The following is a 72,089-nucleotide window of genomic DNA, read 5'->3' as shown; positions in this document are numbered from 1 at the left end:
TAAACTCCTGGAATGCTTAGTCCACTCCCGTCTAATCTGCTATCTCTCGGATAACTCTCTTTTCGACCCCTTTCAATCTGGTTTCCGCTATTTACACTCCACTGAAACTGCCCTCACTAAAGTCTCTAATGATCTAAAAACAGCTAAATCGAATGGTCATTGCTCCCTGCTGATTCTCCTGGATCTCTCTGCCACATTTGACACTGTGGATCATCAGCTCCTCCTCACCATGCTCCGTTCCATTGGCATTCTCTCCTGATTCTCCTCCTACCTCTCTAACCGCTCCTTCACTGTATCTTTTGCTGGCTCCTCTTCCTCTCCTCGTCCCCTTACTTTCGGGGTCCCGCAGGGCTCTGTCCTAGGCCCCCTCCTCTTCTCTCTATACACTGCCCCTATTGTACAAACAATCAGCAGATTTGGGTTCCAGTACCATCTCTATGCTGATGACACCCAATTATACACTTCTTCCCCTGATATCACTCCTACCCTAATTCAAAATACCAAGGATTGTCTGTCTGCTGTCTTTAACATCATGTCCTCCCTCTATCTGAAACTAAATCTCGCCAAAACTGAACTTCTTGTGTTTCTCCCCTCTACTAACCTCACTCTACCTAACATCGAAATAACCCTGGAGGGTTCAACCATTTTTCCCAAGCAGCATGCCCGCTGTCTTGGGGTCATATTCAAATCAAATCAAAAATCAAATGAAATGTATTATCGCCAAGTACATATTACATATATACAAGGAATTCTTTGTGGCAAAGAGGCAACATAATATATAACAACAGATACAACAAGTAACATCTAACAAGACAGATACAGAATATATTGTCTACACATGACGATTTAATTGTTGAACAGAGAGTGGATAGAAGCTGTTCATATGGCGGTTGGTGCTGCATTTGGGGACTCTGAAGCGACGTCCTGAAGGGAGTAGTTGGAATGAGGAGTGTCCCGGGTGAGAGGGATCGGATGAAATTTTCAATGCGTGGAATCGAATACTCTTATCATAAAGATCCTGGATTTTAGGCAGGGGGGAACCTATAATTCTCTCTGCTGTTCTGAAAGTCCTTTGTAAGCGGAGTTTGTCATGCGCAGTGGCTCCCCCATACCAGACTATCAGAGAGGAACAAATCACAGATCTGATGACAGCATTAAAGAATAAGATCAGCAGATTCTTAGACAAACCATATCTTTTCAGCTGACGCAGGAAGAACATCCTCTGTTGTGCTTTTCTTATAACAGCATCCACGTTTTTCCCCCATTTAAGATCATGAGAGATGATAACACCAAGGAATTTGGTCTCTGTGACCCTAAGAACCACTTCGTCATGGATGTAGATTGGAAGTATCTCATGTTGATCTTTCCTAAAATCCACAACCATCTCAGCAGTTTTTTTAGTGTTGAGTACAAGATTATTGGCTTTACACCAGTCACATATTCTTTCCACCTCACTCCGATACAAGTCTTCAGCATTTCCCCTGATGAGACCAATCAGTGTCATATCATCGGCAAATTTCAAGATTTTTACTGAGTCTGCTGAAGAGATGCAATCATTCGTATAGAGAGAAAACAGTAACGGGGACAAAACACACCCCTGAGGTGCCCCGATGTTTGTGACCAAGGTGTCCGAAGTGAATGGTCCAACTTTTACACTCTGTATCCTGACTGTCAGGAAGTTATAAATCCACAAGCATAAGTTAAGAGGGACTCCAAGAGCTACCATTTTCTTATGAAGTAAATTCGGATCAATGGTATTGAACGCTGAGCTAAAGTCCATGAAAAGAATCCGGACATATGAGTGCAGTTCATCTGTATGATCCAAAATGTACTTCAGTGCCAGATTGACAGTGTCGTTTGCCGAACGATTCTCCTTATAGGCAAACTGAAGCGGGTCCCATAGCTTCTGCGTGAATTTTATCAGGTGGGACATCATAATTCTTTCGAAGACTTTCATAGCTACAGATGTGAGTGCTACTGGTCTATAGTCGTTCAACTCGGAGGATCCCACTTTCTTGGGGACAGGGATAATTGTGGAATTTTTCCAACACTGAGGTACAACGCACTCTTTCAGTGACACATTGTATATATTTGTCAGTATAGGGGCAAGCTGGGTAGCACATACTTTCAGACACTTTCAGACACATTGGAGATACACCATCAGGGCCAGGTGCCTTTTTGACCTTAAGTCCCTTTAGGATGCGTATCACCTCTGCCTCGGAGATCACTACTTGGGTGTTGCACAATGAATGATCTTTATATGAACAGACTGAGGAGCTTAGAGATGAATAGCCACTGTGTGTAGAGCTTGCCTCAAATCTGCAGTAGAATTCATTTAACTCTGCTGCCAGACTTCTGCTGGGGTTCCCTATAGTGGGGTGGCTTTTATAATTGGTGACCTCTCTTAATCCTCTCCATGCAGATCTATTATCTTTTGATGAGAACCTTTCCTCCAGAATCTTTGCATACTCGTGTTTGGCTAACTTGATCCGACACCGAACTTTCCTTTACTCCCTATATCCGATCACTCATTTGCTTTTGTCACCTGCATCTTAAAAACATCTCCAGAATCCGACCTTTTCTCACCTTTGAAACTGCTAAGACTCTTACTGTCGCTCTTATTCATTCTCGTCTGGACTACTGCAACTCTCTTCTGATCGGTCTCCCTCTTGCCAAACTTTCTCCTCTCCAATCCATCTTGAATGCGGCAACCTGGGTCATATTTCTGTCCAGCCGCTTCACCGATGCCTCCATCTTGTGCCATTCATTACACTGGCTACTTATTCACTTCAGGGTCCAGTATAAACTCATCTCTCTCACCCACAAAGCCCTCCACAGTTCTGCACCACCTTATATCTCCTCTCTCATCTCTGTCTATCACCCTACACGTGCCCTCTGTTCTACAAATGACCTAAGACTAACATCCCCCGTTATCCAAACCTTGCACGTCCATCTCCAAGACTTCTCTCGTGCTGCACCAGCTCTCTGGAATGCACTTTCCCAGACGATCAGACTGATACCTAGCCCCGACCTATTCAAGCACGCTTTAAAAACCCATCTCTTCAAACAAGCCTACCACATCAACTACTCGGTAAACTAACTTTGCCCTGTTCCCTCCTTCCAAATGTTATTCTGAATCTGCACCCTACTATTCATTTGTCTCCATACCCTCCATGCACATGATAACTGCACTTGATACTTGTCTATTGCACTTATACACGGGCTGATGACCGGATCATGCAGCTTTATATGAAAATCCCTATTTATTATAATTGCCAGACCTGAAATAACAAGCACTTTTCACCTACTGCGTCCCCCCATTTCCTTGTAGATTGTAAGTTTGCGAGCAGGGACCTCACTCCTAATGTCACTGTTTAAATTGTCTTAACTTGTATTGAATTTATTGTCTGTACATGTCCCCGCTTAATTGTAAAGTGCTGCGGAATATGTTGGCGCTATATAAATAAAAATTATTATTATTATTATTGCTAATGTACATGTGAATTTTTGGAAACAGGAAATTAAATGTTAAAATATCAATTTTTTAATAAAGATTGTGATATGGATTTTTTTTTCAAAAATATCTATTTAACAAGACAACCTAATTTAAAAATTCTATTATTTTCTTTTTACACATTCCCTTTAAAGAAGAATTATGTATGTTACTATGTATATTATTTATACTATCCTTTATTGCATTAGACTCCATTATACCAACTCAATGATAATATTTCCCTCAGGCCAGACAACAGTTTTCCATCTTCTAGCTTTGATCATGTTGTACTCTTTAGCCACATGTTGGCCATACACGTTAGATAGCTGTCTCCAAACTTATATCTCTCCCCTGAATCTCGGAGTCATGTCTGCATGGAGTTAAGCATGATTGGCGAGTCACATCTATAAATGAACTGCAGGTACGGTAGTATTATTTGGTGGTAGATGGCGGCATTAGGAATTGAATAGCTGAATTATGTGGGAACTAAATGCTCAATGCATTGATATTGCACATACATTTAGTATTTTAGTATATTGTGTGCAGTATAATCTCGGGACCATATGGCAGTATTTTATTGGATGAAATTATTAAATAAATTGTCTAAAATTATCACAGCTTTAACACTTTTTTTAAGGGTTTTCTAATTTTTGTGACGCTTATCTTCAAAAACAAGCATCGGCGTGAGGAAAATAACCGTTGTCACCAGGACACGCAGTAAATGAATGGAAACTAACAGGCAAAGTACACATTATCATTGCTTCACCAATGAAAACCTTTGATGCGTTTTTTGCTCGCCCCGAATGGTTTGTTTTGACAGTTTAGAAAAGTTAGAAGAAAGGAAAGAAATTTGTCAGCGTTTGGTTTTGCAATCAAAGGGTTGTTATGACATCTGTAGGATTTCAGATAATTAAGATGCAAGAGAAACAAAGCAGCCCGAGACAATAGGTAGAGGAAGAATGTGCAAGAACAAAAGACAAACTGCATAGACCCAGCCGAGCAAAGAATAATAAAACATTTACTGCTGAGCATAAAGCACATAAACACTATGTAGCCAGTTACAATAAATAATGCCATCCTTTCCCAATCTTCAAACTCTTCCAAAGCGTCTCCAGAAAAGCTTCCTCTGAACAAGATTCATGCTGAATTACCGACTACATCAAATACTTGGTGGCTTCTCAAAGGGATTCTGTCTCCCACAATGCCGTTGTTTTTCCTCAGTCTGTATGACAGGGCAGACAGGTGGCCGGTTCGCACTTGGCAGTTTGCCTCATTCCTTGATATTTGCTACTTGGATGTTCGTAAAGAAGACAGAATACGTTTTTAATTGCTTTTGGCTTTGAAAATAATAATAATCACAATAACATAGGAGACTCAGTACTATTTTGATCCAAAAAGTGTAAAATCCATCCTACCATGACAAGGTGTCCCCAAACGGGACGGTCTCTAACTCTTGTAGGTCACCTGACAGTGTCATTATTAGTGATGATGAGCTAACGTGCTAAGGTGTTATCAGACCATGCTCGGGTGCTCACCGAGTGTCTTCGGCGCGCTTGAAAAATATCTCGTGGCTGCAAGTCTGACGGCGGTACGACAGCCGCAACACATGCAGGCATAACCTGTTTGATAGGCAATCCCTGCATGTATTGTGGCTATCAGTAGCAAGTCAAGCTGCAGCGGGGACTAGAACATATTTTTCGAGCACGCTGAAGACACTCGGTTAGCACCAGAGCATGCTCAGATAACATCTTATCCGAGCACGTTCACTCACCACTATTCAGCAGGACTCAAAATAGACGGGAGCAGAACAGGACCAAGAACTGACAGTTCAGACACCTGCACATAGAAGGCTATCTAAACAAAAGATTTTTGCTCTGCTGACACATAATGAGGTGAACTACAAGAGATAGGGACCGTCCCAGTTGGGTAGCGCTGGTTTCACGCACCAAGTTTTTTCCTCGGGTGTGAAAAACGATCAGTGTTTTTTTAGCGAGCTGAACCCACTTTGGATCCATGTGTCAGTACTTACAATCCTTCTTGCATCAATTTATCTCATATGAAGAAAACAACTTCTTAGCTTCTCCTACCCATCCATATGGATGCCGCAAGAACATGTCGCGGGCGTGGAGGACGTCTGGATCCAGGATGGCGCCGGCGGAAGAAGATGTCGGGGATCGTGGAGCAGCGGCGATGACAGCGTGAGTATGAGAGACGGTGTGAGAGAAGGGGTCGTATGTGGAGTGAAAGAGTGAGTGGAGATGGTGAAAGGTGAGAGGAGTGTGTGTGTTGACGGTTAACATGGCAAGAGGTGTGATGCTATCGCATCCTCCCGATGCAATAGCATCGGGCCATAATCTAGTATATATATACACTCACTGGCCACTTTATTAGGTACACCTGTCCAACTGTGTGTTAAGACTTAATTTCTAATCAGCCAATCACATGGCGGCAACTCAGTGCATTTAGGCATGTAGACATGGTCAAGACAATCTCCTGCAGTTCAAACCGAGCATCAGTATGGGGAAGAAAGGTGATTTGAGTGCCTTTGAACGTGGCATGATTGTTGGTGCCAGAAGGGCTGGTCTGAGAATTTCAGAAACTGCTGATCTACTGGGATTTTCACGCACAACCATCTCTAGGGTTTACAGAGAATGGTCCGAAAAAGAAAAAAAATCCAGTGAGCGGCAGTTCTGTGGCCGGAAATGCCATGTTGATGCCAGAGGTCAGAGGAGAATGGGCAGACTGGTTCGAGCTGATAGAAAGGCAACAGTGACTCAAATTGCCACCCGTTACAACCAAGGTAGGCAGAAGAGCATCTCTGAACGCACAGTGCGTCGAACTTTGAGGCAGATGGGCTACAGCAGCAGAAGACCACACTGGGTACCACTCCTCTCAGCTAAGAACAGGAAACTGAGGCTACAATTTGCACAAGCTCATCGAAATTGGACAGTAGAAGATTGGAAAAACGTTGCCTGGTCTGATGAGTCTCGATTTCTGCTGCGACATTCGGATGGTAGGGTCAGAATTTGGCGTAAACAACATGAAAGCATGGATCCATCCTGCCTTGTATCAACGGTTCAGGCTGGTGGTGGTGGTGTCATGGTGTGGGGAATTTTTTCTGGGCACTCTTTGGGCCCCTTGGTACCAATTGAGCATCGTTGCAACGCCACAGCCTACCTGAGTATTGTTGCTGACCATGTCCATCCCTTTATGACCACAATGTACCCAACATCTGATGGCTACTTTCAGCAGGATAATGCGCCATGTCATAAAGCTCGAATCATCTCAGATTGGTTTCTTGAACATGACAATGAGTTTACTGTACTCAAATGGCCTCCTCAGTCACCAGATCTCAATCCAATAGAGCATCTTTGGGATGTGGTGGAACGGGAGATTCGCATCAGGGATGTGCAGCCGACAAATCTGCGCCAACTGTGTGATGCCATCATGTCAATATGGTCCAAAATCTCTGAGGAATGCTTCCAGCACCTTGTTGAATCTCTGCCATGAAGAATTGAGGCAGTTCTGAAGGCAAAAGGGGGTCCAACCCCTTACTAGCATGGTGTACCTAATAAAGTGGCCAGTGAGTGTATAAGGTATATATATATATATATATATATATAAATCATGATCCTCATGCCAGAGAATCCAATCGGTACCTATATTGATTAATATTTATAGAAATATAAGAATTTAAAAAAATGATGTTCTGCAGCAGCTGGGAGAGAAAATTGTATGATAAACACTACAGCTGATGATGAACCTCTTTTTACAGAGAGAGGCAGCAGTTAATGGAGGAACCTTGTACAAAAACACCCTGCACTGGTGCAGAAAGTGGTGACTTGTCATCGATGTATCTGTGTCTTTCTAAGTTCTATGATTAGAATGTAATATTTATACCGAGTTCCTTTTCCATTGACATGTCTCCAAATATTAATCATTATCACCATCATAAGAGGAACTTAACTAATTGTGATTGGTTTTATCATTAGTCTGTGCTGCATGATCACACACATGAAATGGTGAAATCCAATACCAGATTAACTTTCTTCAATGTATGCAGTTTTGCTTCATGGTTTCAGGGTGCCCTGATCCGATCCGCACGGTTTCAGGTCCTGAAGCTGCTGTGACAGCTGGTTAGAATTTGTTGTGAAAAACTTTTCATAAAAGCAGAAAGAAATCCTCAATAATTGGAACAGGAAAGGCAGAACTACTTTAAATAAGCAAGCTGTGACAAAAGTGTCCATCTTGGAAATCTTTGTTTTAGCTTTATTGTAACCTTTATGATCAGGATGTCGTTGGGTGGAGGATGATAGGGGAAGCTTAGCAAACATTTTCTATTTCATTTCTGCTTCACAGCTTTGAAGAAGCGGCTAGCTTCTTCCTGGGTTATTAAATGCAAAAACTATATTTTTGGCATGTGAAAGCTATTATTTGAATAGTTTAGATATATTATATATAAAGTGTGAGTTGGAAGGGACCTCCAGGGTCATCTTGTCCAACCCTCTGCTCAATGCAGGATTCACTAAACCTTCTCAGACAGATGTCTGTCCGGCCAATTCAACCATATGTCACTTATCAGGCTGTTGTTTACTTTCACTGAAGGTTTTATCCCAAGAACATTATCATTGCTGTCACTAGCTGGTGAAGGCTCTCATCCCATTCTGTCCTCTCCTGTTATAAGCAGCTCACTGTCTATAGACATTGTACATACAGGGCCTGGTGTGGGTGGGTTTAGCTTTCTCTGCTCTGTTTCATTCTAAATCTAACAGCTCTAATTGTGTCAGAATGGCTGCAACAAGTAATAGAAGTGATACATCATTGGATTCAGGTTCTCTTTGCCTACATCAGGCGGCTTTCAGATGAAGTTGCAAAAACCTGCTGACAGATTCCCTTTAACTAGTAGACTAATATCTCACATGTTGCCTCCAAGGTCATACACACCTGAGCTGTAGAACATTCATCTGCCATGGGGCTCTTTAAGAAAGGGTATACAGTTGTGCTCAAAAGTTTACATACCCCGGCAGAATTTTTGCTTTCTTTGTCTTTTTTCAGAGAATATGAATGATAGCACCAAAACTTTTTCTCCACTCATGGTTAGTGGTTGGGTGAAGCCATTTATTTTCATACTACTGTGTTTTCTCTTTTTAAATCATAATCACAACCCAAAACATCCAAATGACCCTGATCAAAAGTTCACATACCCCATTTCTTAATACCATGTATTGACCCGTCTAACATGAATGTCAGCTTGATGTCTTTTGTGGTAGTTGTGGACGAGGTTCTTTATTTTCTCAGATGGTAAAGCTGTCCAATCTTCTTAGCAAAAAGCCTCCAGTTCCTGTAAATTCATCAGTGCTCCGTCAGAAAGCTTAGCAAATAAATAACAAGAAAACTGACTGAAACACCAAGAAATAGTCTGAACAGGTGCATACCAAAAAAACAACTTACATATCAAAATAGGAAAATGGTTGCACTCAATTGTGTTAAAGCATATCAATGTGAAATATAATATAAATAAAAATTATTGTTATTTATATGCGTAGCTTTCTGACGAAGCATTCCACCCTTCACTATGTGGTGATTTTAATTACTTCTTATCACATCTAGGTCTGACCAACCCATATATGTAGGCTTTGCTTCGAGCGGTGTCCACATTCACTCATGCATGCAGATATTAGCCTTAGGCTGGAGTCACACTAGAGAGAAATACGGACGAGTGATATGCGAGAAAAAATCGCATAAAACTCGCACCAATGTTAATCTATGGGGCAGCTCCCATCATCCGTTTTTTTACTCGCCCATATTATACGTGCGGGTGAAATCACAGCATGCTGCGATTTGCACCGTATTACGCCCGAGACTCATCAATGCAAGTCTATTAGGGCGAGAAAAATACAGATTACACATGGACCATGCGTGTGACTTACGATAAATTCGCACCGGTGTCCTTTAGAAAAGCCGTCAATTCAGTGCTCTATACTGTAAAATCACACTGACATGTTAAAATAGAATAGATAGAATACATGTATACACATAGTATAGGTATTTATATATGTCATTGGCACACATATATATATATAAATATATATATTTATATTTTATAAAGATATAGATAGCAGAATAGGTGAAAATTACCCTTTCTCTTCCTATTGCCCTGTATAGGGTGGCATAAAAGGTAATAAGGGGTTAATGTCACCTTGCTATTGTAAGGTGTCATTAAGCCTGGTTAATAATGGAGAGGTGTCAATAAGACACCTCTCCATTATTAATCCACTAGTCTGAAAGGGATAAAACAACACACACATTAAGAATAAAGACTTTTAGTGAAATAATTAAACACACATTTTTGCCATGCGCCCAACGCTAAATATAGGGTACGCTGGTCGCATGCAGCGCCATGCACCCAGAGGAGGAGCTGGCCGGAGGAGGTGCAGCCGGGGGCGGAGCTTAGCGGTGGCCCTGCGCTGCGCCTGGTAATGCTAGTGTGAAACTAGCCTTACCTACGTTTTTTGGTGTGGATCTTAAACATTTTTTCGCCACCCATTACTTTTAGGCCCCTTTCACACGTCTGTGTCTCCGGTACGTGTGGTGACAGTTTTCACACATACTGGAGACACGTACACACGTAGACCCATTGGGTCTATGTACGTGTCAGTGTGTTTCCACGGACCGTGTGTCATCATGGACGGCAAAACATCCCGCACACGTGCACACAGAGAACATACTTTGATGTCCTCGGTGTGACATGGACGGCCGCTGGGGAAGAAGTGCTTCTTTAAGCGCTCATCCCCAGCGTCTGGTGCTGAAGCTGGCTGTCATTCTCTCCTGCTCTGCCCCCTGTCTGCAGGACTCCATGACCCACAACAGCGATGGAGGAACCCGGCTCAGCGCTCCTGCAGCTGGAGCCCTCCTGGTATCCTCTGCTGCGTGCTCCCCTCTCTCCTGGTGCCAGACACCAGCCCTGTCCTCCAGCCCCGGGTGCCCACACTCACCCACGGACTCCCTGATGTTTATCCAGTCCGGGTTGATGATGCTGGCGATGGCAAAGTTATCCGCAGCCAGAAACAGACATACTGAAATGATGGTCAGTTCATCCATATCTTTAGCCCCCGCCACCGCTGGGCCTCCCGGTGCCCGCTCCCCTCTCAGATGGCCACCGGCAGAGCAGGGGAGAATGATGACAGCTGGCTTCAGAAGCTGCCGCCAGAGAACAGCGCTTACTGTAGCGCTTCTTTCCCGGCAGCTGTTTGTGAGGTACTGAGACGGCACATAGGTGGCACACGGTTGCCACACGTAGTACACACACAGACACATGGACACACAGACACGGATATCTCCGGTACAGTTTTTCCAGTACCGGAAGTATACGGACGTGTGAAAGGGGCCTTAATGGATGAAAAATGCTGAAAAAAAAAGGAGTAAAAAACGCTGAAAGAAGTGACATGCTCTACTGTGCACAAAAAACATGCAAAGTGCAAAATACTGATGACAAAACAAAAATCTCTGTGCACAAGATTTCTTAAATGTCATAGACTTTGATGGTACTGTAAAACACAGCTGCATATAAAAAACATATAAAGAACGCTGCAAAAATGCCTAGTGTGAATATAGCCATATAGTACAGAAGATTTAGCTCAGCTACAGCAACAGCTTGGTTGTCATTTTTTATGAAATTCACCTTAGTATTATCTTACCGAGTTTCTAAGCTGACCTTCTGAAACTGTATTATGTATGATGTATGATGACCTGAGGTTAGCATCCTCAATAATCAGAACCTCCCACTCCCGTCTCCAAGATGTGCTGTGCCAATTATTTGGAATGCACTTCCCAGGTCAATACAATTAGTCCCCAATCCCCACAATTTTAAGCGTGCCCTGAAAACGCATTTATTCAGACAGGCCTACTGCCTCAGCACATTAACCTAATCTATCCCTGTGTGGCAGAGCCAAAAGTTTTACCATAACCAGGTTCCCCGCATCATGTTCCCACATGCTTTATGCATCCATTAGCCCTCTGCGTCTGTACTGATACACACTTAACATTATGGCTGGTCCAAACAATCAGGGCAATTGTTTCCACCCACCTTTCGTGTCTACCTCTTTCCTCATAGACTGTAAGCTTGCGAGCAGGGCCCTCATTCCTCTTGGTATCTGTTATAATCTAAGTAATTATTGTTATGCTGTAATGTCTATTGTCTGTACAAATCCCCTCTGAAATGTAAAGTGCTGCGGAATATGTTGGCGCTATAGAAATAAAATTTATTATTATTATGTTGGCCATCGTATATTAAGGCATGATTTGTTTTTCTCCATAAGTATTTTATCTTTTGAAAATAAAAATTCCTAGAAACACATTCTCATTTGAAAACTTTTTTTCACTCATCTGAAATTTCAAAGAATGTCACCATAGCATAAACAGATTTCAACGTCTTGCCAAAACGTAAAATGTGCTTGAGCTAAAACAAACTACGATCCTATTCCAGCGGTAGACCTCTCATCTTCAGCATGTCCACAAACAAATGCATCTCTTGAGAGGCACCGTAATTGATGAGCGCTGTCTGTCTGCTATGACCTGCTCTGACTAGGCACCACCTCAAGACCAGATCTGCAAGGTTACCAGCTTTGCTTTAGTATAAATACACAGATGGCGCAGTCATGGGTCACTTATTTGGGTAAACCGCTTGTATCCTTTATTTAAACAAAATCATTCATTCACAGCTGTTGAAGTGGATGGGTGAAACTCATTACAGGTATAACCTGCTTTAAGCACCTGCTGGTGTGATGGTGGACTCAATGGACTTGATGACATAATTAAACAATGCTTAGCGTCACCCTAGGTTTAGTGCATAATGACTGCTGACAGATGTGGTTTGGAATTTTTTCAGTTTCTATTTTTCGGTGTTCTGTAGCACACAGTGAAAACTTTTTGAAAGATCACCTTTTGAAGAAGACCACTTTCTCATCCAGGTCAAATTTTTTATAACTTAATTTCCATCCCATAATATACTATGGGTTCCTGCCTTCTTCTTTGAAAAGTACCAGCCATCAGATAACCATTTTTCAAGGCAATGTTACTAGTTATCACAAAGAAGTCTATAATAATAATAATAATAATTTGCATTTCTATAGCGCCAAAATATTCCACAGCACTTTACAATTCAGAGAGGACTTGTATAGACAATAAAGACATAACAGAGTAAACAGAAAATTCAACAGATACCCAGAGGAGGGAAAGCCCTGCCCACAAGCTTAAAATAGGGGAAACACGACAGGTAAATTGTAAAAATTGCATGTATTGTACGGTCCAGCCATCAATATAATAAATAGGGTATTTAAATAACAATGCATGAACCAGTCAGCAGCCAGTATCTGCATAAATCTACATAAGTACAGATACAAAGTGCTATTAAGTGCGTGGAGGCTGTAGAAATAGTTGCTGTAAGAGAGCAGTTTGGGAAGAAGATTTTGGAAGCGCAAACCTGGAATAATTACATAAGTGAGGTGAAGTGGTAGGCCAGTCTAAAGAAGTGTGTTTTTAGGGCATGCCTAAAGCTATGGATATTGGGAATTAAGAGGATTATCCTGGTTAGGGCATTCCAGTGAAGCTCACGAGAAGTCTTGGAAACTGGAGTGAAGGGTTTGGATTATTGAAGATGTTAGTCTTAGGTCATTTGTTGGATGGATGGGATGGGTAGGGTGATAGGCAGAGATGGGTGAGGAGATGTAAAGTGGTGCAGAACTGTGGAGAGCTTTGTGGGTAAAGGGGGTTTTACACAGAGCGATATCGCTATAACGTCACCGATTTTGTGACGTTATGTGTGATACTTACCTCCGACGGGCTCCCCCGCTGTCCATCGCTGATCGCGCGAGAATGTCCGGCTCCATTTCTCGTCGTCAGCTTCCTGCTGGGCTTCCTGCTGCGACGATGAGCGACGCGTGGAGGCGGGCGGGAGGACGTCAGGATCGCTGTGTGTGAAAGGTGAGTATTGTGCGCTGCGTCGCTGCTGCATCGCTGTGAGGTCTGCCTGTGTGACAGCTCACTAGCGATCATTTAGCGATGCACCAGCGATCCTGACCGGGTCGGATCGCTGGTCGGATCGCTGGTGCATCACTAAATGTAAAGGGGCCTTAAGAGTGATAAGTTTATATTGGATTCTGTAGCAGATGGGCAACCAGTGCACAGGGTAAAGGCATCGGTGTAGCAGTTTGAGAGGAATATGATCCTGGCTACTTCATGCAGGATGGATTGGAGAGGGTATAATTTAGTAAAAGAGAGACTGATTAGTAGAGAGAGTTGCCAGAAGAGAATGAATGAGAGCAACAGTGTGAGTTTTTGCAGAGTCAGAGATGAGAAAAGGTTGAATTCTAGAGATGTTTTTGAGATGCAGGTGACATGAACAAACAAGTGATCGGATGTGGGGAGTGAAGGAAAGATCTGAATCACATATAACTCAAGACAGAGGGCATGCTGCTGGGGAGTAATGGTAGAACCACACACATGAAAATGACAATATTGGGTTTCAGAAGGTTAGTTGAGGGAGGAAACAAAAGGAGTTTGGGTTTTGACAGACTCAGTTTTAGACAGAGGGAAGGCATGATGTTGGAGACAGCAGAAAGACAATCACTGGTATTTTGCAGTTAAAAATGCATTGAAGAAGTGGTCAGAAGTGGTCAGAGAGCTAGGAAAAGATCCAAGAGAGCGCTGTATCCTTGAACCCAATAGAGCGGAGCATAGTGAGGATGAGCAAGTGATTCACAGTTTTGAATGCTGCAGAGAGATCCAGGATAATTATCATGGAGTAGTGACCATTAGATTTAGCTTTTAGAAGATAATTAGAGACTTTAGTAAGGGCAGTTTCTGTAGAGTTTTAAGAGCCGAAACCAAATTGCAAAGGTTCAAGAAGAGTGTTATCTGAAAGATAGGAATTTAGATGGGAGTGGACCAAACATTCAAAAAGTTTAGAAATGAAGGGGAGATTAGAGTCAGGTCTGTAGTCAGCAGCACAGTTCTGGTCAAGGGATTTTTTTTTGTATTGGGTATATCCTGGTATATTTGAAGCAGGAAGGAAAGATACCAGAAGAGAGAGAGGTAAAATATTTTAGGTGAGTTGTGACAGTCAGGGAAAGGAACTGAAGGAGATGTGAGGGAATAAGGTCACTGGCGCAGGTAGTAGGGCGAGAAGATGTGAACATCTGGCATTTTTGTTTGGTGACCAGTTCAAAGACAGAAAGTGAGCTAGATAAAATGCAGGGGAGAAAAGAATGCATGATATCAAGGGATTGGGAGAAAATTTTTTGTCAGATATGGTCAATTTTTTCTTTTAAATAATTGGGCAGATCATCAGCACTAATGTTGATGGTTGGGGCATGCACTTTTGGACTGAGGAGGGAATGAAAAGTGTCAAAGAGGGAATTAGGATTGTTAGGGCAGAGTTGAATGTTTTAAGCATAGACTTATAATGAATGAAATCTTGGATTTTCTCCACAGATGTTGATATGAACCTGGAGCACCGCTGGAGAAAACGTATTTGCAACGTGTGCCAGGGTTGCTGCCATCTGTGCTGATTTTTTCAATGTGTAGGAGGTGCAGCTTCATTAAGGGCACTTCACAGTGTTTCATTATAATGTTTCAGTGCATAGTCAGGCAGACATGAGAGGGAGGAGATTGGGGTCAATGGCGACTGCAAATTTTCATAAGAGTATGGGTATTAATGGCACATATATTACTATAAGTGTGATAAGAGGGGGACTGTTAAGTGGGGTGATAATTCTTGATATAGAATGAAAGTTGGTTATAGTCAGACAGTGATAGTGGGGAGTCAGTAAAATTGTGCACTGAAAAGAGCCAGGAGAAGATCAGGTCCTGCGTATTCCTATCTTCATGCGTAGGAAAGTTAGTAAGTTGTGAAATGCAGAGAGAAGAGGTTAGAGATAAAAGATGAGCCACAGATGGGGAAATAAGATCATCAATAGGGATGCTAAAGTTCCCCATGTTGAGACTGGGAATATCAGAGGATAGAAAGTGCAGAAACCAGGTGGCTAAATGATCAAGAAAGTAATGGGAGGGACCAGGAGTGTGACGTTGTTGGAATAATTCTGTTAGGAACGGCGGAACTCACCATATAAAAATAAATAATAAAGTGTGTTTGTCGCTCGGGGTCCACCGTGCAGTAGGTGTTACACCGCTGCTAGATAATGGCAGACGAGCAATATGGCGGAAATGTGCACGCGGGTTGAACGTCACCCAAGTGCGGTAAGCAATCTCTGTTTGCTCACAGAGATGCCAGCTGAGGTAAACACAAAAGGCTGAGTCTGTTAGTGTCACAGGTCTCAGGTAAATGCACACACGGTATCTGGTCACAGGAGCAGGGCCCAAGACAGAGGATCTGCGTCCGTCTAGACCTACCGTGCGTGTGGCGTCGCTACTGCGGACACCAAAGAGGGCTGCAACTGCAGCACGGCATAGAACACTGCCGCTAGTCGACAAAGCAAGGAAGCAGGTGCAATGTCGGACGCTAGCACTGTGGATGATGCTGTAGTGGCTTGAGGCTTGCCACACATTGGCGCTGACTCTAATCTAAGTCCCTGTACACATTTGTAATATCAGAGGAGGGGGATCTTAATGAGTCATTCGCAGGTTCATGCATCCATCATCATTCACACAGTAGCAACTAGAGACTATACTAGCGCATGGCCGAATGGTCATGCACGCTTTTTATAGCCGGGACCTTCCGGAAGCTTCCAAATCTCCGAGATGGACCAATGAGATCTGTGGCAGGACATGGGCACATGACTTTCGATCTCCAATGGGAGATCGTCTCGTGAGCATGCCCAGTAGGAGAACAGAGGAACTTAGTCTCTGGAGCGATCTGCTGCAAAGCAATCTCCTCTGAGGTAGATAGACAGCAGGAGACCGCAGAATGTGAGGCTCTGGATTCCTTCAGAGCAGATGCAGAAACCTGACGCCTAACAAATTCTGATTCTTGTATATTGCAAATAGCTACTATTTAATTCTGTTTAATAGTGCATGAATTTCTGTCTCCAGCAACAGCGTTATATTGTCAGTAAAGCATTGTTAAAAAAACATAAAAAAACAGGAAGTTCATGTTCATTGTGTATGTAGCTGGAGCACATTTTCTTTCACATTGCAAGCTGAGAAACAAGATGCTGAGATCATAAGCTATGAGAAATACCAATATAAGCTGTGTTATCTTTGGTTTTGAATAAATATATACAGTGCCTACAAGTAGTATTCAACCCCCTGCAGATTTAGCAGGTTTACACATTTGGAATTAACTTGGCATTGTGACATTTGGACTGTAGATCAGCCTGGAAGTGTGAAATGCACTGCAGCAAAAAAGAATATTATTTCTTTGTTTAATTTTTTTTTAAATTGTGAAAAGTTTATTCAGAGGGTCATTTATTATTCAACCCCTCAAACCACCAGAATTCTGTTTGGTTCCCCTAAAGTATTAAGAAGTATTTCAGGCACAAAGAACAATGAGCTTCACATGTTTGGATTAAGTATCTCTTTTTCCAGCCTTTTCTGACTATTTAAGACCCTCCCCAAACTTGTGAACAGCACTCATACATGGTCAACGTGGGAAAGACAAAGGAGCATTCCAAGGCCATCAGAGACAAGATCGTGGAGGGTCACAAGGCTGGCAAGGGGTACAAAACCCTTTCCAAGGAGTTGGGCCTACCTGTCTCCACTGTTGGGAGCATCATCCGGAAGTGGAAGGCTTATGGAACTACTGTTAGCCTTCCACGGCCTGGACCGCCTTTGAAAGTTTCCTCCCGTGCCGAGGCCAGGCTTGTCCGAAGAGTCAAGGCTAACCCAAGGACAACAAGGAAGGAGCTCCGGGAAGATCTCATGGCAGTGGGGACATTGGTTTCAGTCAATACCATAAGTAACGTACTCCACCGCAATGGTCTCCGTTCCAGACGAGCCCGTAAGGTACCTTTACTTTCAAAGCGTCATGTCAAGGCTCGTCTACAGTTTGCTCATGATCACTTGGAGGACTCTGAGACAGACTGGTTCAAGGTTTTCTGGTCTGATGAGACCAAGATCGAGATCTTTGGTGCCAACCACACACGTCACGTTTGGAGACTGGATGGCACTGCATACGACCCCAAGAATACCATCCCTACAGTCAAGCATGGTGGTGGCAGCATCATGCTGTGGGGCTGTTTCTCAGCCAAGGGGCCTGGCCATCTGGTCCGCATCCATGGGAAGATGGATAGCACGGCCTACCTGGAGATTTTGGCCAAGAACCTCCGCTCCTCCATCAAGGATCTTAAGATGGGTCGTCATTTCATCTTCCAACAAGACAACGACCCAAAGCACACAGCCAAGAAAACCAAGGCCTGGTTCAAGAGGCAAAAAATCAAGGTGTTGGAGTGGCCTAGTCAGTCTCCTGACCTTAACCCAATTGAAAACTTGTGGAAGGAGCTCAAGATTAAAGTCCACATGAGACACCCAAAGAACCTAGATAACTTGGAGAAGATCTGCATGGAGGAGTGGGCCAAGATAACTCCAGAGACCTGTGCCGGCCTGATCAGGTCTTATAAAAGACGATTATTAGCTGTAATTGCAAACAAGAGTTATTCCACAAAATATTAAACCTAGGGGTTGAATAATAATTGACCCACACTTTTATGTTTAAAATTGATTAAAATTTAACTGAGCAACATAACTTTTTGGTTTGTAAGATTTATACATCTGTTAATAAATCCTGCTCTTGTGTGAAGTTTGAAGGCTCTAACTTATTTGCATCTTATCAAACCTGCTAAATCTGCAGGGGGTTGAATACTACTTGTAGGCACTGTATATATTCACTGCTGAACAGCTGGACAGTACAGAGATTAATCCGCTGCCAACAGGTTATGGGCTCAGAGACCCAGAAATCCAAAGACACAGAGAACAACCCAGAGGAAAGAGCAGTGTACCAAGAAGAATAATAGAATCATAGACTCATAGAATTTTCAAGTTGGAAGGGACCTCTACGGTCATTGTGTCCAACCTTCTGCTCAATGCAGGAATCACTAAACCATCTCAGACAGATATCTATCCAGCCTCTGTTTGAAGACTTTGATTGAAGGAGAACTCGCCACCTCTCATGGCAGCCTGTTCCACTCATTGATTACCCTCACTGTCAAAATTTTTTTCTAATATCTATAAGAAGAAAGCAAAGATGAAGATGAAGATGAAGAAGAAGCAAAGATGGCCACCACCAGCAACCCTGTGAAGTTGGCAGTGCTTAATCTGACTAACCAGAACTACCAATCCTGTAAATTCAAGGTAAAGATGCTGCTGATAAGAGAAGGTATGTTGAAATACACACAAAAGTCTAGACCTGACCCACTACCAGAAGACTGGATAGAGAAGGATCAAAAAGCACAAAGCTCTATCTCCTTCAGTGTAGATGACGATCAGATTGTACATGTATGTATGTATGTGAAACTGTGGGAACAGCTGTAGAAAGTGCATAAAATGAGAGATCTAAGCAATAAGCACTATTTAATAAGAAAGCTGCATCAGTCTAAGTAAAATAACGGCCAAGATATACAGGATTACATAAGAAATATTCTAGAAGTTATGGAGAGCCTGCAGTGCACTGTGGAAGATTTACAGGATTTACATTTTGCTGCACTACTTCTACGTGGTCTACGAGAAAACTATGACACACTTGTAACTGCACTAGATGCACACCCAGATTATTAATTTACATTGGAGTATGTAAGAGAAATGCTTATTGATAAGTAAAAGCAAAAGACAGAAAATGTAAGAAGCAGTGGGGTATCCATAGCAGAATCCGTTTTAAAAACGCAAGATCTACGCAAAAGTAAAAATCATTTGAAGGAAACATGTGAGTGTTTTGCCTGCAATATATCAGGATACCGAAAGGCTGACTGCAGAGTCTGGAAACCTAGAATCTGCTGAAAAAGCAAAATAGTCATCAAAGGTTTATAAGTGCCATAACTAAAGAATATGACACTTTAAGTACTGAAGCTGCATTTACTGTTCACAAAAGTACTTCAAAGCATGCAAGGTGTATTGACTGTGGTGAAATTATTCCAATCATGACTAATGGCAGAATCTTCTTATCTAACCTTGACCAAAGTAATGGTCCCGTCACACACAGCGAGATCACTAGCAAGATCGCTGATTTTGTGACGCATCAGCGATCTCGACAGTGATCTCGCTGTGTGTGAAATGCATCAGCGACCAGCCCCCCCCGCTGGGTATCGCTGATCGTGCAGGAGTGTCCTTGGCGATCTTTTGATCATTGGTCTTCCGCTGGTCAGAGCGCATCGCTGTGTGTGGCAGTGGGAGACCAACGATCAGCGAGCTCCCAGCGCTGGTATCCAAGGTAAATATCGGGTAACTAAGCACGTGCGTCGCTTAGTTACCCGCTGTGTATCTTGGATACCTGCGTGCTCGCGCTGGGAGCTGGTATCCAAGGTACACAGAGGGTAACTAAGTGACGCGCGTGCTTTGTTACCCAATATTTACCTTGGATACCAGGGTCCTCGCTGGTCCTGACAGCTCACCAGCGATCATGTAGCAAGGCACCAACGATCCTGACAAGGTCGTATTATTGTCGGGATTGCTGGAGCATCGTTTAGTGTGACGGGACCCTTAAGGCCCAGTCACACTAAGCGATGCACCAGCGATCCCGACAACGATATGACCCAGTCAGGATCGCTGGTGCATCGCTAAGTGGTCGCTAGTGAGCTGCCAAACAGGCAGATCTCACTAGCGATGTAGCGATGCAGCAGCGGTCGTTACTTATCTGTCAGACGCGGCGATGAAGACGTCCTCCCACCCGCATCCACGTGTCGCTCGTTGGCACCAGCAGGAAGCCCAGCAGGAAGCGGTAGATGAGAAACGGCCCAGGATATCACTACCAATATCGCTGCTGCGTCACAAAATCGGTGACGCTTCAGCGATATTGCTAGTGATATCGCTTAGTGTGACAGGGCATTAAGTCACAGAAAGTTATCTTGTCTAATGGTCAGTATATGAATTCAGAGGGGATAGGAGAGAGAATAGGAGATAGAAGGTTATATTAATTGTCAAGTATCCCCAACAGAAAGCAGAAAGATCCCAGTAAAAGAAGTGCTCTATGTCCCTAGTCTTGAAAGCAATCTGTTATCTGTAAAGAAACTCACAAGACAAGGAAATTAAGTTGCATTTAAAGATGGCAGATGTATCATCTCAAAAGAAGGTCACACAGAAGGAAAAGTTAAAGATAAGTTGCAACAGCTAAAATGCACGGAAGATGTATACACTGTTAAACATACAGAGCACAAGTATCTTGCACATAGAGACTGTAGTACAGCAGTAGCAGACTTATGCATTGACGAGGCAGTGACCCAGCAAAGTTCAAAGCAAAAGTCTTTTTAATGTGCAACTTCACACAATATTAATGTCCAACTCACATAAATGCATAGCATTAATGTCCAGTTCACATAAACACAGCATACCATATCCTCCGGATCGCAGCCGGGCACATATCCTCTTGATTACAGTCACTAAACATGCTAGTCCTCCTCTGACCAGTTGCCGGGGGTGAATGCACCCCTATGGTAATGTCTCTTTACTCACAGCATTTCACAGTACACTATATCATTCAGTTTACAGTCACTAAACATGCTAGTCCACCTTTCACCAGTTGCCGTGGGCAACTGCATTGTCATGTCAATGTTCTACTCACAGCATTACACAGTTAATGATATCTTCCAGTTTACAGTCACTAAACATGATAGTCCTCCTCTGATCAGCTGCCGTGAGTGACTGCACCGCTGTGCAAGCTGTGGGTGCCAGGTGTCTCAGCTCCCCTCACTGTTTGACTCCACTGGCCTGTGTTGCCTCCCACATGTGGAGCACTGCAGAGCCAACTGCTCTGTCCTCCTCAAAACACCAGACTGACACTGACTCTGACACACCCAAACCTTTCACTGCAGAACTTTTAACAAAGAAACCCGTGGCCTTCAGCCACATGGCAAACCCAGGCCTGGACTGAAACGGATTGCGCAACTACCATCCTGCAGTCTGCTTCACAACACAACATCCCAGAGCAGATTTTCCCTACATCTGCTTTGGACACTAGCATGTCCAAGCCTAGCACTCATTTTTATTATTTCTAGTCTGCATTGCAGCCACCGCTATGCCCATGACTGCCATGCACTCCTATGGCCTTCAAACGCCTCCATGCATAACCTGGGGAGAACACACAGTGACCTATGACATCAGTCACTGCTTCACTATTGCAATCACAGCTACACCTGTGACTGCAATGCCCCCTCATGACCTCAATACGCCTCTGTGTGCATCCTGGGGAGCACAAACAGTGACCCCTACCTGTGACACTGGTCACTGCCTCACAAGACCCAGCCAGAAGCAATAAAAAAGTTCAAAAACAACTCGCTGATAGTATTACAGTGATCTGGGTAATCAGACAATGAAATGCACTAGCTGTCTTAAAGTCTTAAAGGGAAAATTTCAAGAAAATCCTTTCCTAAGAATAATCCTACAAAATCAAAACAGCTTCTGGACTTAATACACACAGATGTTTGTGCGCCAATGAATACTTAAACTCTTGGAAAAAAAAGATATTTTCTCACATTTATCAATGATTATTCAAGATATACAGTTGTCTCTCTGCTTCACAGCAAAGATGAAGTTTCAGAGAAACTGGAAATGTATCTTGCTGAAGTATATAACAAATTTGAAAGAATGCCAAAAATTCTGCGTGCAGATAATGGAACTGAATATCCAAGTAATGAGACATAAAGCATTTTAAGGAAAATGAAATTGTGTTTCAGACCACTGTACCATACAACCCTGAACAAAAAGGGGGATCAGAATGAAGGAACCAGACACTTTGTAAAAGTAGAAGTATGGTATTTGACGCCGATTTGCCAACAACATATTGGGGTGAAACAATCGTGACATCTCGCTATATTCAAAACAGATTACCAGGTAAAGCTGCTGAGAAAACTTAATTTGAGAAATCACAGCAAGAAGCCAGAACTACAACACTTAATATTTGCAAGTAAAGTATTTGTACATATTCCCAAAGAAAAACATACCGAGTGGGAATCTTATGCAAAAGAGGGTATTCTGGTGGGCTACAGTGAAACAAAGAAAGGATATAGAATCTGACAACCACTAACGAACAAGGTCACAATAATCATAGATGTAGTGATTGATGAGAACTTCGTATCACTCATGTTTCATGATATCAAACCAGTCATCCAGCTGAAGCAACAACAATCTTAGTCACAATTTCAAAATAACAAAAAAAAGAATGTAGAAGTTTGGTTTTGTTCTGTGGACATCAAAAGTGCTTTTTTAAATGAGAACATTGAAGAGGACTTTTACATGACTAAATCTGAGGGTTATATCAGAGAGGGTTTATAGAATTTCATTTGCAAACTACAAAAATCTCTCTGTTGTCTTAAGCAACTGGTTAGAGCATAGATCACCAAAATGAACAAAGTCTTATTGGAAGAAGGATTTAAAAGAGGTCAAGCAGATCCGTGTTTATACACAAAGTGTACAGACGGAAAGTGGGTGCATATTATCTTATATGCGGATGATATGATTATGGGTCATCAAGAGGAAACAGAAATTGCAAACATGACTATTGACTACATTTCTGAATCAGTATTTTGAAATTAAAGACCTTGGAAATTAACATATTATCTAGGAATTAATGTCCAAAGAGAGAAAAAAGGAAGCTTTCTTCTAAACCAAAGCACAAAAATAATCTCAAATCTGAATCAGTTTGGAATGTCAGAAGCTAAAGGGGTAACATCCTGCTTAAAGTTGAAATGAGTTCGGTCACAAGGTCCCGAACACATTCAGGCTGTACAAAAAAGCAGAAAATTAATAATATGCATTATAATTATACTTACCAGTCCAGCGACGTATCCTTCCATCCCGCTGTCTCCCGGTCGCATCTGCTTCCGGGGCCGCTCATTAACTTCTGGGGTATTCACTGCATTCGGCAGTCTTCGGCTTTTTCTGGCAGTGTTTGTGCTGTGACATTTTCTCAACCATCATGGTTAAAGATTTCCTATTTAACTTGATCATAGAATAGTTCAATAGTTCATCGTCCTCCTCATTGGCATCTGTTGTTCGTGAGTAGGCTTGTATAACTGTGCACTAGATTGGTGCTCCATGTTGTCATATCAAGATGACTCTATCACTGACTGCATTGTACTTCAGGACAGTGCCAGCCAATCTTCGATTGAGAATAAAACTGACATTGCTCCATCTTTGGTTGTCGTAGTAAGAGAATTAGTAATCATATTAAAAATGTTTTACTATGAGTGAGGCAAAAGTCTAATTTTACACATCTTTGTATGCATAAGGCCTATTTTTTATTTATGACAGATTTCAACATACTTCTCACTGGTTTAATATCTAAATATCCAAAACATACATCCTATATTCGCAGAAGATTACTAACTCTAATATCATAGGGGCTAGGTCTGGTTTATAAATCCCACATATCGCTGGTTATAAGTTCTCAGGACCCAAGAAACCAACTCAAAGTTGAAGTAGTCCGTCATGAGATCTGTGTCTTAATCTGGTAAGGAAAGATAAATTATATTTTTCCAGACAACCATAACCAAGACATCCTTGAATCACTTATTAGGTCAAGTTAAGAGTAATAAAAGGAAGTGAAGACTGAAAAAGTTGACTGTGAAGCTTAAGGTAAACATGACTGGTGGCCTACGTTCTAAAGAATGGAGCCAGCTGACGCTCCATGGGTTTTCCTTGCTGTGCTTTTAATGTCCCTTATATTTTCCTACAAAGTTACACGCTGAGAAGATGCAAGACATGGAAGAGCCTGGGATTTGTCTTGTTATTTTAGCTGGGGAAGTTTATAATGTCTGTGTGAGTTCCTACTCTGGGACACAAGCTAAGTTACAGGCATCTTCCTAATTTTAAAAAATAACATTAAAACCATCTCATCCCTTCAATTCAAGGCCAACAATCATGAAAGAGAAATTTTAGCACCTCACATCTTGTACTAATTTGCTTTTTGTCAAGGCTTTGCCTTTATTAACAACCATGGGAAATATGTGTCTGGACTGACTTGTGGTCAGTATTAAGGATGGGAACAAACAAGTATCTTTTTTTATTAAGCTCAGTATTTCTTCAGTATTATGGTGTTTCATTATTTTTCATCCATATCTTTATTTGTGCTGTACTCAATTTTTTTCCCATGTTCTAGATAAAAATTCAGATCTGTATTATGGATTTCACATGGTTGTGAAATATGTATGCTGTGAAAAATGATACGTTTATCCTTAGAACATTCAATGCACATCAAGCTTTAAAAAACAAAATGACACAGATGTAAATAAGGAAATACACTTATTTGGCAGCATTTTCAGAAATTGGAAAATCTGGAATGAATACAGATTCTGCAGTGTAGAAGAGAAATAATTCTCAACAAGCCGTTATGCTAAAGCAAAGTAAGATAAATAGTGTCTATAAAATGCTGTATCTTCAGGCACAGAAAAAAGAGAATCCAGTACTGCAGAGATCCATTACAATAAATTACTGTTTTTTTATTCCACCATTACAAAGGAGTATAAAAAACAAATAGCTGCTGGGGTTGAGATTTAAGCTAGTGAGCTATTCCTCATAGCCTGGGTAAGATGGGTTTGGGTAAATGGCAAGCTGTGAAGCTGGTGAGGAGCACATGTAAGAGGAGGAGCTGGTACTCCTGAAGAGCTGCTGCATGAATTGTCATTGGTGCGGGAAGACTGCTACCTTCTGGCTAGATGGGACCATGTGGAGCCAACCAGCACCAGAAGAGTTGCAGGGGGACGAGTTCAAGTGCGACTCTCAGTCAGGTGCCTTTGATGATGAAGTTCCCAGATATAAAAGTCCTGCATGCCAAACCGTGGGGTGGTTTGATGCCCAGGGAAGGAGAGGTGCGGACGTGGGCAGGAGACAACGCTGAAGCCAGAGTGACGGGCCTCAGGAGAAAGCATGTGCCAGCAAGATGCTGGCCATTTTCAGATGGAGCCTGGACATTGCCCCGTGAGATCCAAAGACCCAACTATGCTGGTAAATACGTAAGGACCAGATATATACTGGTCAAAACCAAGAGCCCAGACTGGGCCGGTCAAGGTCCGAATCCACAATCTACACCAGTCAAGTTCCAGAGGCCAGGCAACACCAGCCGGGAGCAGGAGTCCAGCCCTCTTTCCTTCAGGCCCAGAAGTCACCTGCCATCAGTCAAGCATCGAAGATCCAGGAGACATCAACTAGAGAAGGACACCTGCAGTGATAGGAGGGAGACACAAATGAGTCTGGCTGTCGCTTGTGATACCAACGTACGGTATAGGGGTCAGCCTGGGCTAGGATAACAGGTTGGGCTGACTAGGGTGAAGGAAGCTCAGTGTTCCTTAATAGAATTCGTTAGGAAGATTTGCGGCCTAGTGGGAATACCCAGTGACTCCTGCTAGGGCCATTGTGCCAAGAAGAGCTAGTGTAGCAGCTCTCCCAGGATGGGTGTATATGCCCTGTCAGAGAGATACCTGTATAATCCTTCAAGAGACTTCTCTGATTATTCAGATTGAACTTGTCAATCACTAGTGTTTGTGTTGTTTTTCTATTGTTAAAATGCTTCCTCAGTTCAATAAGTTTCCTTCATAAAGCAGCAAATAATTTGTTGTCTGTTCCTGCCTTGTGCTTATTTGTGCGTTGCATCCGGTCACTTGCTTACACACACATAATCATTACCAGTAAATTGGACATAATTTGAATAATAGTAATTGTCTTAAAGGTGCAGATGAAAATCGGTTTGCCATGCAAAAGTTTTTAAATAGATGATAATAAATGAATTGTGAATTGATAAGCTTTTGGCATGTAGTTTTGCATGTTTAAGGGCATATCACGGACACGTGCTCAATTCATCAAGGTATGTATGCCAGTTTTCTGGAGTAAAACACCTCAAAATGTTGCAAATTTTTTTTGCACAACTTGAAGTTGTACAAAAATTTTGCAGTGTTTGGTGTTTTTCGCCAGTTCTGGCTAGCTTCACCAAAGCACAGCAAGCTAGGTTGGGACAGGATGTGGTGAAGTCTGCAGTCGTGAAAATCTATGCCACACTTGTGGGGTAAAATCTACCAAAAATATACTACAGTTTCTAATTGGAGTTGATCTGAGGCGAAAGTGCTCACAATTTGTAATATGCATCTAATTCATTGAGTGGCTTGGCCTTCTTAATGAATTACATGCACCATACTTCAATGGTCCTGTTCATTTATGTGGGCAAACAAAGCACTAGCCTTAATGAATCGGGGCCACAGTATTTTGTGGAACAGCACAGTTTTAAATTTTGGGTAGAGGTATTCTGTAGGCCACAAATTTATCATTGCATTTTCTGTCATTTCAACAAACTTTGAATGATTGCACTTCAACAAAAACAAGGACTGGATAAGTCAAGGTCACACAGAAACAAAAAAGCAAGGCAGAGCTTTAGCCATTGCAAATCAGCTTCACAGATTTTACAACCATTGAATCAATAGGTTGCAGCTTTACAAGTTGGTCTATAAATCTAATATTGGGATTAAACATTGTTCATATTAGCAACTTGTGAACCTATTTAGAATAGCAGTCAACTGAGAACTATCAGCCATAATTCTATTTCCCCATCATTCATGCCATGGGTGAGGCGCACAAGAGAATCCAATCTGTGGGAGAATCTTTAATTTTCAAAACATCTATAAAAAATCAGATTGCAGGTTCAGACTGTGACCTAAACATACTATCACAATAATGACTTACAAGTTCTTTATTTCAGGATACATGGAGTTTCAAAATTCTCATTGGACATTTGCAACAACTCATTTTACTGACAGTATTTGATCAGAGGGTGGGTGGCGAGGGCTGGACAGCCAATCATCTAATATTGATGGCCCATGACCTAGGCTATCAATATTGTTCACCTGGCAATCTTCTTTAAATCTATGTCTATTCAGGGGATATTGAAATTTGTATCATACAAATGTAGATTCTGTTCCTGATATACTATTAAATCAATTCACACAGTCTGTTGTACATTCTCTTAAAAGATATCTATCAGCAGGATTTCGCCTCCCAAACTATTAATATGCGCATAAGGCTACTTTCACACTTGCTTTGTTTTGCAGCGCGTTTTTCCCGCAAAAAAACGCATGGAAAAAACGCATACAAACGCATACAAATGCTGCATTTTTTTCAAGCATTTTTATGAGCATGCATGAAAAAACACAGCGTTTTTATGCATTTGTATGCGTTTTTAGTGCGTTTTTACCGCGTTTGCGTTTTTTTCCAACATTAGTTGGCCCCTCACACTAACCCAAACCATGACTTTACTAACCCTAACCCTAACCCTTAACCAAACCATACCCTAACCCTTAACCAAACCATACCCTAACCCTTAACCAAACCATACCCTGTCCCTAACCCTAACCCTTAACCAAACCATACTAACCCTAACCCTAACCCTTAACCAAACCCTACTAACCCTAACCCAAACCCTAACCCTAACCCTAACTAACCCTAAACCCTAACCCTTAACCAAACCATACTAACCCTAACGCTAACCCCCTTAACTAACCCTAACTCTAACCCAAACCCCTAATTTCCATTGTCTAACTAATGGTCAACAAAAAAACGCATGCGCAAAAAAACGCATACATGAGAATGCCAATGCGCACATATGCGCACCCATAGACTTATAATGGGTGTCTTGCTGTAAAAAAACGCATTGCGCGCATGCGTTTTTTTAAGGCAAGTCGGACGCCCCAAAAAATGCAACAGGATGCATTTTGTGCGCCCGATCGCACACCACAAAAAAACGCATGTGCGTAAAAACGCATACAAACGCAAGTGTATGCGCACATAAGCGCATCCCATGCAAAATATAGGAAAAAAAAGCGCATGCGTTTTTTAGCGCTAAAATACAGCGCAAAAAAATGCAAGTGTGAAACCAGCCTAAGCTCTTTCAAGGACAAGTCCAGCAATACCTTTACATGGTCAGTCCATTCTTCCGTTATTAAAAAATCAGCATTTGAATTGATATGGAAACGAAGCTGAAGAACTACGAGGGGTCACCCAAAAAGACGAGAATTATTGATTTAAATTTAATTTATTCAAGATAACATCTTGAAAACATAAATCTCCTTTAAAATACTGTACATTAGATGATCTGCACTTGTCACAATGGTTTATCCACTGTTTGAAACATTTTTTATATTCTTCTGAACTAATGCAGTTAAGGGCCTCCAGCTACTTTTTCTTAACCTCTTCTACATCCTGAAAACTCTTCCTCTTTAGGTTTTTCTTCATTCTTGGGAAAAAGAAGAAGTAACATGTGGCTAGGTCGGGTGAGTAAGGAGGTGATCCTAATTGTTTGTCAAAAATCATCACAGGGGAGGAACCATGATGTTACCCCTATAATACTGAAACAAAACAGTAGTCCAGCCAGTGGAAGACGGCTTCATTGCCCAGACCAAAAAGAGTACGGCAAGGGAAATCAAATTTGAAGTCCGTGATGGTTTGTTTGTCGACATCAAAGGAGTCGTTCATGTTACATTTGTTCCTCAGGGCACCACAGCGAATCAACATTACTATCTGCAAGTGCTGAATTGCATGAGGCAGTGAGAAAAAAACGACCTGAATTTTGGAGATCTGGGGGCTGACTACTTCATCATGACAACACGCCTCCCCACACAGCATTGGAAATCAACCAGTTTTTGGCAAAAAAAATGGCATGACAATGGTTTCTTACTCGCCCAAGTAAATTTACAAAATACTAACAAAATAATAAAAATTAAAATTTAGATTTTTAGGAGCAAAACATTAACAATGCAGTGACATGACAAGAATCTGCATAACTAATCATATACTATATAGTTGCAAGTCAAATTTTTGTATGAGATAACCAAGATGATTGTCTATAAAATGATGGTAGTCTCACGGCGGAAGCAGTAGTGGTTGTGAGATAAGGAGCCTGAAAGTCAAAAGTTCAAAACATTGTTATCCTCTTGCTGATCAGTGTACATGCTGGTATAAATTGTTTGGTGGGTGAAATCCTGCTGACAGATTCCCTTTAAGCACTCAAGATACAATTTTAACCTCACACATTTTGTACAGACTGTGCAGACAAGCCCAGTATCGTCACTATGTAATAAATTTCAGTTAACCTGAGTTTTCAGCGAACATATCAAATGACCCATTAAATGTCTACCACAGTAATAGCTGTAAATAAAGAGCTTAAGTTTAGTCCAACTTTAATGTAGTTACATTGAATTTTCTAAGTAAACTGCAGAGAAGCATTCCATAAACAGCGGATTGGTTTTCTTTGTTTGCTATATGTCCTGCTTTTATTTGCATTTTGATCTGAGCTTGAAAAGTGCTTAAATAGGCGTATAATGCAGTGACCGCTTGGCTTCCTTTTTTCTATACCCTCTTTGATTGCTCAAAACTTCCTTTCTCTGTTAAATCTCTCCAAAGCAAACTTCTCAAGTGACTGATGACTTAAGTGTTGCTTAGGTGAATAACCCATTCTTATCTTTATTTTGGTTCTGCCATTAATAAGTAAATTAGAACATTATCTGATGCAGACTGTAGTTGCAGACAATCCAGTTTTCCTGATTGTTGCACCACTGACTCAGGTGGATCGTGCTTTGGCTTGGTTATTGCTGTTCACAGCATCTTCTTCACTCTTTCAAGATTCTTCTTATTCTTATCTTCCAGCAAAGCTTTTTTTCTTGCACACTGCTGCAACTCTTGACTGGGAACTCATGAGTGCGCTAAACCAGGAGTGGGCAGAGACAGAAGAGGGCCCCTGTGCAAGCACAGTATATTGGCCCTAAGCAGTCCAATAAGTCACACCTTTTTACTAAATAGATCTCAAAAGTGCTCTTTAGGACTGAACCTCGAACCTAGCTTCTGACCCAATTAATTCTTCGGTATGTCACACAGCTGTAGCATACAATGGCACCTGCACAATCTGGTGAAATCATGGCATTACCGATGTTCTCCCTAACCAAAAATTACAATGCATATAGTTTAGCATGCTTCATGCAGAAACGAATAATATTGCTGTCACGATTCCTCCGCTCAGTGAGTGACTGTTTTCTTTCCCTATGAAATTTGGGTCATGCTGAGTTGTTGGTGTTTTGATTAACAGCTGGGCCATTCAATCTTGTAATGGACGTGCTGAGCTGTCGGTACTTTGACAGCTCGGCCATCCAATCTGTGACTGGGAGTGCAGGGCTTTCTCCAGGCGTTCTCTGTTCTAGAGATTTCCCAGCTACTTAATTGAGCTGTCTACCTCTAATCCATGCCAGACATAGTTTTTGCTTTCTGGTGAGTGTTTGCCTGATTCTGTTGTGCTAAGTTCTGACCTTCTGCCTGACCCTCTGGACTGCGTTCTGACTCTACCTTTGTCTTGTCCTTCTTTTTGTCTTGTCCTTTTGCTTTGATCTGCTATCTCTTGGTATTTGAACTCCGGCCCGTGACATCACTTACGCCTTTGTCTTTCCCCTTGGTTTTCTATGTGCTCACTTGGTACTGACGCTGGAACGTCTGACTTCTCTGCCTCACAGACTGACTGTGAGTAGTGACTACTGTCACAGTTACATTAAAGGGAATCTGTCAGTAGGTTCAACCCTCCTAAGCCGTGTATATGGGCATGTTGGTTATAGGAAACTGAATAAAATGATAAAATAATATCTGTGATCTGGTGTTTTATTCCAGAGAAGTAAAATTTTTATTATATGTAAATGAAGTGTAAAGATCTATGAGCCGGACACTGAGTTCATGGAGAATCTGACTCCAGTGTTTATTTTCATTAAAATTTGTGATGCGTAATGGCCGTTCTTTACTCACCTGATCTCACTGCAGAGCTGTGTGTAATTATAACTGACACATCTGCAGGTTCCTCTCAGTGATTCAGCATTTCACAGGCAGACAGCGGTGCAATATTGTTGCAATACAGCAGAGCTATGAGAGCTGCAGCAAATGTGTTTGTTAAAAGACAAAGTTCAGTTCTACGGTTCTGAGCTGCGTGTCTCACAATGATAATTTCCCCTTTAACTAAATGTAATTTCTGGAAACAGATCATTATTCAGATCAGCGTACAGCCCATAGACCTGATCAACTGCTTTACGTATAAGAAAAATGTGGTTTCTCAGGAATAAAGGGCCTGTCACACTAAGCGATATCACTAGCAATATCGCTATAACGTCACTGTTTTTTGTGACGTTATAGCGATATTGCTAGTGATATCGCTATGTCTGATACTTACCTCCGACCGCTCCCCCGCTGGTAATCGCTGATCGCGCGAGAACGTCCTGGACCGTTTCTCGTCATCAGCTTCCTGCTGGGCTTCCTGTGGCGCCGACGAGCGACTCATGGACACGGGCAGGAGGACGTCAGGATCGCCTCGTCTGACAGGTAAGTAGCGACCCCCGACCCATGCAATGTCGCTGGTGAGATCTACCTGTGTGGCAGCTCACTAGCGACCACTTAGCAATGCATCAGCGATCCTGACCGTGTCATATCGCTGGTCGGGATCGCTGGTGCATCGCTAAGTGTGACAGCACCTTAAGACATCAGATCGCAGATATCAAGCTTCCTATGACCTAAATACCCATACAGAGGGTTATTTCTGCTGACAAATTCCCTTTAAAGTCACAATTTTCCTTTAAATGTTTAAATATCTGCTAAACATTCTAGATATTTTAAACTTGAAATAATTATATCACAATCTAGAATTATTGTACATACAGTATATATTTGTTTTAATGATACATTCTGCATTGTTTGATGGTAAGTGCAGTCTCTTCAAAACCTCCTTTGTAGGCAGAGGACGATCAGATATGCATTTTTACGCATAAGGCTGCTTTGCGTGCCAATTTATTTTTCTCGACCCAGGGTGTTATTAATTTCAGTTAGAGTCGGATATGGGAGAAACACCGGGAGATACTTTACAGCTCATTAATTTCAATCTCAGAGCAGAGGTCAAGGCTTCAGCCCTGTGCTACATGAAATCTGTTTGAGTTTAAGGATATGATGTGTTATCTCTGGTAACAGCAAAGACGGATGAAATTATTTTATGGCAATCTGTAGCGGTCATGAAGGACACTCTTTTGTCTTCTGCATTGGCATGAAGATTGCTAATGAGTTTCAGTAGTAGCTTGCAGACATTTATATTGGACTCTGACATATGAAATTTCTGCTATATTTGCCTTTAATATTTGACACATGGACACATGTTTTTCCATTATAATCTATGTGGAAGTAGGCAGTAAACCTAGAACAGAAATGTTTCATAGTAATGCCTTGTTTATAAATATCTGTAAATGCTCATTTATCGGTTCTTATAAAAATCACCACCATAAAAGTGGTTGAAAATCAAAGTAAATTATAAATATTCTTCCACTTATATTTTTTTCTCTCCTGAATAAACTGTCAATAAAAAAGAAGGGAACAGAATTACCTAGAGATTCTGCAAAACCAAAAAAAAAGGCCTTGATGACTTCAATATAAACTGTTTTCCTAGCTGCACCTCACCAACACCTATGGGGCACCTTCATTAGTAGTGCCTATCTCACATTTTGAGAAGTACCACTACAAAGTTGCTAAAAGCCCCAAATTACTGGGATTTTATAGAAACACGAAATCCTGGAAAATTTGTGAATATTTGAAGCCTTATATAAACCCCACCCAAAAGTGTGACTAACGTTGTTGTGTGACCAAAGTTTGCTAGGTGTCACAGTGCAATGTAAGTGGAAAGGGTCGCATTTTGACCCGGAGAGGTCTGCAACCATGTCTTTCAATCTCGCTATTTTTTGCAACCTCCTTGTCATTGTCACAGTACCCTCAAGGATGCGACGTGACCCTCAGTCACCATGTAAATCACTATGTAACCATAATCCAAGAGGGGACAAATCAGAAACGCACAGACTTTACTTATAACCATGGCACATAGGCAACAAGTGTTTTTAGCCATGATTGAATAAATTAATTAGATTTTTACATCAGGTACTGGAATATTACCAACTTTTTGTATTTACCATCAAAAGTAGGCAATTGTGCCTGATATGAGAATGTTCTTTGACTGGATTGGGGCATTTTGAGGGGGGACTGGAGACAGGATTTAATGTCCTTATTTTTGCTGTGGTAACATTAATATTAGGGTCCTTAAAGGGGGTTATCAAGGACAGTCCAGAGCAACTTTTGCATTAGAAATAAGCAGTGCTGATGACACTATGTCCCCAATCACTTTCTGAGGCACATGATGATCATCTGAGGCAACCCGGGTTGCAACATGAAAGTGGAGGTCTTGCCTGAGTGTCTGGACTTGTGCTGTGAGGGCATTATGCCCGTGCAGGCCACATGTAACTGATGCTACTACATTGCCAGGACCAGATGTTTCACAGTTCAATGAGGGAGACCACTGTTCAAAAATAAACCCTTTACTAAACGGCTACTTGGTAAGGGTTAAATATACAAGCAATAGTGGGCACAAAGTCTTATCGATGTTTCCTTTACAGTAAGAAGCATTTTCCATACAGCTTCCTTCATTAGTAGTATATGTAAGGGAGCACCAGGGCTGCAGTCGTGGCTGAGAATATCGGGTCTTGTGCGCCCTGGTCTCCCATCACATACAAAGAACTTCCCATTGCCAATGTACCTGCTATTTTACTTTCTGCACCTTCAGGTTATTCTCTATATGGCTTAAGACCCCCTCCAGTCGTTTGGGAACAAACAGAGAACAGCCCAATTGCAACTTAAAATGTAGACCTTTACTTCTTTCTTTGCACAGCACATCCATATTAGAAACAACATCAGCATAGGGTTCCATGCAGTCCACATTCTTCACTTTCTCTGCACTCTCTCCTATGTCCTCCAGTACGTGCTCGGGTCATACCATCTCATCCGTTACCGCAGCGTCCTCCCTGTTCAGACTCACTAAGCTTAAGAGTTCCTGTGTCCGTTTCACCCCGGACATGAGGGCATCTGCCCATTCAGTGATCTGCCACATTGTAGAGCGACCTGCGTCCCTGTACTGTTGTGACCTCTGCTGTAGCTTCTGCTCCACCACTGCTGTCATGCTGCTACCTAGGCTGCACTTCTGGCCCACTGGGCCCTGGATGGCTGGGGTCCTTACTTGAAACAATGCGGAGCTGTCTGCCCTATATGGGTTCCATGGCCCTACTCCTCTAAAAAGGGAAAACCTTCTATCTTATACACAGTTGGGTACTCCTAATTAACTATATAGACTGCGCACCCAACCTAGTGGACCGACTAAGGTACTATACTTTCCCTATATAACACCATATATACATTATATGACATTTATTCCTGTACACTTAGTAACAACAGATAAATATATATATATGTAAGTATCATACAAGGCAATAGCTACATCAAGAGTGTAGAGTATTAAACGGTCCCGGTACCCCCCTTACATATATTCCAGGGATCTCTATGCCCGCTGTTTCTCCCTACTTCGCCACAATCCAGCTTTAACGCTACACTCCTGATCAACAGGTCTCCTTTACTTGTACAGCTGTTCCGCATTCTATTTATTTCACTACTGGTGCCCTGGGAAGTCTGAACTCTTCACTAGTCCTCAGTACTCATTCCTGTTTAGGCCCATTACCTCTCAGTGTTGTAATCTAGAGTTGAGCGACTTTTGGTTTTTTAGGGTCGCGTTTCGTTTCGTGAAACCCGACTTTTCCAAAAGTCGGGTCAAGCAAGATCGTCCGATTATAGGGAAAAGTCGGGGTCGTCCCGAAACACGAAACCCAATGGAAGTCAATGGGGAATAAAAGTCTGCATTGAGAGGAGGACAGGAAACACACCTACAGTGCCCATTTGAATGCCAAAAGCATCAATTCTTATTTCTTAAGCTTGTCAACCTTAATTAACTTCATAATACAAGTTACGCACTGAAAAATGGGGGTTATTTGGCTACAAACTGTGGGAGGGGAGGGCTGGCTCCAGGTTTTCATGTGCCCTGGGCGAAAGAGCGCCCCTTTAACACATACCACAACTCATCATGCTCCGATACGGCAGAGAAATAGCGGTATAGTCCAATGAAAAATACCTCACTTTTTACATCTCATGACGAGGCCCATCTATTTCTCCATACAGAATCATTGGTCCCATATAATGTTTGAAACAGTATATGATGAGCTCCACATAATGCTACAGTATATGTTGGTCCCCATGGATGAAGCTCCACTGTCTTATGGGCCCAAATAATGCTCCAAGCATAATGGGCCCCATTTCTAATGCTCTAGTGTATAATGGGCCCTGTAAATGCTGCTCCAGTGTCTGATGTCCACCTTTGGAATGTTCCAGTGTATGGTGGGCCCCATCTATCATTCTCCAGAGTATAGTGCTCCCCAAAAATTGCTGTCCCAACATTGAAAACAATCAAATAAGTCTCCTCGCTACGGAATCCCTGTACTTGTCTGGACAGGTGCTGTAGCTTGCTTAACAGCTCGCCAGCCGTTCTCACGCCCAGTATGGATTACACGTGATTGTACAAAGGTTAGAAAGGTTAGAAAGGGTACCGTATCCCCGGATAACATGTATGGATAGCGTACACATTCAAAATATATGTCTCAGGAGGCAGGCTCAGACGGTGTTAGGCCCAGTATGGATTGCACGTGATTGCACAAAGGTTAGAAAGGGTACGGTATCCCTGGATAACATGTATGGATAGCGTACACATTCAAAATATATGTCTATACAGCATGAGGCAGGCTCAGACGGTGTTAGGCCCAGTATGGATTGCACGTGAATGCACAAAGGTTAGAAAGGGTACCGTATCCCTGGATAACATGTATGGATAGCGTACACATTCAAAATATATGTCTATACAGCATGAGGCAGGCTCAGACGGTGTTAGGCCCAGTATGGATTGCACGTGATTGCACAAAGGTTAGAAAGGGTACCGTATCCCCGGATAACATGTATGGATAGCGTACACATTCAAAATATATGTCTATACAGCATGAGGCAGGCTCAGACGGTGTTAGGCAAAGTATGGATTGCACGTGATTGCACAAAGGTTAGAAAGGGTACCGTATCCCTGGATAACATGTATGGATAGCGTACACATTCAAAATATATGTCTCAGGAGGCAGGCTCAGACGGTGTTAGGCCCAGTATGGATTGCACGTGATTGCACAAAGGTTAGAAAGGGTACCGTATCCCTGGATAACATGTATGGATAGCGTACACATTCAAAATATATGTCTATACAGCATGAGGCAGGCTCAGACGCTGTTAGGCCCAGTATGGATTGCATGTGATTGCACAAAGGTTAGAAAGGGTACCGTATCCCTGGATAACATGTATGGATAGCGTACACATTCAAAATATATGTCTCAGGAGGCAGGCTCAGACGGTGTTAGGCCCAGTATGGATTGCACGTGATTGCACAAAGGTTAGAAAGGGTACCGTATCCCCGGATAACATGTATGGATAGCGTACACATTCAAAATATATGTCTCAGGAGGCAGGCTCAGACGGTGTTAGGCCCAGTATGGATTGCACGTGATTGCACAAAGGTTAGAAAGGGTACCGCGTCCCCGGATAACATGTATGGATAGCGTACACATTCAAAATATATGTCTCAGGAGGCAGGCTCAGACGGTGTTAGGCCCAGTATGGATTGCACGTGATTGCACAAAGATTAGAAAGGGTACCGTATCCCTGGATAACATGTATGGATAGCGTACACATTCAAAATATATGTCTATACAGCATGAGGCAGGCTCAGACGGTGTTAGGCCCAGTATGGATTGCACGTGATTGCACAAAGGTTAGAAAGGGTACCGTATCCCCGGATAACATGTATGGATAGCGTACACATTCAAAATATATGTCTCAGGAGGCAGGCTCAGACGGTGTTAGGCCCAGTATGGATTGCACGCGATTGCACAAAGGTTAGAAACGGTACCGTATCCCTGGATAACATGTATGGATAGCGTACACATTCAAAATATATGTCTATACAGCATGAGGCAGGCTCAGACGGTGTTAGGCCCAGTATGGATTGCACGTGATTGCACAAAGGTTAGAAAGGGTACCGTATCCCCGGATAACATGTATGGATAGCGTACACATTCAAAATATATGTCTCAGGAGGCAGGCTCAGACGGTGTTAGGCCCAGTATGGATTGCACGTGATTGCACAAAGGTTAGAAAGGGTACCGTATCCCTGGATAACATGTATGGATAACGTACACATTCAAAATATATGTCTATACAGCATGAGGCAGGCTCAGACGGTGTTAGGCCCAGTATGGATTGCACGTGATTGCACAAAGGTTAGAAAGGGTACCGTATCCCTGGATAACATGTATGGAAAGCGTACACATTCAAAATATATGTCTATACAGCATGAGGCAGGCTCAGACGGTGTTAGGCCCAGTATGGATTGCACGTGATTGCACAAAGGTTAGAAAGGGTATCGTATCCCTGGATAACATGTATGGATAGCGTACACATTCAAAATATATGTCTCAGGTGGCAGGCTCAGACGGTGTTAGGCCCAGTATGGATTGCACGTGATTGCACAAAGGTTAGAAAGGGTACCGTATCCCCGGATAACATGTATGGATAGCGTACACATTCAAAATATATGTCTCAGGAGGCAGGCTCAGACGGTGTTAGGCCCAGTATGGATTGCACGTGATTGCACAAAGGTTAGAAAGGGTACCGTATCCCTGGATAACATGTATGGATAGCGTACACATTCAAAATATATGTCTATACAGCATGAGGCAGGCTCAGACGGTGTTAGGCCCAGTATGGATTGCACGTGATTGCACAAAGGTTAGAAAGGGTACCGTATCCCTGGATAACATGTATGGATAGCGTACACATTCAAAATATATGTCTAGACAGCATGAGGCAGGCTCAGACGGTGTTAGGCCCAGTATGGATTGCACGTGATTGCACAAAGGTTAGAAAGGGTACCGTATCCCTGGATAGCATGTATGGATAGCGTACACATTCAAAATATATGTCTATACAGCATGAGGCAGGCTCAGACGGTGTTAGGCCCAGTATGGATTGCACGTGATTGCACAAAGGTTAGAAAGGGTACCGTATCCCTGGATAACATGTATGGATAGCGTACACGTTCAAAATATATGTCTATACAGCATGAGGCAGGCTCAGACGGTGTTAGGCCCAGTATGGATTGCACGTGATTGCACAAAGGTTAGAAAAGGTACTGTATCCCCGGATAACATGTATGGATAGCGTACACATTCAAAATATATGTCTATACAGCATGAGGCAGGCTCAGACGGTGTTAGGCAAAGTATGGATTGCACGTGATTGCACAAAGGTTAGAAAGGGTACCGTATCCCCGGATAACATGTATGGATAGCGTACACATTCAAAATATATGTCTCAGGAGGCAGGCTCAGACGGTGTTAGGCCCAGTATGGATTGCACGTGATTGCACAAAGGTTAGAAAGGGTACCGTATCCCTGGATAACATGTATGGATAGCTTACACATTCAAAATATATGTCTATACAGCATGAGGCAGGCTCAGACGGTGTTAGGCCCAGTATGGATTGCACGTGATTGCACAAAGGTTAGAAAGGGTACCGTATCCCCGGATAACATGTATGGATAGCGTACACATTCAAAATATATGTCTCAGGAGGCAGGCTCAGACGGTGTTAGGCCCAGTATTAATTGCACGTGATTGCACAAAGGTTAGAAAGGGTACCGTATCCCTGGATAACATGTATGGATAACGTACACATTCAAAATATATGTCTATACAGCATGAGGCAGGCTCAGACGGTGTTAGGCCCAGTATGGATTGCACGTGGTTGCACAAAGGTTAGAAAGGGTACCGTATCCCTGGATAACATGTATGGATAGCGTACACATTCAAAATATATGTCTATACAGCATGAGGCAGGCTCAGACGGTGTTAGGCCCAGTATGGATTGCACGTGATTGCACAAAGGTTAGAAAGGGTACCGTATCCCTGGATAACATGTATGGATAGCGTACACATTCAAAATATATGTCTCAGGAGGCAGGCTCAGACGGTGTTAGGCCCAGTATGGATTGCACGTGATTGCACAAAGGTTAGAAAGGGTACCGTATCCCCGGATAACATGTATGGATAGCGTACACATTCAAAATATATGTCTCAGGAGGCAGGCTCAGACGGTGTTAGGCCCAGTATGGATTGCACGTGATTGCACAAAGGTTAGAAAGGGTACCGTATCCCCGGATAACATGTATGGATAGCGTACACATTCAAAATATATGTCTCAGGAGGCAGGCTCAGACGGTGTTAGGCCCTGTATGGATTGCACGTGATTGCACAAAGGTTAGAAAGGGTACCGTATCCCTGGATAACATGTATGGATAGCGTACACATTCAAAATATATGTCTATACAGCATGAGGCAGGCTCAGACGGTGTTAGGCCCAGTATGGATTGCACGTGATTGCACAAAGGTTAGAAAGGGTACCGTATCCCCGGATAACATGTATGGATAGCGTACACATTCAAAATATATGTCTCAGGAGGCAGGCTCAGACGGTGTTAGGCCCAGTATGGATTGCACTTGATTGCACAAAGGTTAGAAAGGGTACCGTATCCCTGGATAACATGTATGGATAACGTACACATTCAAAATATATGTCTATACAGCATGAGGCAGGCTCAGACGGTGTTAGGCCCAGTATGGATTGCACGTGATTGCACAAAGGTTAGAAAGGGTACCGTATCCCCGGATAACATGTATGGATAGCGTACACATTCAAAATATATGTCTATACAGCATGAGGCAGGCTCAGACGGTGTTATGCCAGTATGGATTGCACGTGATTGCACAAAGGTTAGAAAGGGTACCGTATCCCTGGATAACATGTATGGATAGCGTACACATTCAAAATATATGTCTATACAGCATGAGGCAGGCTCAGACGGTGTTAGGCCCAGTATGGATTGCACGTGATTGCACAAAGGTTAGAAAGGGTACCGTATCCCTGGATAGCATGTATGATAGCGTACACATTCAAAATATATGTCTATACAGCATGAGGCAGGCTCAGACGGTGTTAGGCCCAGTATGGATTGCACGTGATTGCACAAAGGTTAGAAAGGGTACCGTATCCCCGGATAACATGTATGGATAGCGTACACATTCAAAATATATGTCTATACAGCATGAGGCAGGCTCAGACGGTGTTAGGCCCAGTATGGATTGCACGTGATTGCACAAAGGTTAGAAAGGGTACCGTATCCCTGGATAACATGTATGGATAGCGTACACATTCAAAATATATGTCTCAGGAGGCAGGCTCAGACGGTGTTAGGCCCAGTATGGATTGCACGTGATTGCACAAAGGTTAGAAAGGGTACCGTATCCCTGGATAACATGTATGGATAGCGTACACATTCAAAATATATGTCTATACAGCATGAGGCAGGCTCAGACGGTGTTAGGCCCAGTATGGATTGCACGTTATTGCACAAAGGTTAGAAACTGTACCGTATCCCCGGATAACATGTATGGATAGCGTACACATTCAAAATATATGTTTCAGGAGGCAGGCTCAGACGGTGTTAGGCCCAGTATGGATTGCAGGTGATTGCACAAAGGTTAGAAAGGGTAACGTATCCCTGGATAACATGTATGGATAGTGTACACATTCAAAATATATGTCTCAGGAGGCAGGCTCAGATGGTGTCAGGCACAGTATGGATTTGACGGCCCAGATTACACAGCGGAGGAGCAGGGAGAGGTAAAGATTGCAAATGCTGGGGCCCTGCCCAAGCAAGGGGGGCCCACTCGTGGGCGTCGGTACTGGCACTGGGCCCCTCATAGTACAGCGGTGTGTCTGACGGCGGGTGTGCACCACCACCGTCAGAGACACTTGATTGCACTATGAGGGACCCTGTGCCAGTGCCCGCGCCCAAGAGTCGGCCTACCCACCTGTCCAGGGCAACGGCACTCGCACGGTGTCGTGCGGTAGGTGGTGACCCCGGCCATGGGGGGGGAGGCAGCACAGTTAGGGAGTTTTAGAAAGTGGCATATGTTGATGTTGGACATTCAGCTGATGCAAAAGGCGAAATAGGTGAAGTACCAGGAAGAGGTGGACCAAAGCAAGCCATTTTTCTGTCACCCTATGTGTCATCAGGGGAAGGTGGGACAAAATCCTTGGAAACCCATGCGTGGTTCATTTTAATGAAGGTTAGATCATCCACATTTTGGGTTGACAGACGGGTCCTTTTTCTGTCAGGATTGATCCAGCTGCACTGAAGACTCTTTCCGATAGCACACTTGCAGCTGGGAAAGCGAGCTCCTGTAAGGCATATTGGGCCAATTCAGGCCAGGTGTCCAGTTTAGCGGCCCAATAGTCAAAGGGGAATGACCTGTGTGGGAGAACATCGATATGGGAGGAAAAGTAGTTTGTAACCATAGTTGACAACTGCTGTCTCCTGTCACTTTCCATCGATGCAGTATTACCAGTTGTGTGAGCGGTATTTGAAAAATCAGTCCACAACATTGTCATGAAACCCCAGTCTCCAACGCCCCTTCTGCTGTGTGCACCACGAACACCTCTGCCAAGCTGCCCCGGGCCCGTACGGCTCGTGTGAGAGCCATCACCGCTGCTGTGTGCTGGGAATGCCTCAAGCAACCGATTTACCAGAGTTGCTTGTTTATTAGCCAATATTAGGTCAAGGTTCTCCTGTGGCATGATGTTTTGTAATTTGCCTTTATAGCGTGGATCCAGGATGCTGGCCAACCAGTAGTCGTCATCGTTCATCATTTTGGCAATGCGGGGGTCCCTTTTTAGGATCCGCAAGGCATAATCTGACATGTGGGCCAATGTTCCCGGTGTCAATGATGCACTGCGAGTGCTGGTTGGAGGAGCACTTTCTGGCAAATCCACATCCCTCCAGTCACGCACAAACCCTGTACCAGACCTTGCCACGCCAACATTTTCACTTGCCCCACGAGATGCATCCTCCTCCCCTAAGTAATCATCCCCATCGTCATCCTCCTCCTCCTCTTCTTCCTCCACCTCGTCCAGGAGAGGTCCCTGAGCAGACAATGGCTGAATGTCATCAAGGATTCCCTCCTCCTCTTCCTCCTCATCAACATTGGCTGCAGACGCCTGCTCCTTAAGGTGCGTCAAAGTTTGCATGAGAAGACGCATAAGTGGGATGCTCATGCTTAGGATGGCGTCGTCTGCGCTTAACAGCAGTGTGCATTCCTCAAAACACTGAAGGACTTTACAAAGGTCTTTCAGCTTCGACCACTGCACACCTGTCAACTCCATGTCTGCTCTCAAAGTGCCTGGCCGGGTATCCTCCCACAAATGCATTATGGCCTGCCTCTGCTCGCACAGCCGCTCCACCATGTGCAGGGTGGAGTTCCACCTTGTTGCAATGTCGATAATGAGGCGGTGGTTGGGAAGGTGGAGCAATCGCTGCAGCTTCTGCATACGAACGGAGTGTACAGGCGACCGGCGGATGTGCGCGCACAGTCTTCACACCTTCTGGAGCAGGGCTGTTAACTCCGGATAATTTTTGAGGAAGCACTGCACCACCAGGTTCAAGGTGTGAGCCAAGCAAGGTATGTGGCTGAGTTTTGAAAGGGCTATGGCTGCCACAAAATTACGGCCGTTATCACTAACTACCTTGCCTGCCTCAAGATGTACACTGCCCAGCCATGACTCAGTTTGTCGCTTCAAGTACTCGGCCAGCACCTCGGCGGTGTGTCTGTCGCCCAAACACATCATCTGCAACACAGCCTGCTGACGCTTTCCACTAGCTGCTCGATAGGGGGACACATCGTGTGCAACAGTGGCAGCTGCAGATGGAGTGCTCGTACGACTGCGCTCTGTGGACGAGCTTTCGCTTCTGGAGGAGGAGGAGGAGGGTCGAACGCCTACAGCCAACTGTTTCCTATACCGTGGGCTAGGCAGCACTGTCCCACCACCGCTGTCCCCTGTGGACCCTGCATCCACCACATTAACCCAGTGCGCAGTGATGGACACGTAACGGCCCTGGCCATGCCGACTTGACCATGCATCAGTTGTGAGGTGCACCTTTCCGCTCACTGACTGCTTGAGTGCATGGACAATGAGGTCTTTCACATGATGGTGGAGGGCTGGGATGGCTTTGCGAGAGAAGAAGTGGCGACTGGGTAGGTCATAGCGTGGTACTGCATAGGCCATGAGTTCGCGGAAAGCTGTGCTTTCCACCAACCGAAAGGGCATCATCTCAAACGAGATTAGTTTGGCAATGTGGGCGTTCAAACCCAGTGTACGCGGATGAGAGACTGAATACTTTCTTGACCTACTCATAGTGTCTGGGAGGGTGAGCTGGACTTGAGAGCTGCATATGGTGGAAGTAGCGGTGGACAGGGTGGACTGAGAGAGGGTTGATGATGGTGATGGAGTTGGTGTTCTTTCTGATGGCCTAGAATCAGTCTTTCGTTGATATAACAGTGGGATTCCCTGACTGCTGTGGTCTTGCAACGACACCTCAACATTTGCTGCTGTGCTAACCGGTGGGCTTACAGTGGGGGAAACAATGTAGCGTTGCTGACTACCTTCGTTGTGATCAGTTGCACATGTGGCACTTGAGGTTTGGTGTTGTGTCCACGCTTGCAAGTGCATGCTGGTTAAATGTCTAAGCATGCAACTGGTATTCAAATTTTTCAGATTTTTCCCTCGGCTAAAGGTCTTTGCGCACTTCTTACAGATAACCTTGGCCTGATCATGAGGATTTTGTTCAAAAAAGTGCCACACTGCACTCTTCCTACTTTGGCAGACATTTTACGGCCTAGCACGCTGTGATCTTTTGACCCTCTGGACAAGCTGTCCAGCAACTCTTTTGATGTTTGGAACCTGTCTTTGGAGTGCTCCGGGCCTGCCAGATAACAGCTGTTGCGATATCGATGTCTGCTGTGGATGCTTCTCATCTGAGCTATTGGAAGCAGCACCCTCTTCCCCCAATGGATGACAATCTGGGTCAACAACTGGGTCATCCATCACCTCCTCTTCTATGTCATGTGCACCTTCCTCTGTGTCACCGTGTATGGTGGTATAGTGTGCGGGAAGGGGCACCTGAGTCTCATCAGGGTCAGAATCTGGCTCTGTACACTGCGAGGACAATGTAGTGCTCTGAGTGAATGTACCAGCAGAATCATCCATCAGCGGCTGTGCATCAGTGCACTCCATGTCAGATTCATCTTGGCCTGGGTAATTCACCATTTGACTTGATAATCCAGGCATGGTATGTGAAAACAGCTCCATGGAGTAATCAGTAGTATGGCCTGCGTCATCCTTCAATCTTGGTTGGGGTGAAGGACACAAGGAAAGGTGTGGTTCATGAACATGAGCCTCCAATGACGACTCAGTGCTTTTACTTTTTACAACTGAAGAAGAGGAGGCGATAGAGCTGGAGGCTGAGTCAGCAATGTAAGACAAAACTTTTTCCTGATGCTCTGGCTTTAAAAACGGTTTGCCAACTCCTAGAAAACTAAGCGTTCGAGGCCTTATGTAGCCAGACGATGACGCAGGGTCAGCACCTCCTGCATTCGGTCCTATTTTGCTCTTGCCACTACCATCAGATCCACCACCAACACCATCATTACCAGCTGCCAACCCCCGCCCAATTCCACGGTCTCTTCCACCAGCCTTCCTCATTTTTGGTAGAAATGTAGACAAAATCCAACAAACTATATAGTAATGTAAAACAAGGTACAAGGTGTCTATAGGACAGGGGAGATTTTGAATTTCTGCACACACTTTTGGACACTGGACACTTTTGGATTGTGTGAGGCCCACTGATATCTGAGCGCTATGTGACAGGCTCGATGGCACTGCTGTGACAAAAGTGACTAGAGGATAAGGGAGATTTTGAATATCTGCACACACTTGTGGACAGTGGACACTTTTGGATTGTGTGAGGCCCACTGATATCTGAGCGCTATGTGACAGGCTCGATGGCACTGCTGTGACAAAAGTGACTAGAGGATAAGGGAGATTTTGAATCTCTGCACACACTTTTGGACACTGGACACTTTTGGATTGTGTGAGGCCCACTGATATCTGAGCGCTATGTGACAGGCTCGATGGCACTGCTGTGACAAAAGTGACTAGAGGATAAGGGAGATTTTGAATATCTGCACACACTTGTGGACAGTGGACACTTTTGGATTGTGTGAGGCCCACTGATATCTGAGCGCTATGTGACAGGCTCGATGGCACTGCTGTGACAAAAGTGACTAGAGGATAAGGGAGATTTTGAATATCTGCACACACTTTTGGACACTGGACACTTTTGGATTGTGTGAGGCCCACTGATATCTGAGCGCTATGTGACAGGCTCGATGGCACTGCTGTGACAAAAGTGACTAGAGGATAAGGGAGATTTTGAATTTCTGCACACACTTTTGGACACTGGACACTTTTGGATTGTGTGAGGCCCACTGATATCTGAGCGCTATGTGACAGGCTCGATGGCACTGCTGTGACAAAAGTGACTAGAGGATAAGGGAGATTTTGAATATCTGCACACACTTTTGGACACTGGACACTTTTGGATTGTGTGAGGCCCACTGATATCTGAGCGCTATGTGACAGGCTCGATGGCACAGCTGTGACAAAAGTGACTAGAGGATAAGGGAGATTTTGAATTTCTGCACACACTTGTGGACAGTGGACACGTTTGGATTGTGTGAGGCCCACTGATATCTGAGCGCTATGTGACAGGCTCGATGGCACAGCTGTGACAAAAGTGACTAGAGGATAAGGGAGATTTTGAATTTCTGCACACACTTGTGGACAGTGGACACTTTTGGATTGTGTGAGGCCCACTGATATCTGAGCGCTATGTGACAGGCTCGATGGCACTGCTGTGACAAAAGTGACTAGAGGATAAGGGAGATTTTGAATATCTGCACACACTTTTGGACACTGGACACTTTTGGATTGTGTGAGGCCCACTGATATCTGAGCGCTATGTGACAGGCTCGATGGCACAGCTGTGACAAAAGTGACTAGAGGATAAGGGAGATTTTGAATCTCTGCACACACTTTTGGACACTGGACACTTTTGGATTGTGTGAGGCCCACTGATATCTGAGCGCTATGTGACAGGCTCGATGGCACTGCTGTGACAAAAGTGACTAGAGGATAAGGGAGATTTTGAATATCTGCACACACTTTTGGACACTGGACACTTTTGGATTGTGTGAGGCCCACTGATATCTGAGCGCTATGTGACAGGCTCGATGGCACTGCTGTGACAAAAGTGACTAGAGGATAAGGGAGATTTTGAATTTCTGCACACACTTGTGGACAGTGGACACTTTTGGATTGTGTGAGGCCCACTGATATCTGAGTGCTATGTGACAGGCTCGATGGCACAGCTGTGACAAAAGTGACTAGAGCATAAGGGAGATTTTGAATATCTGCACACACTTTTGGACACTGGACACTTTTGGATTGTGTGAGGCCCACTGATATCTGAGCGCTATGTGACAGGCTCGATGGCACTGCTGTGACAAAAGTGACTAGAGGATAAGGGAGATTTTGAATTTCTGCACACACTTGTGGACAGTGGACACTTTTGGATTGTGTGAGGCCCACTGATATCTGAGCGCTATGTGACAGGCTCGATGGCACAGCTGTGACAAAAGTGACTAGAGGATAAGGGAGATTTTGAATCTCTGCACACACTTTTGGACACTGGACACTTTTGGATTGTGTGAGGCCCAATGAATATCTGAGCGCTATGTGACAGGCTCGATGGCACAGCTGTGACAAAAGTGACTAGAGGATAAGGGAGATTGGATTGCTTTTAAAAAAGCAGTTTGCGGAGCAGTGGGTAAACAGCAATGCCAGCCTGTCAGGAAGCCTTAGAAGGCAGCCCAACAACCAACACCACTGATACACCACTATATAGCCTCCCCTTGCACTGCACACACAGTGACTGGTGTGTTGTGCATGCCAAATTGCTAGCAGCAGAAGCAGTTTTTTTTTCTTCTCAGCAGGACAAAAACAAAAAATTGGGATTGCTTTTAAAAAAGCAGTTTGCGGAGCAGTGGGTAAACAGCAATGCCAGCCTGTCAGGAAGCCTTAAAAGGCAGCCCAACAACCAACACCACTGATACACCACTATATAGCCTCCCCTTGCACTGCACACACAGTGACTGGTGTGTTGTGCAGGCCAAATCGCTAGCAGCAGAAGCAGTTTTTTTGTCTTCTTCCCTGCCTAACGCTCTCCCTACAGAATCAGCAGCAACCTCTCCCTATACTAAGATCGGCAGAAGTAAGATGGCGGTTGGCGTGCACGCCCTTTTATACCCCCTGTGACGCCCACCAAAGCAAGCCAATCACTTGCATGCCCTTCTGAAAGATGGTGGTGACCCGTGCCTATGTCATCACGTTGCCCATAGTGTCCGTGGATCCTGATTGGCTGAAAAAGAGCGCAAAACAAACTTTTGAAACGCGACTTTGGCGCGTAAGTCGCCGACCTCGTGGCCGACCTCATCCTAGGGTCGGGTTTCGTTTCATGAAACCCGACTTTGCCGAAAGTCGGCGACTTTTGAATTTTTTCGACCCGTTTCGCTCAAATCTATTGCAATCCCAAGGTCTCATGGCTAGGTGTCCTCTCCTGGGACTCATCTCTGGAAGGCCACTATGATTCTCTCAGTCGCTTATCTTCAGGATCTCGCTATCCCTTCTCTCTGGTTTCCTCTCATCTAGAGTCACCCATGCCAGCATCACTACACACTCAGCACTCCAGACCCTATCTGCCTTCCCAGTCCCAAACATTAACTCTAAGCTACTCTACAGTAAACCACACACTATACGCTACTTAATATTTACAAAAGACACAAGACATTATTCACATTACACTTTATATCACACTTGCACGATTGGTGTTTTCAGGGGTAGGACTGCAGCGGTCCACCATCCTTACATATACATATGAAAATAGTGTGTAACATTATGGGCACCACTTACTTCTGGTGCAGAAGTAAATTGCACTGGACTGCACTGGTTAACCTTTTAAGGGCCCTAACATCAATGTTACCTTATCAGGTAACTTCTTTTAAGTGCCGATGTCCAGTGTTATCCACATAAGGTCACTTTTTATGTTTTGCTGTCATTTGCAAGGTGATTTATTTGTGAAGCTTGGAAATGCAGCTTGTAGATATTACATAGAATGCGATTTGCACACATCACATTCACATTTGTATTTGAAGAGTTCACTTTTTTGGATCTCAATGATTTTGAAAAAAAAAAAACCTGTAGCATTACATTATTTGCTGTGTTTTTTCAACATTTCCTGGCTGACGTCAGCTTGGAAAAATCAGGTGTCCGTCCTGTCATGTCTGCGGACGCCAAAATTTTGGCGGATCCATTAAAAAAACGGATCCAATGGATGACCATCCGTCAAGATCCGCTGATAATGCAAGTCAATGGGAAAAAAACGGATCCGTCAAGAAAAATGGCGGATCCGTTTTTTTTTGCAAATTTTGACTGATGGTGCAGACAGATGTGTGAAAGAGGCCTAAGCAGAGAAAAAATGACAAAAACTCATGTAATATGTACATTTGTAAGATGGACAACGAACAAGGAACATTTTTCCCTTTCCAACATATTATTGCCCACTTTAGGTCATTTCTATTACAATTTTGATACACAACCCCTCCAGCATATCAATGCCTGTCATAAATTACTTATGGCATTTTTCCCTTAATGCCAATTCATTGGGCATTGAACAGCATTTTTTAATGTAATCATGGAAGAAAGGTTTCTGGATAAAGAGCCTTATGCATGTTGGGAATCCAGTTTTAATATAAGGCACTTTCACATCCTGCTGCTGGATCTTCACCACCTACAAAATTGTAATGATTGATGACATAAAAAGAAGAACTCCGTTTTATTGAATTGCATTAATGTTAAAGTACCACTCCAGTGTTTTTTTTAACTTGACCGCTGGAGTGGTGCCACCTTCTTCTGATATTGGCGCTGGTCCGAATGGTCTTCTATCAGTTGTAACCTACTGGCTGCTGGCTGGATTGAAGTCACAACTCAGTATAAATCTATGAAAGCCAGAACGAGGCCAGAACGAGTCTTTCATAAACTTACATTGAAGGCTTATGACTGTGGCCTCTGATTTCTGGTCAGTCAGAATTTGCAGTCAAAGGACTGGAGTGATGTCAGGAAGAGCTGAAGACTGTGACTGCTAAGTTTAACACTAGGATCAGGGACCTTATATTAGTGGTGCCACTCCAGCGCTGGAGTAAAAAGGAAATCACTGGAGTGGTGGTTTTAATAAGGAAGGGAAATATTTGCCTTGGGCACCTTCAGAAGAAAGTATTTATGGTCAGAGTGCAGCTGGTTTGGAAAGCGAATGGTTCATGGACAGCACTTTGACCAATGTTAATCAATGTGTTAGTTCACATGGAGATTTCCACATGGAAGTATTGTCTGCGGGGTAAAAAAAAAATCGCATTATCTGCTAGTCTCATCCGTTTTTTGGATGAGACTCATCTATAAATTTCAATGGGTGTGTTTAAAAAAATGGATACAATATAACACCATCTGACTGACATCCATTTTTGATCACTTGCAAATATTTAATTTTTAATTATTGATATACAAAAACGGATTCCATACAGATATCAAAAACAGATATATGGACAGCAAAAAAGTGACAATACGGATGAAAAAAAACGACAAAAACTGATGTTTTTTAATACGCTTGTGTGAGCTTAGCCTTATTAGTACTAAAATATTGCACATAATTCATCAATAAAAAGTGTTAAAAAAACAAAGACTTTCGTTTGTATTATTGCGTATGTAGATTATATTCTGCAATTATAACCCCAAAAATGTTATTAGGCAGTAGAATAAGAGCTAAGGATATAACTATCCCCATTACAGATGTGACGGTGACCATTACGGATTGGTCTCTATAGTAACCAGTTAATTAGGACTCTACTGTCAATGAAATATCCTCTTTTCCCTTGAATTGCTCTTCCATGCTAAACCTCCTGGAATGAAAGAATTTATAAATGTGCGTTGGCAGATAAACATATTGGAAATTGGTTTTAAGCCTAATGATGTGTACATGTCAACAGGACACCATGTAAGTAGCAACACATCCAGTTTCTGCACTTAATGACCAAAACCTCTGCCAAAATAAACTGGTAAAGTAGAAAAGATCACAGGGTTCAACAAAATGGATTTAATAAATTATTTCCACATTTGCTTCTAGGCAACTTACCTCACATCATTCCCTGTAGATTCATTCAAGGTGCACACAGTGTCGGACTGGGGTGCCAGGGGCCCACCAGTAACCAACTCCAGGGCCCCATTTTTCAGCTACATGAAAACGTGACATTATCCTCAATCACAAATGTATATAGCAATAAACTGAGTAGATTGTTACATGAATAAGATGCTGCCTCTGTCTATACTTAGTGACTCAAGTACCGTATATTAGTTACATAGTTAGTTGAAAAAAAGACCTAGGTCCATCAAGTTCAACCTTTCTCCACCAATTGTACTTTTTGTGACTAATTTAACTATAACCTACAATCTTATGTGTATCAAGGAAATCGTCCAGCCCTTTTATAACAGGTGCTATAATGTCTGCCATTACTACCTCTTGTGGTAGGACATTCCACAGTCTGACTGCTCTGGCTGTAAAGAGCCCTTTCCTATTTAGCTGCCGGAATCTCCTTTCTTCCACCCGTAGTGAGTGACCCCTTAGTCCTTAGTATGGTCCTTGGAAGGGATAAGTCATGCACCAGTCCTTTGTACTTGCCACACATATATTTATACATATAAATGAGATCTCCTCTGAGACGTCTTTTTTCTAAGCTAAACAAGCCCAACTTTTCCAACCTCTCCTCATATGAGAGGCCTGCCATCCCTTGTAATAATTTAGTTGCCCGTCTTTGAACTGATTCTAACTTCTGAATATCGTTTTTAAAATGTGGAGCTCAAAACTGGATCCCATGCTCTAGATGTGGCCTTACAACTGATTTATTAAGGGGTAACAATACGTTGGCATCGCTGGATTTTATCTCTCTTTTTATACATCTTAAACTCTTGTTTGCTTTTGCGGCTGCTGCCTGACATTGAGTGCTGCTGCTCAGCTTACTTGTAACCAGAATACCCAAGTCCTTCTCCTGTTCTGTAGTCCTGAGTATACTGTACTCCCATTTAATGTATATGCAGCAAAAGGATTACTCCGTCCTGGTGCATTACTCTACATTTATCTACATTAAACCTCATCTGCCATGTGTTTTCCCATCCAGTCATCTTATGCCAATCGTTTTGCAATATTGTACTGTGAAGGTCAGGTTTTAATATCCTACATAGTTTGGTGTCATCAGCAAAGACTGACACTTTACTCTCAATCTCATCCACATGGTCGTTAATAAAGAGATTAAAAAGAATCGGTCCTAGCACAGATACATGCGGTCCCCACTGCTGACTATATCCCATTTAGAGAACGTACCATTTATAACTCTTTGTTTCCTGTCATTAAGCCAATTCCTTACACGTCTGCTTCAGTATAAGGCTGTTTTGTGGAACAGTATCATATACCTTTGCAAATTCCAGATAAGTCACAGCAGCAGCATTATCTACAGCCAAATTTGCGCTCACCTCCACAACATAGAAACTCAACATGTTAGTTAGACACGACTTAGTCTTCATGAATCCATGCTGGTTGTCAGTTATTATACAAGGGTGGCCATTTACATGGATCCACCTAAATAAAATGGGAATGGTTGGTGATATCAACTTCCTGTTTGTGGCATATTAGTATACGGGAGGGGGGAAACTTTTCAAGATGGGTGGTGACCATGGTGGCCATTTTGAAGTCGACCATATTATTTTTTCCAATGGGAAGAGGGTCATGTGACACATCAAACTTATTGAGAATTTCACAAGAAAAACAATGGTGTGATTGGTTTTAGCGTAACTTTATTCTTTCATGAGTTATTTACAAGTTTATGACCACTGATAAAATGTGTTCAAAGTGCTGCCCATTGTGTTGGATTGTCAATGCAACCCTCTTCTCCCATTCTTGACACACTGATAGGAACACTGCAGAAGAAATGCTAGCACAGTCTTCCAGTATCCATTGTTTCAGATGCTGCACATCTCGTATCTTCACAACAGTTTGTCTCCATAGGGTATGTGCTAACAATATATCTTTCAGGTGGGTCCACTGCGGAACTCGCCCCCAAAAAAGTGCCTAGAAAGCTCTTAAAGGAATATTCCCATCTCCAAGATTCTATCTCATATGTAGTAGGTTTAATAATAATAATAATAATAATAATAATAATAGTATTAGCAAATACCTCCAATCAGAAATGTAGTATAGCTTTTCTGATTACCGTATTTTTCTGACTATAAGACGCACCGGACTATAAAACGCACCCCAATTTTCAGAAGGAAATTAGGGAAAAAAATAATAATGTGTCAAATGGGGGTCCGTCATACAGTCCGAATTCAGCTTACTTGGGAAGGGATCCGGCACAGGTGGAGGAGTGGTCACAGGGGTCATTCAGTGGTCCAGGCTGGTGCGGTGGCAGCGGCTCTGTGCTGGGGCAGGTGGGCTATGCTGGGGCAGGTTAGTTGTGCTGGGGCAGCTGGGCTTGGCTGGGGCAGCTGGGCTGGGCTGTGCTGGGGCAGCTGAGCTGTGCTGGGGCAGCTGGGCTGGGCTGGGGCAGGTGGGCTGGGCTGAGGCAGGTGGGCTGTGCTGGGGCAGCTGGGCTGGGGCAGCTGTGCTGCGGCAGGTGGGCTGTGCTCGGCTGGGGCAGCTATGCTGGGGCAGGTGGGCTGGGCAGGGGCCGGTGGGCTCTGTGGGGTGAGGGTGGTCGTGGGCTGTGCTCTGGTGCAGGGGCAGCGGCTCCGCTGGCATTTCCTCGAAGCCCGGAGGCCCCTGCACATCCGTTGCTGGCTGCTGCCATGTTGCGGTGGCCTCCGGGAACATGGACGCAGGGAAGATGGCCGCCGGTCCGGGGACGGCGCATGCGCAGGTTCAGATCTCGTCCCGAGATCTCGGGGGACGAGATCTCATTGCCGAGATTTGAATCTCGTCTCCCGCGATCTCGGGACGAGATCTGAACCTGCGCATGCGCCGTCCCTGGACCGGCGGCCATCTTCCCGGCGTTGATGTTCCCGGAGGCCACCGCAACATGGCAGCAGCCAGCAACGGATGTGCGGGGGCCTCCGGCTTTGAGGAAATGCCGGCGGAGCCCCCCACGGAGCACAGAGAGCCGCTACCCCTGCACCGGAGCACAGCCTGCTGCCACCACCGCACCACAGAGCCCCGCGGCACCCGCACCAGCCACCAGCCATGGACGGATGTAAGTATATTGCAACCATAAGACGCACCCCCCACTTTCTCCCAAAATTTTTGGGGAAAAAAGTGCATCTTATGGTCCGAAAAATACAGTAACTATGTCACTTACCCCATGTTCAGGGCATTGAAGTAGCTTAGGTGTCCATGTTTACAACCACTCGTATAGTGAGATATAGTTAGTTAGCTGGTAGTGATCATAAACATGGATACTTAAGATACTGCAATGCCTGCATATGAGGTAAGCGACATAAGGAACCAGAAGAACTATACATTTCTAATTTGAGGTATTTGCTAATATTATTATTATTATTATTACATGTACTACGTATCGGGATAGGACTTTAGAGATGGGAATACCCCTTTAAAATAATGATGAACATATGCATTTCTATGTAAAAACCATTTGCGATTCATATGCTCAATCTTTTGAGCATTTTTTAACCATATTCACTTTCCAAAGACACCAAGCGGTTAAAATAAAAAAGAAGTGAATTGATCTTTCTTCAGTTATTTTTACTATGAAAACGCTGAAAACTTTACAATACAAGTCAATGGGAAGGATCACTGGGGATGACGCCTGGTGCCCTTTTTGAGTGTTTTGCCAACATTTGGCTTGAAAAAATGATAGCAGTTTTTTTTATTGTTGATAAAAAAAAATTGCGAAATCGGCAGTAAGAAAAATGGCACAAAAGCAATGTAAAAATGCTAAAAGAAAATCCCCAAACCTGCTAGCGGTAAAAAAAATATTGAAAAGCGACAATAAAAAAGTGCTGAAAAAGATGCTTCAGAAAAAAACTGCTGATGGGTGATTTTGCATGCCTGAAAAAGAAGCCATATGCACATATCTTTAAATTAAATGGTTATGCCATGGGCTTTCTTGAATATTGTTTTCGAGCATTCGAGAGGAACTGCCCATCCTCATGGAATTCTCAGCATAGAGCGGAAGCATAAGATAAACATTCCCTAACATACAATGATAAATTATCTTCACATTTCTTTTCCTATTCATCTCCTTGTATTATAATATTTAAATCTATCTTAAGGGTAAGTTCATACTAGGCGTTTTTTCAGCATTTTTTTTCTGCAGTAAAACCTGATCTCTTGGCAGGAACGAAGCAGCAGAAAAAAAGCAAGTTTTTTTTTGCTTTTCTTGCATTTTTTCGTGGCTTTTAGTGAAGTGGCTTTGGCATGCTAGATTCATTTCTTGTGCATTCTGATAAAGTTTAGGGTTGAAATAAAAAGAGGTATTCCATAGAATCAGGTTTTGGCACAAAAAACGCAGCGAAACATGATACTTGCATTTTTGGTGTTTTTTTCAGCGTTTTTTCACCAACCATTCATGTCAATGGGTGAAAAACGCTGGAAAAACACTGAAGACGTGACATGGTTGCTTGTGAAATAAACCATGCAAAGCACAAAAATCTGATGACAAAAAAACACTGTGTGTGCATGAGATTTCCGAAATCTCATAGGCTTTTCTGGTACTATAAAACGCAGCTGCAAATTAGCATAAAAAATCAGCAAAAATGCCCAGTGTGAACATAGCCTTATTTGTTATCCATAGGGAGAGCTGACTGCGACCATTAGAAAACTATTAACTACTATGACCCTACATTTATATATCAAAATCAACTCTGTTCGTTTTAGCATTATAGTGTCATGCTTGGCATAATTTCTAATAAAATGGCTAAAAAAAACTATTTCCTTGGAGCCTCATTTTGAATTTTACTAAAAATATGCAAAACAATTACTGCACCTCCAGGTCATCCAATTGTAGCGGGCACAGGCTCTTTGACAGAGCCTCTGTTATACGACCTAGATTGTCTTGTAAGACACCTACTGAAGGATGTGTCATCTTATTTGAAGGACACTCATGCATTTCTGAAGGTTTTACATGAGATATCTTGTCAAGACAATTTTAAATTGTCATCTATAGATGTCGTAAATATATACACATGCATTCCACAATGTCAGGAACAGCACTCCTGCTGTCACCAATTTGTCACAAAACCACTGGCTCGCATCACATGTGCCTTGGATGCTACTATAAAAGGGGAGTCCGCTTCCCACACTAATTTGTCCACTCATCTATATGTATAGGCAGGACTGCCATCAGGGCATTACTGCCCTTACTATTATATGGGGCCCAAACACGCTGACAGCCCGGTCCTGTTCTCCTATGGGCCAATCCAAGCCTTGATGCACATATTAATGTTTGTAAATGTATTACGATTTCTCTAAGCATATCTATTTACTTAATTAAGGCAAACTGAGACCAAAATATGAAAGTGAGCTCAGCTTTTTTGCGAGAGACAATAAAGTGATAGACTTTGATATTATGCCCCATATTTAGCACCATTGAAAAGGAGTTTAAACAGAGTCCAAAGTTTTATATTCTGGGCTCAGTTTGTCTCCATAGGGTATGTGCTCACAATATGTCTTTCAGGCAGGTCTGCTGCGGAACTCGCCCCCATAAAAGTGCCTAGAAAGCTCTTAAAGGAATATTCCCATCTCCAAGATTCTATCTCATATGTAGTATGTTTAATAATAATAGTATTAGCAAATACCTCTAATCAGAAATGTAGTATAGTGCTTCTGATTAACTATGTCACTTACCCCATGTTCAGGGCATTGCAGTAGCTTAGGTGTCCATGTTTACAACCACTCATATAGTGAGATATAGTTAGTTAGTTGTTGGCGATCATAAACATGGATACTTAAGCTACTGCAATGCCTGCACATGAGGTAAGCGACATAACGAATCAGAAGAACTATACATTTATAATTTGAGGTATTTGCTAATATTATTAGTATTATTGTTATTATTACATGTACTGCATATTGGGATATGACTTTAGAGATGGGAATGCCCCTTTAAAATAATGATGAACATATGCATTTCTATGTTAAGAAATGTCTTGTAAGACACCTACTGAAAGATGTGTCATCTTATTTGAAGGACACTAATGCATTTCTGAAGGTTTTACATGAGATATCTTGTCAAGACAATTTTAAATCAGCATCTATATATGTCGTAAATATATACACATGCATTCCACAATGTCAGGAACAGCACTTCTGCTGTCACCAATTTGTCATAAAACCACTGGCTCGCGTCACATGTGCCTTGGATGTTACTATAAAAGGGGAGTCCGCTTCCCACACTAATTTGTCCACTCATCTATAGACTGACAATGAGCGCATCCCACAATCAATGAGATCTTCTGATGGAGGAGAGTGCTACAGGAAATATGGACAGATATGCAATACTCCTTGCTTCTCCTGGGGTCTGACTGTTCTGTCTCCAACATCTAATTCACAACCTTTGACTGTCTATTTGATAATATTTCCAATGATGTAAAGAAAATATATAGGATGTTCAGTTTTATATAGATTATATTGTTTTCATTGTTTCTGGCTCCATCTAGTGGCCAGAGTCATAACCGCAGTGTTATTCTACTTTACTTTCGTTTTTGCTTCTATTTTCCCTCCGTTCACAATGTATTCTGGGAAAGTTACAAGGCACCCTGGTAAGTTTGCAAAGGATCATGGTTATTCCAGCCCCCCATTTTCCCTCCAATTCTCCATTTTCTCTCAGCCTGCATCCTGGAAACATCTCATTCCTCTTCTCCCCTTGTGACAGCATCACTGGTAGGCAAACATGCTACTTATATCTAATTTCTGTCTCAGATCAGCCTGCTCTGTTAGTTCCCCCCTCCTCAGCTAGTAGTGCAGATGTTTATTCTTAATATGTTATGTATGATATGTATCCCTGATGTATCCTGTATTGACTCAATGTATGTTGTAAGGTAGCGCTGTCATTCGGGTAGGGGATACTCGCTTGGCAGCCAAATAACCACATCCGGCACGGGTTTTCCATAAAACAATCACAGTCCATGCGGTTTATTTAGGCATCATAAACCCACAGCAGCAACATAAAGTTCATATAAACAGCGTAGCGTCCACGACAGAGCTTCACTCTGTTATCCCTGTGGTCACACAGGTTATGCCATACGCAGGCTCTCAGCCTCACCGTTATATCCCTTCTCAGGGTTTATCTCATGGCCACTTCACCACACTACAGATGTCCATTCCCTCCAGGGAACTATCAAGCACGTGCAGCCATTAACACAGCGTTCACTTCCTGTCAGGAAGACAGCTCCCTCTCTCTCAGACGGGACCTTCCAAAATGGACCAACCGGGTCCCTGCATTCACTCCATGTGACCTACCCTGGCCACCTTATATGGTCTGTAGCCACACCCACCAGGTCACATGGTTATGACCTCATCACAGGTCCTTCAACCACTCATACACACTTTATAATAGCGTTCTTAAACACACCCCCTGGGTGGGTTTGTAGGTAACTGGTCCAGTCTGTCTCACCAGCTACCTGGAGACTTGACACATTGGAATGAAAGATCAGCTCTGCTGATCAGCACATAAGCAAGCCTCCATCCCAAGGCCACCCACCTTGAGATACATAACGATCCTTTAGCACCCTGCTCCTGTTACCACTCTGGACAAGGCTATCCGTTCGTCCTGGGACACCCACACAGTGCCCCCTAGCGGACACAGTGGTCACTACACCACATAGTATATGTTTTATTTGTAGTTTCACCGCATCAATATACCACCACGTTCAATAAAATACAGATTCAACCTACAATCTCCTTATTGGACCCCAGTATTGCAGTTTAGCTGACTGTTTAAGCTACATGAAGTCGGCTTCAATTAGTGAGGACAGAACAGTGAAACAGCGGCTCTCCAGCTGGTGGAAAACAGAGAGAAGAGCCTTCCATCTTGCAGGACCGCAGTGAAACAACAGCTATCCAGCTAGTGGGAACTCAGAGATAGAAGAGTCTTCCATCCTGCAGAAGCCAGTTACATAGCGCCATCCAGCTAGTGCAATTCAGGGAAAAGACAGCCTTCCCTCCAGCTTTCAGGATCTAGTAAAACTGCAGAAATTCATCTAGTGAGATTAGTCACCGGCTACACAGAGACTAATACAGCTATAGCAATCTCTGCACAGCCAAGCATCCTTCCAAGACACCAAGGCCCACAAATCACACAGGACAAAATCCGCTACATCTGTCTCCTCAAAGACTGTATCCATTAGCTGTACGGTCGCCTTTGCCCGCGCAAATGCTGAAGCCGCCAAAATGAGAGCAAACTATGCTGAAGAAGAGATGCAACTTAAATTAGAGAAGATCAAGAGAGAAGGTCACGCGTAGAGAGAGAGGATCAAGAGAGAAGGTTACACATAGAGAGAGAGGATCAAGAGAGAAGGTTATGCTTAGAGAGGAGCAAGAGAGAAAGACGCAGTTAGAGAAGGCACGTGTGGATGCCGCCTTAGAGAGCCTAACAGTGAAAAGAGAGGCTGCTGCAGCACTAGCCGAGGCAGAATCACTAGAAGCCGCGCACAACCCTCAGCTGCATAGCCGTAGCAGTGCATCAAGTCTGAAGTTGCCACTGCAAGATTCACCACAAAGCACATCTCAGTATGTAAATGAACTTCCTGATCCAAACTATAACCAAGAACACGACACATCCAGTAAAGCGAGTGAGGTCATCATGAGGCTCAGCTCCAGGAAAACGTGGAAGAAAACAATTCTGCTAATGACTACCTTGCCCCTCGCCAGGTAACCAACGTGAATCATCTTGCTGACACACTGCACATCAGACTGAAGCAATATGACACTGGCTGGCGCTACCCCGAGGATACTAACAGGTATGAACGCACCTCACATCACTATCAGGGTGACCCATTACCAGCGTACTCTGCTGACAACTGGTTCACATCAGAATTTGCTAAGTTCTTCACATGGCGTGATCTGGTTGCCAAGGGACTCATGAAATTCACTGACCATGCTGAAGGTTACAGAGCTTGGAAAGCTTCCTTCCAAAATGTTACTAGAGACTTGGGGCTACAACACAAGGAAGAGATAGACCTCTTAGTCAAGTACCTAGGAGAAGAGTCAGTCAAACACGCAGTAAGGATCAGAGACATTAATATAAATCACCCTCAAATTGGCCTCCAAGAGATCTGGAAGAGGCTGGATGAGTGTTACGGCTCAACAGAGGTAATAGAGAGAGCCTTGTTCAAAAGAATCGATGACTTTCCTAAAATATCTAGCAAAGGTCTCCCAAAACTTTGAGAACTAGGTGACCTGCTAAAGGAGGTCCTAGTTGCCAAAAGTGAAGGTGACCTACAAGGACTTGCATTCCTTGACACAGCCAAAGGTGTTAACCCTATAGTCCAAAAGTTGCCCTACAATCTACAGGAGAGGTGGCTCACACGTGGTTCCACGTACAAATACAAACACAGTGTTCTATTCCCTCCCTTCTCCATTTTTGTAGACTTTATACACGAACAAGCGACAATCAGAAATGATCCCAGCTTTGACTTTGCAATGTCATATGCTGCACCGCCACCAGCTGCAAACCCACGCAGAACATCTGTGGCAGTGGACAAGACTTATGTTTCTTCTCCAAGTTCCAATTACAGGTCTGCTGGCCGCTCTCAATCAGAGACAAAGGTGCAGGACCCTGACAAGCAGTGCCCGCTTCATCAGAAGCCTCATCCTCTCCTGAAATGCAGACCCTTCAGAGGAAAATCTATGCAGGATCGCAGAAGCTTCCTGAAAGAGAACGGTATCTGCTACAAGTGCTGCTCATCCACCACTCATCTCGCCAAGGATTGTAAGGTCAGTGTAAAATGCACAGAATATGGCACCACAGATCATAACACTGCCCTACACCCTGGCCCAGCTCCATGGAGTGCACAATACATGCCAGCTGACAGTGAGCATGGCAGGGAGGAAAGAAGCACTGATACAGCTACGCCATAGATCACTTCACAATGTACTGAAGTCTGTAAAGGGACAATAGACAGTAGGTCCTGTTCTAAAATATGCCTCGTCAGAGTGTACCCAAAGGGCCATAGAGACAAAGCTGTAAGATTGTATGCTATCTTGGATGATCAAAGTAATCGATCCCTGGCTAGATCAACATTCTTTGACCTATTGAACATCAAAGGACCAAGCATTCCTTACTCATTAAAGACATGTGCAGGTACTGTGACAACAGCAAGTAGGAAAGCTTCTGACTATCAAATTGAGTCCTTAGATGGACAATTCTGCCTACCACTACCTACAATCATCGAGTGTAATCAGATCCCAGACAATAGATCTGAAATCCCTACACCAGATGTGGCAATCCATCATGCTCACTTGAAACGCATAGCACATCTTATACCGGAACTCGACCCTCAGGCACAGATAATACTGCTGTTGGGAAGAGATATCCTCCAAGTTCATAAAGTGAGAAGTCATATCAATGGACTCCACAATGCTCCTTATGCCCAAAAGCTAGACCTAGGATGGGTCATAATAGGAAACATATGCTTGGGACATATGCACACCCCATCTTCTGTGACAAGTATGCTAATAAATACATTGGAGAAAGGATGCCCATCTCTGTTTCAACCTTGCAACAACGAGTTCCATGTCAAGGAACTACCACACAGCATCGAATTACCCAATCATTTAATAGACTTTACTCATGACAGCAGTATGGTGTCAGGAAGCTATGAGGATCAGCTGGGGTGCACAGTCTTCCAGAGAACTAAGCAAGACAACCAAGTAGCAATGTCGGTATGTCGGTAGAGGACAAGTTGTTCTTAGAGGTAATAGACAAGGGACTCGTAAAAGATGAGACCAACAGCTGGGTCACACCTCTTCTCTTCAGAACCCACAGACCACGTCTACCAAACAACAGAAACCAAGCATTAAAACATTTCTCCTCCCTTAAATATAATCTGCAAAAGAAACCAGAGATGAAAGATCACTTTTTCTCCTTCATGTCAAAGATTTTTGAGAACTGCCATGCAGAACTAGCTTCCACTCTCAAAGACTCTAAGGAATGCTGGTTCCTACTCATGTTTGGAGTATACCACCCTAAAAAACCGGGCCAGATTAGAGTGGTGTTTGACTCCAGTGCTAAGTTTGATGATGTCTCCCTGAATGATGTTCTACTGACAGGACCAGACCTCAATAACAAACTGCTGGGAGTACTTATGCGCTTCCGTAAGGATTCCATTGCCTTCATCGCTGACATCCAGCAAATGTTCCATTGTTTCCTTGTGAGAGAAAGAGACAGGAACTTCCTAAGATTCTTCTGGTACAGAGACAATGATCCTACGGACTCAAAAGGTCAGCTCAAGGAGGAGAAACAGAATATGGATCAGATGTCAGACAATTCATAGAAAAAGACTTTTATGTTGATGACTGTCTGAAAGCCATGCCTTCAAATGAGACTGCTATCAGTCTTCTCAGGAGAGCCCAAGAGATGCTCGCTTGCTCTAGCCTCAGGCTTCGCAAAATAGCCTCAAACAGCCAAGAACTCATGAAAGCATTCCCTTCACAAGACTTGTGAAACGGTCTCAGAGACCTGGACCTGGGGTCAGACCCCACACCAATGCAATGCAGCCTCGGCTTCTCTGGAATCTACAGACAGACACTTTTACCTTTCAGGTCAGCCAGGAAGAAAGGCCTTTTAAATGCAGAGGTGTACTGTCTACCATCAACAGCCTGTACGATGCCTTGGGTTTTGCAGCTCCTGTTACTATACAAGGCAAAGCCATACTAACAGACTTAACTAAGGACACATCTGACTGGGATGCATCTCTGCCACCTGATAAGAGAGTCCATTGGGAAGTATGGAAAAACTCTTTAGCAGCCCTCTCCACCCTGAATGTTCCAAGACCATACACCCCTGTGCCGTCTACAGAAATACAAAGCCAAAGACTGTATGTATTTGCAGATGCTTCTGGGTCACCCTCCCAGGGCTGTGGGGTACTCGGTACTGGGCCGGTGTCAGGGGGATGTGTCACAGCAGCGGTGACCCGGTCCGTGGCCCTGGGCGCCCAAGCAATGGCGAGAGGTAGTTAATGATAGGATAGTTCGTGACGCCACCCGTGGTGTTTTGCAAATATGGTGTTAGGCCAACGCTGCATACAGATCTGCTGGGACTGATGGTATGTGCAGCTTAGATGGTAAAGCTCCCCACAGGTTGAGCTGTAGTCCCAGGGCAGTGTAGATGCAGCTGGCACGGGGATGTAGCAGTGCCGAAAGCGTAGGGAACAGACAAGACACAGCGGTTGTAGTTTCTGTACCTTTACTGAGTATATGCAGTCCAGAGTCCTGATTACAGATGGTATTGGAGCAGGTTAGCCTGGAAGCAGATCAGGATTCTCTCTCAGCAGAAGGGCGGTGCAGTCTCCTTCCTAGCGCTTTGTAGTGTGAAGCACTCCACTACTTAGTTACTCTGAAATGCCTCTTTTCAGATGTTCCTAGAACTTTACTTGTATGACAGACAGCTGTAGCCTCTCTCGGGGACTCCTCTCCTGAGTCCTGGCTCACTAGTCAACTGCTGTTGTGTCCCAAGTCTTTGCTGGGAGCAGGGCAATTACAGCCTCCTACTCCTCTGGTATCTGTGGTAGGACCGTCAGCATCCGTACCACCGTGGAGACCAGGCTCCAGTTCTGTGCGCTCTCAAGCTGAGGGAGCTCGCCTTCTGCAGCTCAACCTCTCAGCTTCGCACCTCCCGTGCGAAGCCAGATGATGCTGCAGATCTTTGGAGGTGGTCTGTGGATTGTCCTTGACTGTTCTCACCATTCTTCTTCTCTGCCTTTCTGATATTTTTCTTGGCCTGCCACTTCTGGGCTTAACAAGAACTGTACCTGTGTTCTTCCATTTCCTTACTATGTTCCTCACAGTGGAAACTGACTGGTTAAATCTCTGAGACAACTTTTTGTATCCTTCCCCTGAAAAGCTATGTTGAATAATCTTTGTTTTCAGATCATTTGAGAGTTGTTTTGAGGAGCCCATGATGCCACTCTTCATAGGAGAATCAAATAGGAGAACTACTTGCAAGTGGCCACTTTAAATACCTTTTCTCATGATTTGATACACCTGGCTATGAAGTTCAAAGCTCAATGAGGTTACAAAACCAATTTAGTGCTTCAGGAAGTCAGTAAAAAGTAGTTAGGAGTGTTCAAATCAAGAAAATGATAAGGGTGCCCATACTTTTGCACCGGTCAAATTTTGTTTAAATGCAGATTGCACATTTTCTGTTAGTACAATAAACCTCATTTGAATCCAGAAATATAACTGAGTCCATCAGTTATTAGATATATGAAACTGAAATACCTGTTGAAAAAACCAAAATTGTTATAAAGAAAAAAGGTTAACATTAATAGGGGTGCCCAAACTTTAACATATGACTGTATGTAGTATGTATGTAGTATGTGTGTATGTTGTATGAATGTTGTATATATGTAGTATGTATGCTTTTCACATTCAACACATTAGCTGGATGATGGGACTACTACTGTCCCATCATTGGCTAATGTGTCAATCACTGTCATTGTATCAGGCATAGCCCGATGGGACACTGCCTGCACACACACACAAACCCCGGCAGGCCCGCCCAGACCCCCGGCAGGCCCGCCCAGACCCCCGGCAGCCCGCCCAGACCCCCAGCAGCCCGCACAGACCCCGGCAGGCCCGCACAGACCCCCAAGAGGCCCGTACAGACCCCACCCGCACATACAGACACGCACAGTGTCCGCCCATGCACTGCCCACACTATTCCCCCCTCCCGAACTGGATGTGCAAGTATAGAAAGGGTTTTTTTAATTCCGATATTTGTGCCCCATTGACTTGCATGGGTGTTGTGAGTTCAGTTTCTCATTCACCTTTGATGTCCGATGAACTCCCTCTGCTGGTGAAAGGAGGTGGTGAAGCTGATTTGGATGGGAGAAACCTGTCACCTGAACAGGTGGATTGCGATTGGACATCCGGAATCTCTGAGTGGATATGAGGCAGCCGACGCCCTGTAGGGTTGCTGGTGGTTTCTCTGCTCTGAGCTCTGTCCTCCAGTTCAGTTCCTGTCTTCTAAAGCTAAGTTTTGCTGTTATTGTTCCATGAGATTTTGTCTGATATGCTTAGTTTTGTGTTCTGCCAGCCCCGGCTGGGGCTCTGCTGAATTTCCATTTTTGTCCCTGATCGGTTAAATCTCTTTTGCTCTGTCTTCAGAATATATCGGAGTGCTGATATAGGGATTTTGAAGTCTAGTGACTTCAGGGCCGTTTTTCCTATCAGACGTGTTGGGACATTTTTGGTAGGGTTTTTGCGGATTGCAGCTAGCATCTTTTCTGTCCTTTCCTATCTAGTTAGTCGGGCCCCATCGTTTGCTCTGCCTGTCTTTCTGTCTGTGTTTGTGTTTTCATCTGTTTTCACTGACAATACATGTTGGGGGCTGTCTATTGCTTTGGGGTCTGCTCTTGGGCAGTTTAGATTTCCCCTTTCTTTCTTTAGGCTTATTTAGTTCTCCGGCTGTGAAGAGGCGTCTAGGACCACCGTAGGAATGCTCCACGGCTACTGTTAGTTGTGAATAGGATCAGGGGTCTGCAATCCGGTAGCTACCAACCTCTCCGGTTTTCTGGACTTAGCTTGCATTTTTGTTTTTTCCTCCTCCGGTGACTCATTCATAACACATGGGGTTTCCGGAATCGGAATCGGCGATACCCGATACTTTTTGGGTGTCGGTCCGATCCAATCCGATCCGATATTTCGCAATATCGGAAAGTATGACTCAACACTACTGATTAGATTAGATTGTAATCCGGTTTTAGCCCTCATTTTTGCTGTCAGTCTTATTTTCCCACAGGAACCTCCTGGAAAAACAATATGGCTGTCTGTCATGATCCAGGTTGGATATGACAGGTTTTGAATAAGTAACCTTTTTTTTCCTTTGAGCAGTTTGCTCAGGGTTGGTTTTGCCCCCGGTGGCCATTAGGGTAATTGCACAGTGGTGTCTTTTGTTCTAGTTTGCCCCCCCGGTGGTGGCTAGCGTTATTACACGGGAATCACTAGCAGGTGTTTTTGCTCTGGCTTTCCTATAAAGGAGTGTCAGGTGTGTTCACTCACAGTTGGTGATATTGGTGTTTTCCAACCATCCTTGGTGAAGGAAGGAACTTGAGAAGAGTCCCTGGCAGCTCAGTCAGAATCCTGGAGTGGCAGCTATGGTGTCAGCAAGGAGTTCTTGCAACGCTTGGTGGAGTGGCAGCTATGGTGTCAGCGAGGAGTTCTTGCAAAGCTTGGTGGAGTGGCAGCTATGGTGAAAGCTGCACTCAGATGCTGGACTCTGTTGCTGGAAAGCTGCACTCAGATGCGGGACTCTGTTGCTGGAAAGCTGCACTCAGGTGTTGGATCCGGTTGGAGGAAAAGATGCACTCAGGTGTCAGACTCTTGCTGGGAGCATTAGCAACAGAGCAAAGCTAAGTGGTGTTTCCCTGTTTATCACTTTCCTCAATGTGTGTTTTAGTGCAGTGGTGGGATTAGTTTCTGCACTGTCCATTTCACTAGTAAGGGATTGGTTCAGGGCGAGCTAGGGATTTCCTGTATCCTGATCGACGCCCGGTGCGGAACCGGCCTAGGGATCATTAGGAGTGTAGAGACATTGACTCAGGGGAGTGCAGGAGGTCTCCACGTCCTCGTTCCCTATCGCAGGGCCACCATTGTAATTGTTTTCCTGGTTTTCCCCTTTATTCTGAAATTCGCCCTGCTGGAGGCGGTGTATCCAGACATACGTGTACTACTGAAATTCGCCTGCTGGAGGCGGTGTATCCAGGGTCACGCGTGTCATATAAATTCGCCCTGCTGGAGGCGGTGTGTACAGTCACACGTGACCATGACACTGTCATCATACAAAACATCCTTCATTTATTCGATACATATCACACATAAATATGATATATCCATAATTCATGGAGATATTGAGTTCCTGTGGGTTGCCAGCTACCAAAACTTTAACAATTTTACCTACAGATGCAAATATGTTTACTGATCATTAATGTATCTATGGATTGTGCCAAACTCAGATTTTATAGATATGGCATAGAAAATATTGTACATCCATTGCCATTTGAGGTCTCTGATATGGAGCTGTACAGTCTGCCTTCATGCAGATATCTTCACCTTGCGTTGACTAGCACCTCTTTGGTAATAAAGCTCTACACATTCAAAGTTTGCCCTACCAACAACTTTCAGCTACTTGTTAATTGCTCTGTATGCACACTCCATGTCTTCTCTCCATCAGATAACCTGCTTCAAATATGTGTTCACAGTGGGGTATGCAGGCAGTGATCCAGTTTCCCCAGCCTTTGATTTGCATAACTCATAACTCCATTTATGACACACAAGAAAAAGACATTGAAGTGATGAAACGCATACTTGGAAGGATGTCCACTGAATGTTACTTTGGCAGATTATTCGTCCGCCAGCCATCTCAGCCAACATTCCCATGCACAGGAGCGCTCACTCAGCCAAGAACTCTTGTGTAGAGATGAGCGACTTTGCCTTTTTAAGGGTCGAGTCGGGTTTCACGAAACCCGACTTTCTCAAAAGTCGAGTCGAACGAAATCGTCCGACTATCGTGAAAAGTCGAAGGTCTGACTGAAACATGAAACCCAATGCAAGTCAATGGGCAAGCAAAGTCGGCAAGGAGTCGAGGACAGTAAACACACCTACATGCCGGACCGGTTGTTTAAAGCGCGCAAAAACTCTCTATCCGGACGCTGCACATGTCATCTCGTTGCCCACAGTGTGCATTCTAGCTCATTGGCTGAGAAAAGGCGCATGCAAGCATTATGGGAAACGTGACTTTGGCGCTCGGGTCGACTACCGCAAGGCCGACCTCATGCTATGGTCGGGTTTCGCTCGGCGAAATCCGACTTTGGCGAAAGTCGTCGATTTTTGAATCTGACTGACCTGTTTCGCTTAACTCTACTCTTGTGTTTTCTAGGAAAAAAACACCGAATGGCAGTTGACTGGTGCCTTTTCAAAGGGAGAAGAATGCAATCCGCAATCCAAAATCAGACATGTGTGATTAACATAAAAGAGAAAAGAGAGCAGCCCACCTTCCAGGTGAAAATTGCTTGCAAAGATTCTTTATTCTGCCATCATAAAGTACAACGTTTCAGCCATATTGTGGCCTTTTTCAAGTATACCAGATAATACAAATGGTGGCCTTATATGGTGTGGCACAGCCAATCACCATTCAGGTAACATATATTACAAATAACAATAAATTACCACATATAATTACATCCATCAGATACATGAAAAAGACACATGAGTATTTCATCATAAGAATCATGCTAACAAAAGCACCATTTTTATGAATAACAGGAGAATAGTCAATATATAAACAATATACCCCAGAACCCTCCACCAATCATCACCTTGCATCCGCATATCCATGGTTACAAAACGCCAATCGGTACTGCCAATGCATATAGTCGCTGCATAATCATACCCACCAACTGGTGTTCCCTTTGAAATTGGCACCATCCCCCATAGCCAATAGCATACCGCCTCTTATCCCATGCATAAGTAGGAGATATCCCTCTCCTTACAAAACAACTTACGAAACGAGGCGTCATATGCAAGCGCCGGGTCACATGGTCGGCTCAGCCCAGGGACGCGAACAACCAGGCTAGCGCGCCTGCGCCGCCCCCCGACAACATGTGATCGCATGGCGTGCCGGTCACACAGCACCAAGCAAGCGTGGCGCCATGTCCCAGACACCACCACGCGAAATGCTCGAGCAAGAAGAGCTGCACACACGCCGCCATACCAAGAGGTCGCGATCATGTGACCTACCAACAACAGACACCACGCATGCGCAGATCGACATAAACAGGGAAACACAATAAATAGACGCATCAAAAGCAAGAAAAACAGGTAAAAAAAGTACAAACATATAAAAATAATAACAATAATATAGCAGAGTAGAGGGCTCGGGGAATAACAGACAAATATTACAAAAATCGACTATATATCTCTCCAATCTTCATATTTCAGGACTGTTAAGTCCCCGTGTCCTCCAATCGCTATCATAGACACCTACAAAGAATATAAAGAAAAAACAAATAAAACCACAAGAAAAAACACCATTAAAAACCACATTTAACCTCCAAAATGAAGGATAATGTCAAGAGACTAAGGGTTAGGTAAAATATACCTGAAGGTTATAATCCAAATTTAAACCCCTTGGCTGTAACGTATCAAGTGTCGATATCCATCTCAATTCTTTTTTCTTCAACATTTTAACCCTATCACCTCCTCGTCTCAATATAGGGACTCCATCAATCACCCTAAACCTCAACTGATTAACAGAATGTCTACAATCAATGAAATGCTTCGGAATAGGCAACTCCAACAATTTGGTCCCAATGGTACTCTTATGTTTGCTAATACGTGCCCTAATTTCCATGGTGGTCTCACCTACATACATCAGCCCACAAGGGCATGAAATTAAGTAAATCACATAACTGGAGGAGCATGTATACCTCTCCCTTATCAAAAATATCTTCCCCGTACGTGGATGATTAAAGCTGTCCCCTTTAAGCATGTTACTACAGCATGCACACCCTAAGCATGGGAAATTACCCATCTTAGGCGGGCATAATGTCCTCTGTGTATACATTTTAGAAGAACCAACGTCAGATTTAACTAGTTTATCTTTTAAATTAACACCACGTCTATAAGATTACAATGGTCTCTCCACAAATTCCATAACCTGTGGCAAACCCTTCTGTAGAAGGCTCCAATGTTTGTTCAAGATTCCCCCAATCCTGCCACTGACTGGACAGAATGTAGAAACAAATGGAATACCCTGCGTTTTTATCTTATGAGGCTTACGGCATAAATCCTCTGTTGTCATATTTAAAGCCTTGTTTTTATAGAGCTTAACTCTTTCCAATGGATAGCCTCTGTTTACAAACTTTTCACACATTTGATTCAACCTCAAATTGAGTTTTTCATCTTCCTTAACAATCCTACATACCCCGCAACATCTGACTCCATGGTAATGACTCAACCATACGTCTAGGGTGGTTACTGTCATATACAAGAAGACAATTTCTATCAGTCTGTTTGACAAAGAGATCTCTGGACACACATTATTCAATTCATTTTGAAAATCAAGAAGGTCCTCCACACTCCCATTCCAAATGCAAAAAACATCGTCAATGTAACGCCACCAAGCCTGGGCGTGGCTCCAGTGGATAGAACTGTACACATGCTGATCTTCGAATACCACCATATAGATGTTAGCGTAAGTTTGGGCCATATTCGACCCCATGGCGGTACCCCACAACTGTAGGTAAAAATCATCCCCAAAGAGGAAAAAATTCCTTCTGAGGATGAAACCTAACAGTGCCAGGATCAGCTGTGCACACTCCGGGGCCACGTCCGAGCCAGCCAGCACCACACCGACAGCCTCCAAACCCTTATCATGCTCAATGGACGTATACAGAGAAACCACATCAAACGAGGCCAATATCATATGGGGCGTAGCCTCAACATCCCTGATCTTATCCAGAAAATCGTTCATATCCACAATATAGGAACATGCTGAAACGGCAAATCGACGCAATACTTTATCAAGAAATATGGAGACCTTATTACAAAGTGAACCCCTCCCCGACACTATAGGGCGTCCGGGGGGGTCTCCAAATCCTTGTGTATCTATGGATCAGGTCCAATTTTTGGATATGTTGGTATACAAAAAGGTGGACTTCTTTGTACAGATCACTTTGTTAAAGAGACTGATAGAAATTATCTTCTGGTATATGATAGTAACCACCCTAGACGTATGGTTGAGTCACTACCATGGAGTCAGATGTTGCGGGTACGTAGGATTGTTAAGGAAGATGAAAAACTCGATTTGAGGTTGAATCAAATGTGTGAAAAGTTTGTCAACAGAGGCTATCCATTGGAAAGAGTTAAGCTCTATAAAAACAAGGCTTTAAATATGACAACAGAGGATTTATGCCATAAGCCTCATAAGATAACAACGAAGCGTGTTCCATTTGTTTCTACATTCTGTCCAGTCACTGGCAGGATTCGGGGGAATCTTGAACAAATATTGGAGCCTTCTACAGAAGGGTTTGCCACAGGTTATGTTATTGTTATCTTATAGACGTGGTGTTAATTTAAAAGATAAACTAGTTAAATCTGACATTGGTTCTTCTAAAATTTATACACAGAGGACATTAAGCCCCCCTAAGATGGGTAATTTCCCATGCTTAGGGTGTGCATGCTGTAGTAACATGCTTAAAGGGGACACCTTTAATCATCCACGTACGGGGAAGAAATGTTTGATAAGGGAGAGGTATACATGCTCCTCCAGTTATGTGATTTACTTAATTTCATGTCCATGTGGGCTGATGTATGTAGGTGAGACCACCATGGAAATTAGGGCACGTATTAGCAAACATAAGAGTACCATTAGGACCAAATTGTTGGAGTTGCCTATTCCGAAGCATTTCATTGATTGTAGACATTCGGTTAATCAGTTGAGGTTTAGGGTGATTGATGGAGTCCCTATATTGAGACGAGGAGGTGATAGGGTTAAAATGTTGAAGAAAAAAGAATTGAGATGGATATCGACACTTAATACGTTACAGCCAAGGGGTTTAAATTTGGATTATAACCTTCAAATATATTTTTCCTGACCCTTAGTCTCTTGACATTATCCTTCATTTTGGAGGTTAAATGTAGTTTTTAATGGTGTTTTTTCTTGTGGTTTTATTTGTTTTTTCTTTATATTCTTTGTAGGTGTCTATGATAGCGATTGGAGGACACGGGGACTTAACGTTCCTGAAATATGAAGATTGGAGAGAGACATAGTCGATTTTTGGAATATTTGTCTGTTATTCCCCGAGCCCTCTACTCTGCTATATTATTGTTATTATTTTTATGTTTGTACCTTTTTTCCCTGTTTTTCTTGTTTTTGATGTGTCTATTTATTGTGCTTCCCTGTTTATGTCGATCTGTGCATGCGTGGTGTCTGTTGTTGGTAGGTCACATGATCGCGACCTCTTGGTATGGCGGCGCATGCGCGGCTCTTCTGGTACGAGCGTTTCGCGTGATGGTGTCTGGGACATGGCGCCACGCTTGCTTGGTGCTGTGTGACCGGCACGCCATGTGATCACATGTTGTCGGGGGCGGCGCAGGCGTGCTAGCCTGGATGTGCGCGTCACTGGGCTGAGCCGACCATATGACCC

Source organism: Dendrobates tinctorius, unplaced genomic scaffold (assembly GCF_039654945.1).
Source record: "Dendrobates tinctorius isolate UK_male_01 unplaced genomic scaffold, ASM3965494v1 ptg000083l, whole genome shotgun sequence".
In the NCBI taxonomy this organism is placed as follows: Eukaryota; Metazoa; Chordata; class Amphibia; order Anura; family Dendrobatidae; genus Dendrobates; species Dendrobates tinctorius.
Note: the sequence above shows the minus strand (reverse complement) of the source record.